This window comes from Schistocerca cancellata, chromosome 7 (genome assembly GCF_023864275.1).
Source record: "Schistocerca cancellata isolate TAMUIC-IGC-003103 chromosome 7, iqSchCanc2.1, whole genome shotgun sequence".
In the NCBI taxonomy this organism is placed as follows: Eukaryota; Metazoa; Arthropoda; class Insecta; order Orthoptera; family Acrididae; genus Schistocerca; species Schistocerca cancellata.
This window is the reverse complement of record NC_064632.1, coordinates 493,823,665-493,895,753: the sequence shown is the minus strand read 5'-3', so window position 1 is coordinate 493,895,753 and position 72,089 is coordinate 493,823,665. Positions and strand designations below refer to the sequence as shown.

Sequence of the window (72,089 nt, the reverse complement as noted above, 5' to 3'; positions counted from 1 at the left end):
CCTACAGTAACAAAGTTCTCCATCAATGTAACCCCATCGGACTAAGTTGTAATTGCATTATACGCCAGCCGTGTTTGCTATTTTGTTTCATACCCAGTAATGTGACTAAATCACTCCACTTCTCCCTTCTATTAGTTGTTAAGGCTCGGAGCTGTCCTTCTCAAGTCTCCTAGGTGTCTTGAGACAATGGATCGGTATGGTAAAGCTGCTATTGCTTTTATAGGGTTATTTGTGTGTTTTCATTAAGTCCAGTTAGTATCCTTTGCGGCAGCTTCTACGGATATTTTCAGTACATCCATTGCGGATGACGAACTGCGACTGAGATTTAAATTGGCGTTTATCTGGTAATAAATATTATGAAACGTCCCCTTTGAACAATTATACAAGACTGTGCTTAAACTGACACACAATATTTTTTAGCGCAACGCAATCTGACTTTCAAAAATCCCTACAAAAGAATGGTCCTGACTAACATTAACCTATACCTTTCACAAATCACTTACCTCACAAAAATCTTCGTTACTGGAACTACTGCAATACAGCGAGCGCCACTACTGCCAGCTAAATAAAAGATTCAAACTACTGAAGGCACTAACTACTGATAGGCATAGTTAGCAAATGAAAGATTTTTGTAGAGAACAAACAATGTATTTACCTTAATAGTGTAGAAAAAGCATAATATACATAATATCCATTCTGTACTCAAAAATCCGCCATCTCATTTCCCACATCCACCACTGCTGGCGGCTCACCTCCAACTGCGCAACGCTACGCGCTGTTCACATCCAGCTGCCGCTGCCCAACACTACAATGGCAGACAACAATGCAAACTAGCCACAGACTGCACACAGCACAGCCAGTGATTTTCATATAGAGCGCTACGTAACGTTGCCAATAAGAAAACATAAACAGCCTACTTACATAAAGAAAACATAAACAGCCTACTTACAATATGCAACCAGCCGCTTTTTTACGATTTATTTAACCATCAACATGTTTTCAAGCCACTGCAGGCTCATCATCAGATGGAAATGTTACAAGAACATTATTTTGTGGGTGGACCAAGTGTAGCTAGATGCAATGCTGGTGCATGACAGAAATTTAACCACAACTGCATCTAGCTACACTTGGTCCACCCACAAAATAATGTTCTTGTAACACCTCCACCTGATGATGAGCCTGCAGTGGCTTGGAAACGTGTTCATGGTTAAATAAATCGTAAAAAAGCGGCTGGTTGCATATTTATTAAGAGATAAACGCCAACGCTACGGATATTCATCTGGTAAGCTGTATAAATGTGTCACATGAGAAGGCGACAAGAGATATCCCATGTCTTGGCATCCCGTTCTTCTGTGAAAAATCTGCAACACCCTTCTTGAAGTTGAACCACCTTTTCAATGAGGCGCTATCTGACCACAATACAGCTGCTCGCCCGGTTAGTCGAGCGGTCTACCGCACGGCTTCCCGGAGTGGGGAGGAGCGCCTGGTCCCCGGCACGAATCCGCTCGGCGGACTTGTGTCGACGTCCGGTGAGCCGGCCAGTCTTTGGATGGTTTATAGGTGGTTTCCCATCTGCCTCAGCGAATGCGGGCTGGTTTCCCTTATTCCGCCTCAGCTAAGCTATGTATGCGATTGCTGCGCAAACAAGTTCTACACGAACGCGTACACCACCATTACTCTACCACCAAACACAAACATAGGGGCGGTTGCACTCGTCTGGTGTGAGATGTTCCCCCGGGGGGAGGGGGGGAGGGGGGTCCACCGGGGGCCGAACCGCACAGTAACTCTGGGTTCGGTGTGGAGCGACGGAGGGGTGAAGTGGACTGCGGTTGTCGTCGTGGGGTGTTGGACCACTGCGGCTGCGGCGGAGTCGGAGCCTCTCCGTCGCTTCTAGGTCCCCGCTTAACATACAATACAATACAGTGCTCGGTACTGCGTCTACTACGGACTTGCATATCCGATCTGTTACAAGTATTTGTCAGGGTTGTATTCACGCCCCCATCGTCCGCTGTTGAAAGAGGTTGGTAATTTGGAACTGTGTATAATCTTAAGTCCAGATCTCTCTCCTCCTCTTTCGGTTTCTTTCCCATTGCAGTTTTCATTTCTTGGTAGATACATGTTGTGCTGCGATTATTGAAATCTCCGATTATGAAATTCATTGATTGGTTTCTCTGAACCCGAAATCTGTTGCATGTGGCTTGTAGATTGAGGTCACTGTGCATGTCTTCAATACGGCTGTTATAATTTCTGTATTTTTATGTGTGTCATCGCCGCTGATCTCTCCATACGGTGCCGGCCACGGTGGCCGAGTGATTTTAGGCGCTTCAGTCCGGAACCACGTGGCTACTACGGTCGCAGGTTCGAATCCTGCCTCGGGCATGGATGCGTGTAATGTCCATAGGTTAGTTAGGTTTACTTAGTTCTAAGTCTTGGAGACTGATGATCTCAGATGTTAAGTCCCATAGTGCTTAGAACCATTTGAAACATTTTTTTAGCTCCATAAGATCGAGTTTTGTGAATATTGCGCTACAGTATTGTTCATGGGGTCTTTCTGAAGCTAATATCACGTCTTTGCTTTTTGGTGCATGGTGGAACGAATATCGACATACCGCCTCATAGAATTATCGGCTCCACATTGTAAATATATTGACGGTTATAAAACTGTCTATTTAAGTATTGACTTATCATTAGGTATTCTGTACATTAACAAACTATCAGGCTCCCTAACGCCCTTAGAGCAAGAACTCAAAGGAAAACGATGCACGGTCACGATTAGCGATAACCACTTTGCTAACAATGGTAACTGCATGAAAGTGGCACAATAAAAAGTGTCCGATGGATCCGTTGCTAGGTTTCATCACATATCGGATTTGTCCGGAACCTTTCATGCCGACTTGTCTCTTTTTTCATGTCTGCCAACGCCAGCGACCTAGCAGTTGTAGTGTCGAAATTGCAAGATGAAATTAAACTATGCAGTTTCTGTTGGTAGCTCCGATTACGCCAGCATTTCCCCTCACACATCTCCACTCACCGCAAAGACCAATCTTGTCCTTTAGATATTTGTTCATCATTGTCAGAAAACATTTTTGAAGACTGCCAATGTAAAGAAATAGCATTCTAGTAGCGTCAAAAATTGTTTTTTAACGGAACTGGCGTACTATTTCTCCATATCGGAAATCTTGTTATTCCATTCACACCGCCACACCCTGGTGGAATCGGACTAATACTTTTCTGTGACGTATACTTGTTTTACACAGTCAAAGAGAAAGATTGGACGTGATGAGAGCTCAAAAAGTAGTTAGACTCCTTCAACCAGTGAAATTAAATTTATGTTCTACTATAATTTCAAAAGAACAACTTCAAATATATACCGAATATTGTCGAAAAGTATTACATGAAATAAAAATATCGGCACTCGATGTCACCATATTGACATCGATATATATTGGAGAAAGTGTTGTCGATATACATCGGTGTTGTTGGAAGAAATATCGATGTATCTATATCTTGTCAGCTGTCCTAATCCACACCAGTAAGATGTGTTGTTGTTGTGGTCTTCATTCCAAAGACTGCTTTGATGCAGCTCTCCATGCTACTCTATCCTGTGCAAGCGCCTTCATCTCCCAGCACCTACTGTAACATACATGGTTCTGAATCTGTTTAGGGTATTCATCTCTTGGTCTCCCTCTACGATTTTTACCCTCCACGCTGCCCTCCAATACTAATTTGGTGATCCCTTGATGCCTCAGAATATGTCCTACCAGCCGATCCCTCCTTCTAGTCAAGTTGCGCCACAAATTTATCTTCTCCCCAATTCTATACAATACCTCCTCATTAGTTATGTTATCTTCCCACCTAATCTTCAGCATTCTTCTGTAGCACCACATTTCGAAAGCTTCTATTGTCTTCTTGTCTAAACTATTTATCGTCCATGTTTCACTTCCATACATGGCTACACTCCATACAAATTCTTTCAGAAACGACTTCGTGACACTTAAATCTACACTCGATGTTAACAAATTTCTCTTCTTCAGAAACGCTTTCCTTGCCATTGCCAGTCTACATTTTATGTCCTCTCTACTTCGACCATCAGCTGTTATTTTCCTCCCCAAATAGCAAAACTCATTTACTACTTCAAACGTCTCATTTCCTACTCTAATTCCCTCTGCATCAGCCGATCTAATTCGACTAAATTCCTTGGCACCGGGCGGTGTGGCCGAGCGGTTCTAGGCGCTTCAGTCTGGAACCGCGCGAGCGCTAGGATCGCAGGTTCGAATTCTGCCTCGGGCATGGATGTGTGTGCTGTCCTTAGGTTAGTTAGGTTTAAGTAGTTCTAAGTTGTAGGGTACTGATGACCTCCGATGTTAAGTCCCATAGTACTCAGAGCCATTTGAACCATTTGACTAAATCCCATTACCCTCATTTTCCTTTTGTTGATGTTCATCTCATATCCTCCTTTCAAGACACTGTCCATTCCGTTCAGCTGCTCTTCTAGGTCCTTTGCTGTCTCTGACAGGACTACAATGTCATCGGCGAACCAAAAAAATACAATAAAGAAATTTCGCACACTAAGCGCACAGTAAGTGAAATTTCATTTGCCGTCTTGCTTCTGTTTCAGTTTTAGTGATCAGCAGCGCACATTCTCTTTTCCCTCCCATCCTTCGATAGTATAATCTCGTGAGTATTTTGTTATGTATGTATTAGCAGACTGGCATTTTCGAGAGCAATGTGCGTACAGTATCTGCCACGTGTCTTACGGCGCACTGTCCTTAGTGTCACCATATGTGCGGGCACCGGCGTGAGCTCCCTCGCTGCGATGTGTGACGTACCCCAGTACGGGCTGCGGCCGCAGTTGTAATCCGCTGCAAGGAAGCGGCGCGGGTTTATTTGGTAAACAGAGCGCGCAGCGCAGTGTCGGCAATTCTGCGCGCGTGGGTTTGCGCCGCGCCGCGCCATTGCCTATGCATGAGTCTCATGCGTGCCACTGGGTGCCTGAACGGACGTGCGTGTGCGTGCACGTCTGTGTGTGTGTGTGTGTGTGTGTGTGTGTGTGTGGGGCGAGTGCGAAACTGTGCTCAGGACTTCCCCAACTTTTAAGGCTCACCTTGCAGCTCACCAGGGAGGGACTTTACTTGCCCAACTTGCAGACTTTTACTTTTTCGCCTCAAGTCGCTGTAAGGTCCACCACTGCTAGCATGAAATATTATGAAGGAATATCAGTATGCACCAGGAAAGACATTTAAAACTGTAGCACGTTCCAAAACAATCATTTGGACCAGGGAGTAGAGAAAAGACGTGAGGTAACAACTTTAAATGGAATTAGTGCTACACATAAAATAACTACAACGATGTTTTCTGTACCTTTCGGTTTTTATTGTTCACCATTATACAGGGTGTTACAAAAATGTACGGCCAAACTTTCAGGAAACATTCCTCACACACAAAGAAAGAAAATATGTTATATGGACATGTGTCCGGAAACGCTTACTTTCCATGTTAGAGCTCATTTTATTATTTCTCTTCAAATCACATTAATCATGGAATGGAATGGAAATGTGCAGGAGCTCCATCGTGCTTGAACCACATGTTGTGTCGTACTTGTAAAGGCACATGTTCTAGCAGCACAGGTACAGTATCCCGTATGAAATCATGATAACGCGCTCCATTGAGCGTAGGTGGAAGAACGAAACTAAAATGAGCTCTAACATGGAAATTAAGCGTTTCCGGACACATGTCCACATAACATCTTTTCTTTATTTGTGTGTGAGGAATGTTTCCTGAAAGTTTGGCCGTACCTTTTTGTAACACCCTGAATACAGAAATGTAGATGTTCAATTGTTCAAAATCATGTATCTTCGAAAGTTGTAGACCGACTGCTTTGAATTTTTGCCACAACGTTGCATTCTAATATAGTCGTGCTGTTAGGTGCCCCATTATTACATTTGAAAACAATTAAGATTACATATATTTAAAAGTATCTATATAAAACACACATGTCCAATGCAACGTTCTGTTAAAATTTCAAAGCAGTCGGCCAAAACATTTCGCAGATATGCGTTTCGAACAACTACATTCTTTATACAAGTACAAACATCGATGTTTGTTTCTTCAAAATTTCAAATCTCCAAACGTTGTACTGGATTACTTTGAAACTTTGACACATCGTTGCATTCGAGTACTAAAGTGCTTTTATATACTTTCTGGAACATCATCTCGTATATACGTAATACGTATGTAATAAAAGAGGAAACATTAATGAGCTGTGGGGGAGTAGCTGGTGCCAGTGATTCTCTTATCTAGTATGGGCAGTAACCCCACTCGTTATGGCATACGCGTTTTGTCTTAGGTTTTCCTCGTCTGGCTGCTATTTAAGTGCGGCGCTTCCGGCTATAGCTCCATCCTTCTGCCATCCTCCACACTTACAAATCCATAATCCGTCCCATCCTCTGTTATGCCACCGTTGCCTGGATCTCCGCACCTACCCGCTTTTACAAGGCCCTCCAAATCCTCGAGGCCATGTGCTCCGCCTTGTCTTCTGTATCCGCCTTCCTTCCCCCACACGGCTCTTGAATGAACTGATCCCCTTCCCCTGAACTGATCCCCTTCCCCCACCTCCTCCTGTTCCTCCAACATCTCCGCATCCTTTACATTGTCCGCAGGCTTGATCCCCCCATCCTCTGGTGTCCGCCTTCCTCTCCACCCCCCGCCTGTTACCACGCCTCTATCGATGAATCCCTCCCTCTCTCCACCTCCACACCCTCCATCTCCTTCATCAGGGCAATTTCCAGCGCCTCCCTCTCCCAGATGATGAACTTCGCCTTGACATCTACCCTTCCTTCCAACTGTAACCTGGCCTTGTCCCCTCCCCTCCCCATTGCCCCCTTTTTCCTCTCCCCTCCTTAACAAAATGTGAATGTTTTAGTTGGGCCACTCTAATCGCTTTGTGATAGATGGCTCTGTAATAGTCACAAACGTATAAATACGTGGTATCACGCAACATTCCGCCAGTGCGGTCGGTATTTGCTTCATCATACATTACCCGTGTTAAAATGGACCGTTTACCAATTGCGGAAAAGCTCGATATCGTGTTGATGAATGGCTATTGTGATCAAAATGCCAAACAAGCGTGTGCTATGTATGCTGCTCGGCATCCTGGACATCATCCAAGTGTCCGGACCGTTCGCCGGATAGTTACGTTATTTAAGGAAACAGGAAGTGTTCAGCCACATGTGAAACGTCAACCACGACCTGCAACAAATGATGATGCCCAAGTAGCTGTTTTAGGTGCTGTCGCGGCTAATCCGCACATCAGTAGCAGACAAATTGCGCGAGAATCGGGAATCTCAAAAACATCGGTGTTGAGAATGCTACATCAACATCGATTGCACCAGCACCATATTTCTATGCAACAGGAATTGCATGGCGATGACTTTGAACGTCGTGTACAGTTCTGCCACTGCGCACAAGAAAAATTACGGGACGATGACAGATTTTTTGCACGCGTTCTGTTTAGCGACGAAGCGTCATTCACCAACAACGGTAACGTAAACCGGCATAATATGCACTATTGGCAACGGAAAATCCGCGATTGCGGCGACAAGTGGAACATCAGCGACCTTGGCGGGTTAATGTATGGTGTGGCATTATGGGAGGAATGATAATTGGCCCCTATTTTATCGATGGCAATCTAGATGGTGCAATGTACGCCGATTTCCTACGTAATGTTCTACCGATGTTACTACAAGATGTTTCAGCTCGCGTGCGGTTGAGCTGTATTGAATAGCATATTTGATGACAAGTCGATCGGTCGTCAAAGCACCATACCATGGCCCGCACGTTCACCAGATCTGACGTCCCCGGATTTCTTTCTGTGGGGAAAGTTGAAGGATATTTGCTATCGCGATCCACCGACAACGCGTGACAACATGCGTCAGCGCATTGTCAATGCATGTGCGAACATTACGGAAGGAGAACTACTCGCTGTTGAGAGCAATGTCGTTAAACGTATTGCCAAATGCATTGAGGTTGACGGATATCTTTTTGAGCATTTATTGCATTAATGTCGTATTTACAGGTAATCACACAGTAACAGCATGCCTACTCAGTAATGATAAGTTCACATAGGAACAACCGAAATAAAATGTTCAAATGTACCTACGTGCTGTATTTTAATTTAAAAAACCTACCTGTTACCAACTGTTCGTCAAAAATTGTGAGCCATATGTTTGTGACTATTACAGCGCCATCTATCACAAAGCGAAAAAGAGGTCCAACTAAAACATTCATATTTCTTTACGTACTACACGAATATGTATTAAAAATTGGGGTTCCTATTTAAAAAAAACGCAGTTGATATCAGTTTGACCCATGGCAGCGCCATCTAGCAGGCCAACCATAGCGCCATCTGTTTTCCCCCTTCAAGCTAGACAAGTTTCGGTCTTCGTAGTTCTTTCGTTTGACGCTTATTTCGTGAGATATTTGGTCCAGTCACGATCAATGGACCACCCTATATATATATATATATATATATGTGTGTGTGTGTGTGTGTGTGTGTGTGTGTGTGTGTGTCAGAGACTGGTGAGGATTAGGAGAGAGACAAAGAAAAAGGAAAGAGGAGAGGGACAGAGACGGGAGACAGGAGGAGATTAGCACGTATATCCAATTCCCATACCTATTACAAACGTGTGCTTCCCCGTTTCTTTCTTTTCCATTTAAGCAGAGCGAGTCACGGGAAAGCGTGGCCGGGTACAGCTAGTCATTAAACAAGAGCGGCAGGAGATTTGTGTTTAACGTCCCTCATCAGCGAAGTCATTAGCGTGGATTAAGGAAGGATGGAGAAGGAAAGCAGCCGTGCCCTTTCGAAGGAACCACCCCAATATTTGGCTTAAGCGATTTAGGGAAATAACGGAAAACCTAAATCTGGCTGGCAGAACACGGGTTCGAAACGTCGGCCTCCCGAATGCGAGGCCAGTGTGCTGACTTGCGCTATCCCGTTCGGTATTAAACAAGATCTGTAATCTTTTATAACTTCAGATCTTCCTGTAATTAATTTCGACACTCTTAATTAATTTCAAACAGATCGCCTATTTCGATGGTGAGTACAGACTGTTTGCGTACGCCTGTCTCTGTTGGCGGAACTGAACTCTCTAAAAGAAATGTACAGACATCGTCTTTCTCTGTGGGAGGAGAAACATAAGCAGAGATTGACTTTACATCCGTATCTGTGACTTTACGTAATCTCAGATCGAGGTCACTCACTGAACTACTGCTTAATACTTTAATAAACAATTCCTAACCGCAATGGTAGCGTAAGACATAAGCATAAAATACGGTGGTTCTTGTTTGCAATCCGTATGAAGCCTAAACATAGAGTGGCCAACGGTAACAGTGCAGCCATGAAACATCCTTTTCCCTATTGTTCGCCTCCACATCGCGTGGACGCAGTTGCTGTCAGCATATTTTATGCTTACACTAGCAGAAATGATTTTAGATGTGATTATGTTTGCATCACATATTTCAACGTTTCACTTGGACTGGATTGCCACAAGCACGTCCGTGTATGACATTGTGTATTTTATAAATCAACAATGTGAAACAAATGCCAACTATAAAACCTGCACATTGTACATTTTATAAATCGACAATGTGAAACAAATGCCATCTATAAAACCTGCACTGATTGTCCAGTAACGGTGTATTAACGCAGTACAGCAGAACGCATTTGCGTACCATCCATGATCATGAATCACACCAGCATAAATCTTTGTTGTGTAAGTAAGTTTCGCCCATACCTTACTTACGCAAGAGACAAACGTTGCGTTTGGAATATGGATATCTTGCTTGAAAACGAAGACGGCCGTCAAAAATTAAAAACTTCCCCGTCTTGTTGGTACTTATTCGCGCTCTTTGGTCAACAACACGTACGTGGAAAGCCAGCTGTCTACGAAATGACGCAGTTCTTACAACTTGAGAAATTATCCGGCAACGTCTAATTTAATAACTACTACTATTCAGTTACGTATATTTTTATACGTCTTAGTGTATTATTCCTGTTTTCCTGGACGTATTTTCAACACAAAGCAGAAGAATCTCATTGTACAGGAGATGTAATAAAAATTGAGATAGCGCCTACAGCCCTTCTTGACCTAATTCGCAATTTCCGGTAACCACAGAGACATGGAATGAGCTGTAGTTTCCAGAAAATGTGGCGTTATTGCAAGGCTCATCCCTGCAGAAATAATTTTAGCATCTCGTCTAGCCTCGTGTTCTCAAAAAGGAGGAGAAAATTGCTTTAAGATCCTTTCGTCGAAAATGTATTAGTTTTACAAGCAGAACACAAAAATTTTGCTGGGAAATTCCTGTAGCGTTTTTAAAAGAAAGATTACTGTTTAAACACTGATATGAAAATCTGATCGAGAGAACAGCGATCGTGGTTGCTGTTTTATTGGTTTGTTAAATTGTAACATGCGATATGGACTATCAATAAGTTTATGAAAGCCAACTACGGGTCTTTCGGATTATGGTAAACCGTTCATTAGACGCTATTTTAAGCACATGCACATCCTGTTTTCTATTCGCTGTCTTCTTTAAACAACACTAAACCCAGTACAGATTTTTCATTACCTTCTGCGTTATTTTACGAGGACAGTTTTTACGTGTGGGTTCGCAGCTTTTAAAGTATTTATCCTAGCAATAAGAATTTCACATCGGCGATTTGTATTTTTTTTCCTTTTCCGCTACCAGTTTCGGGATCCGAAGCTGCTAAGAAGTAGGGAGTGAGTCCCAGCATTGAGAATAAATTGCGGTAATTACATTAATACAACATTATATTCCTATTTTTTGTTATGTCGCTAGATGACAACTCGTAACCACGTCAAGATAACTGTTTATTTCTCTTTTCCTTCGTCCTCCTTCGAAAGTCTTCAATTTTTTCCAGATTGAGCTCTTTCCCTCTCGTTACACCATCTGAGACGTTATTTCTCTGTTTGAATTTCTTGACGTCTATTATGAATTTGTCTTTGTTTAATAAAGTCTTCTGTTCAATCTGCATTTCTTCTAAGACTCTTTTGTCTTGAGCCCCATTCGTTTCCTTCGTCTGCTCACCTGTTTCGGCAGAATGTGTGGATTTTCTGCGTTAATCTGTCTTCTTCCATTCGCTCGAGATACCTGGATAATTCAGGGCCGCTTAAGTACATTTCCACAACAGACATAAAGAATTGTTACCATCAACTAGTATGGTTTAGGGTTGCTGTTAACACATATCGATTAAACGACTAGGGAACTAGGCTAATTTAGGACCATTATATCGAATGGGTACGTGAAATACTGCCTTAAACACAGGTTTGTTTGTAAGCGGAAACAAACGACACGTTTCGTTAACGCTGTGCGTTGCTTGATAGCCATGGTGAGCAGTATTCGTTTGGGCCCACTCCAGCTGCACATAGCAAATATCCACCGAAACACCAAGGAAAACTCTTAGGAGTGACGACCCTGTATCTCTTATCGCTAATATAGTGGTAGTTTTATGGAACGTAAACGAGGGTAAGCATTGCACCCCACAATGTGTACTGCAGAATGCATTTTCCTTACAAGAATCGATGTAAGCCGTTCCCCACTTTATTAATTACAGATTATTGACAATCTGTCACGGGACGAATAAATTTTTAGAAGTGACATACGTGGAACTGTATTCGACGACTTTGGATCTCGCTGCTGGCCCAGTGACCTCTGAGACACGTCTTCTTCTATGGAGGGAAAAAAAATCCAGCCTGGCGCCGGGTGGTGTCGTATGGTGGTCGATTAACAGAGGATGTGGCTGGTTGACATAACACAGTCGCATGTGGTGGGGAGCGTCACCTGCTACAGGTGTCCACAGGGCTCTGGCACATGGCGTATCTGTAGCATTGGCCATAGCTGCCAGAGCACATCTGACCCATATCCTCTGGAAGTTTTCGGAGCACATGGACTAGTCGTGGGGGTATGGTGGCGGTGGCATCAGAGGGGAGTGGAGGTGGCGTCGTACTTTTTAAAATTAAGAATGCGATTGTTCCCATGGGAACCAACTACATACAGCGACCATTCTGCAGTCTCATATCAGTGGTAATCCACATGTCTCTCTGAAAGCTAATAGCACTCCGTCTTCAGGCCACAAATGACCCATCGGGGCCATCTGACCGCCGTGTCATCCTCAGAGGAGGATGCGGATAGGAGGGGCGTGTGGTCAGCACACCGCTCTCCCGGTCGTTATGATGGTTTTCTTTGACTGGAGCCGCTACTATTCGGTCGAGTAGCTCCTCAGTTGGTATCACGAGGCTGAGAGCACCCCGAAAAACGGCATGGCGGCCTGGGCGGTCACCCATCCAAGTGCCGGCCACGCCCGACAGCGCTTAACTTTGGAGATCTGACGGGAACCGGTGTTTCCATTAGCGCAAGGCCGTAGCCTTGAAAGCTAAGGTTAAAGCTACTATGTTTTAAAACTCCATTAGTATTCTAAAAATGTATGTATGTATATTTGTCATTTAATCCTAAAAGACTGGACAGATTTCTACCATATGTGCACACGTCTTGCTACCTGGAAAGAAATGCTGTGGAAGTATTAACCAGCAACCTCCTGTTGAAGGGGGGCGGGGAGGGGGTGGTAACGTAACGTGGAATTACAAGGGAGAAAGAGATGAACAGAGAGGGGGAAGGAGGACATGCACACAGATATAAGGAACCAGGAGATGGACATGCTGTGTACTGTCTAAAAATTTGAAGTAAACTGATCGAGATTTTTGCTAATAACCTTTCCCCTTTAGTCTCCTTCTTCTTTCACTTGTGCCTTGTCCCGCAGTTTTCGATGGGTCGGCATGGTTAATTTGAAGGCGTAGCCGGGTGCCCTTCCTGTTGCCACTCCATACCACTGAGGATGGAATAAGTGTACCCCGGCTGCCCAGGTCTAGAGTAAATCATGAAATAGTGCGAACGTGTTGCAAATGTCTGTGAGCCGTGTAACTGAGGCGGGACTTTGGGACTTGCGCGGTATTCACCTAGTGGGATGTGGAAAACCGCCTGAAAACCACATCCATTCTGGCTGCCACACCGGCGCCTACCCGAGTCCAGGAAGTAGCGCATTAGCGCTCTCAGCTAACCTGGCGGGTCCACCTTTCCCCTTTATATAGTACACACACACACACACACACACACACACACACACATATATATATATATATATATATATATATATATATATATATATATATTAAAAAACAATGTAGCTCATGTCAGTCCGAACATTTATTCGAGTATCGTTAACATATTTTTATTTTTTGTATATCGGTGGAGATCCTTTCCAGATTTTTGCTAATGACTTTTCCTATTTATGTAGTACATTATCTTTAAATACCACATATATCTGAAGAGTGTGTAGCCTATGTCGGTCTGAACGTTTATTATAGTACTGTGAAAAAATCTGAAGTACATATGGGTAGTATGGGTTGAAGTCACCTCCTTGTGTCAGTCTGCATTTGCAGGCTAATCTGAGGACCTGCTGCAGGGATATTGACCAGGTTTTCACTAATACACACACACTGATCCACGAGTTAGGTTTTTTATATAATTTGTAAATATTTTGTTGAGTTGCCTGAATTGCGATGAATTAAAGTTAGGAGAACGATGGCACTGCTACCTATCAAACAGCGACCGTAATCCTAGAGAGAGCAGCAGTGCCCTAAGTTAGCAGAAAGCGTGAGCAAATTCGCATCGGATTTGATCAGAAAAAAAGTGATTGCATTTGACTAGCAACCGACAGGTTGTAGGATCGATTTCTGGCCGGGACAATTTCCTTCACACTGCCACGATACACCGCAACGCCCCTTTCGCCGATTTAATACCGACATGCATGCCGCCTAAGTGCCATCCAATTCATTGCAATCGTTTGAGAATAGCTGCCTAGCGAAGAAATCTGCGAGGCTATTTTTTAAGCAAGGAGTAAAACACAGTGTGGTGTGAATCGTCACTTACAAGGAAACATCGTCAACTCGACCTCATATCTGAAGGAGACAAAAACATACTTGCAAGATATCAGCCTCAGAAATCAATCCGCGCAAAAATTTGGGACATTTTCTGAGAGTAAGCAAGTATGATCTTTTGAAAGTACGGCACTGAAACATGCGCGAGGATCGCTTCCCGTCCGCTATCCCCCTCCGCTGCAGCCGCTTAATGCCCGAGCACTAAGTGCTGTGCGGCGTAGTAAAAGGTTTGTGAAATCTGTTCTCACTCTGGAAACAAGCGTTGTTAATTGTATCAAAGTGTACTCATATTACTTACCGTTTTTCGCGTGGAACAACACGACTGTTCCCGAACAAGATTTCAAAACACGTTGGGCAGAAATGTTCACATCTCCTCTCATCTCCCCTCCTCTTACCTCGCCATTACCATCCCGCTAATAGCAGAACGCTGGTTGTCAGTCCGCTGTACAGTGATTCGTGTGCGGCCCTTAGGCGGCTGCTGTTGGGCGTAGCGAGTGACAAACAACCGGGACGCGCGAAGTTTAAATTCTATACTTTAAGAAGGTTATAAGTGCGCACTATTACGAAGGTCAATTGAAAAGAAATGCACACTATTTTTTTTAATCCATTTTTTATTTTACATGTTTGAAAGTTTTACAGCGTGTAGATACATCCTTTAGGAACAATATTTTCATTTCTCCACATAATTTCCATCCCTCTCAATTGCCTTACGCCATCTTGGAACCAGCGCCGGTATACCCGCACGGTAAAATTGTGGACCAACCTGTTGGAGCCACTGTTTGGCAGCGTGCACAAGGGAGTCATTATCTTCAAACCTTGTTCCACGAAGAGAGTCTTTAAGTTTCCAGAGAGATGATAGCCACATGGAGCCAGGTCAGGACTGTAAGGCGCGTGTTTCAGTGTTCTCCATCCGAGTTTTGTGATCACTTCCATGGTTTTTTGACTGACATGTGGCCATGCACTGTCGTGCAACAGCAAAACATCCTGCTTTTGCCGATGTGGTTGAACACGACTCAGTCGCGCTTGAAGTTTCTTCAGTGTCGTCACATACACATCAGAATTTATGGTGATTTCACTTGGCAAGATGCCCACAAGCAAGAGTCCTTCGGAATCGAAAAACACGGTAGCCATAACTTTTCCAGCAGAAGGTGTGGTTTTGAATTTTTTTTCTTGCGTGAATTTGCATGATGCCACTCCATTGACTGCCTCTTCGTCTCTGGTGAAAAATGATGGAGCCATGTTTCATCACCTGTCACAATTCTTCCAAGAAATTCATCTCCAGCGTTCTCGTACTGTTCCAAAAGTTCGTTGCATATCGTTTTTCTTGTTTCATTGTGAGCCACTGTCAACATCCTGGGAACACATCTGGCACATACCTTTATTAACGCCAACACTTTCAGTATTCTGCAAACACTTCCTTCCCCTATCCCAACGTCTCCTAACAATTCGTTCACTGTGATGCGTCTGTCAACAGTCACCAATTCGTTAACTCTCTGCAGATTCTATGGGATGTGTGCAGTACGAGGCCTGCCGCTCCGAGGACAATCGTCAATATTGCCGTGCCCGCTTTCATCACGTAACCTGCTTGTCCACCGACTGAGTGTACTGCGGTCGACAGCATCATCTCCATACACCTTTTTCAACCTCTCGTGGATGTTTCCCACTGTCTCGTTTTCACAGCTTAGGAATTCCATGACAGCACGTTCCTTCTGACGAACGTCAAGCGTAGCAGCCATCATGAAGACATGATGTGATGGCGCCACTCACGGGAACAGGTTGAACTAAGTTTGAAAACAAGCGGGAAGGATCTATCTACACACTAAAACTTTCACACATGCAGAATGAGAACTGTATTTTTACAAACATAGTGTGAATTTCTTTTGGAGTGACCCTCGTAGAATCATGGCGCAAAATTTCACGCAAGATCGATAATTGGGACCGATATCTCGCAAGTGTTCTTTTTTCTCCTTAATATGAGATGTCGAGTTAGTGTTGTTTTCTTGTTAATTTATGTAAAGAAAATTTCACAGCAGCGCAACAAATGACTCGGCTTTGAGCTCTCTGCTTTCTTTGAGTGAAACAAAGATGCGAACACGATTCTGTGCGTGTTAGAGCTAACGACATTGCTTGTTTGGACACTTTCAAATTATGCAGAAGACTGGTAAACAATCTTCACTGACGAGAATGAAATTTAGACCCTTTGAAGATCATAAAGACGTGGGCACTATCTTCTCGAAAGGGATTCATAAATTTCTTACCGATGATTTTGAAATATTTGTACAGATGATTCAAGGACACATTTTGAAATATGACCACAATTTCAGACTGCCAGTTTCAGCTCTCCGCAAATCACTAGTCGCAGTGCCCATGCTTGATTCACTATAAATTCTTCGAGCAGGGGGCAGTGAGTTACCCAACTTTGAAGTACCGCAATAAATATGACCAATAACGAAAAGATAACCGCTTCATCGTCATACTGTGATTAAGACTCACAATTTGAAATAATGAAATATTTTTAATCAGTAGTTCCCCCGCAATCGTTTGAGAACAGTTGCATAGTGAAAAAAAAATGCGAATCGAAAACATGTGGTTTTTATTTCTTATTTTTCAAATGAGGCGTTTTCCAAGAGAAGGACTTCAGCAACTTTGCCCCATTTATATACAATACGTTCTTCCAGCAGCGCAACAGATGATTCAGATTTCCACTTTCTGCTTTCCTTGACGAGAAACTGCGGTAGTCTCAACAATGTTATACGACGTGTACTAAGCTTCACAAGAGCAATACTGTAACACGAGCTAAACATGCGGCACTTCATCATCATCTGCGGTTCGTTTACGGCAGAGCGGTACGTCGACGATATTCTACGCTCTGGTATGTTGTCATTTCTGGCAAATGGTTCAAATGGCTGTGAGCAGTATGGGACTTAACATCTGAGGTCATCTGTCCCCTAGAACTTAGAACTACTTAAACGTAACCAACTTAAGGATAGCACACACATCCTTGCCCGAGGCAGGGTTCTAACCTACGAACGCAGCGGTCGTGCGGTTCCAGACTGAAGCGCCCCACTCGGCCACATCGGCCGGCTGCTTGTACACTACTGGCCATTAAAATTGCTACGCCACGAAGATGTCGTGCTACAGACGCGAAATTTAACCGACAGGAAGAAGATGCTGTGATATGCAAATGATTAGCTTTTCAGAGCATTCACACAAGGTTGGCGCCAGTGGCGACACCTACAACTTGCTGACATCAGGAAAGTTTCCAACCGATTTCTCATACACAAACAGCAGTTGACCAGCGTTGGCTGGTGAAACGTTGTTGTGATGCCTCATGTAAGGAGGAGAAATGCGTACCAGTACGTTTCCGACTTTGATAAAGGTCGGATTGTAGCCTATCGCATTTTGCGGTTTATCGCATCGCGACATTGGTCCTCGCGATGGTCGAGATCCAATGACTGTTAGCAGATTATGGGATCGGTGGGTTCAAGAGGATAATACGGAACGCCGTGATGGTTCCCTACGGCCTCGTATCACGAGCAGTCGAGATGACAGGCATCTTATCCGCATGGCTGTAACGAAACGTGCAGCCACGTCTCGATCCTGAGTCAACAGATGGGGGACGTTTGCAAGACAACAACTGTCTGCACGAACAGTTCGACGACGTTTGCAGCAGCATGGACTATCAGCTCGGAGACCATGGCTGTGGTTACCCTTGACGCTGCATCACAGACAGGAGCACCTGCGATGGTGTACTCAACTCCGAACCTGGGTGCACGAATGGCAAAACGCCATTTTATCGGATGAATCCAGGTTCTGTTTACAGCATCATGATGGTCGCATCCGTGTTTGGCGATATCGGGGTGTACGCACATTTGTTGTTGTTGTGGTCTTCAGTCTTGAGACTAGTTTGATGCAGCTCTCCATGCTACTCTATCCTGTGCAAGTTTCTTCATCTCCTAGTACTTGCTGCAACCTACGTCCTTCTGAATTTGCTTAGTGTATTCATCTCTTGGTCGCCCTCTATGATTTTTACCCTCCACACTGCCCTCCAATGCTAAATTTGTGATCCCTTGATGCCTCAGAACATGTCCTACCAACCGGTCACTTCTTCTTGTCAAGTTGTCCCACAAACTCCTCTTCTCCCCAATTCTATTCAATACCTCCTCATTAGTTATGTGATCTACCCATCTAATCTTCAGCATTCTTCTGTAGCACCACATTTCGAAAGCTTCTATTCTCTTCTTGTCTAAACTATTTATCGTCCATGTTTCACTTCCATACATGGCTACACTCCATAGAAATACTCCTGACACTTAAATCTATACTCGATGTTAACAAATTTCTCTTCTTTAGAAACGCTTTTCTTGCCATTGCCAGTCTACATTTTATATCCTCTCTACTTCGACCATTATCAGTTATTTTGCTCCCCAAATAGCACAACTTCTTTACTACTTGAAGCGTCTCATTCCCTAATCTAATTTCCTCAGCATCACCCGACTAAATTCGACAGCATTCCATTATCCTCGTTTTGCTTTTGGTGATGTTCATGTTATACCCTCCTTTCGAGACACTGTCCATTCCGTTCAACTGCTCTTCCAAGTGCTTTGCTGTCTCTGACAGAATTACAATGTCATCGGCGGACCTCAAAGTTTTTATTTCTTCTCCATGGATTTTAATACCTACTCTGAACTTTTGTTTTGTTTATTTCACTGCTTGCTCAATATACAGATTGAATAACATCGGGGAGAGGCTACAACCCTGTCTCAGTCCCTTCCCAACCGCTGCTTCCCTTTCATGTCCCTCGAATCTATAACTGCCATCTGCTTTCTGTACAAATTGTAAATAGCCTTTCACTCCCTGTATTTTACCCCTGCCACCTGTAGAATTTGAAAGAGAGTATTCCAGTCAACATTGTCAAAAGCTTTCTCTAAGTCTACAAATGCTAGAAACGTAGGTTTGCCTTTCCTTATTCTTCCTTCTAAGATAAGTCTTAAGGTCAGTATTGCCTCACGTATTCCAATATTTCTACGGAATCCAAACTTATCTTCCCCAAGGTTGGCTTCTACTAGTTTTTCCATTCGTCTGTAAAGAATTCGCGTTAGTATTTTGCAGCTGTGGCTTATTAAACTGATTGTTCGGTAATTTTCACATCTGTCAACACCTGCTTTCTTTGGGATTGCAATTATTATATTCTTCTTGAAGTCTGAGGGTATTTCGCCTGTCTCATACATCTTGCTCACATTGGAAGAGTGTATTCGTCATCGCCATACTGGCGTATCACCCGGTGTGATGTTATGGGGTGCCATTGGTCACACGTCTCGGTCACCTCTTGTTCGCATTGGCGCTAGTTTGAGCAGTGGACGCTACATTTCAGATGTGTTACGACCCGTGGCTCTACCATTCATTCGATCCCTGCGAAACCCTACATTTCAGCCTGATACTGCACTACTGCATGTTGCAGATCCTGTACGGACCTTTGTGGATACAGAAAACGTTCGACTGCTGCCCGGGCCAGCACATTCTCCAGATCTCTCACCAATTGAAAACGTCTGGTCAATGGTGGCCAAGCAACTGGCTCGTCACAATACGTCAGTCACTACTCTTGATGAACTGTGGTATCGTGTTGAAGCTACATGGGCAGCTGAACCTGTACACGCCATCCAAGCTCTGTTTGACTAAATGCCTCAAGGCCGGTATTACGGCCAGTGGTGGTTGTTCTGGGTACTGATTTCTCAGGATCTATGCTCCCAAATTGCGTGGAAATGTAATCACTTGTTAGTTCTAGTATAATATATTTGTCCAGTGAATACCCGTTAATCATCTGAATTTCTTCTTGGTGTAGCAATTTTAATGGCCAGTAGTGTATAAGAATCAGAGGCTTTCCAAGACGTAAGTGACTTGCTCAATTTGTGAAACTCTTCCTTTTGAGTAAATCAATCAGTTCTCTTGAAATTCTAATCAATCCTTTGTGTGTATGTGCATATGAAAACTGTAAATTTCTGTCGTATTCGGATAGTTCCTTTTCGTCTTTTTTTTCATAGAGTGTATATACATAACCAACACGGATTCAGAAAATATCGTTCTTGTGCAAGACAGCGAGCTCATTATTCCCATGAAGTAATGAATGCTGTCGACAGGGGATCTCGTATTGATTCCGTGTTCCTAGATTTCCGGAAGGCTTTTGATACCGTTCCTCACGAGCTACAATTAATCAAATTGCGTGCATATGGAGTATCGTCTCAGTTGAGTGACTGGATTCGTGATTCCCTTTCAGAGAGGTCACAGTTCGTTGTGATACACGAGAAATCATCGAGTAGAGCGGAAATGATATCTGACGTTCCGCAAGGTAGTGTCATAGGCTCTCTGCTGTTCCTGATTTACATACATGATGTAAGTGATAATGTGAGCAGCCCCCTTGGATTGTATGCAGATGACGCTGTAATTTACCGTCTAGTAAAATCATCAGACGATCATTTCCAATTACAAAATGATCTAGAGAGAATTTCTGTATTGTGCGAAAAGTGGCAATTAGCACTAAACAAAGAAAAGTGCGGTGTCATCCACATGGGTACTAAAAGAAATCCGATATATTTTGGGTATACGATAAACCGCACAAATCTAAGAGCTGTCAATTCGACTAAATACCTATGAATTACAGTTACGAGCAACTTAAATTGGAAAGACCACATAGATGATATTGTGGGGAAGGTGAAACAAAGACAGCGCTTTGTCGGAAGAACACTTGGGAAGATGCGACAAACCCACTAAAGAGCCTACATTACACTTGTCCGTCCTCTGCTGTAATATTACTGCGTGGTGTGGGATCCTTACAAGGTAGGATTGACAGAGGAAATCGAAAAAAGTGCAAAGAGGGGCAGCTCGTTTCGTGTTATCGCGCAATAGTGGTGAGAGTGTCACTGATAAGACACGCGAGTTGGGGTGGCAGTCACCGAAACAAAGGCGGTTTTCTTTGGGGCGAGATCTATTTACGAAATTTCTATCACCAACTTTCTGTTTCGGATGGGAAAATATTTTGTTGACACCCACCTATGTAGGGAGAAATGATCATCATAACAGAATAACAGAAATCAGAGCTCGAACGGAAAGATTTAAGTGTTTCTTTTGCCCACGCGCCATTCGAGAGTGGAATGGTAGAGAAGTAGTATGAAAATGATTCGATGAGCTCTCTGCCAGGCACTTAAGTGTGAATTGCAGAGTAACCATGTAGATGTAGATGTATATTCCGCGATATCCATTGTTAAGAGATAACCTTATTTTGTCCTTCTTGTTTCACTTCAGATCTGTATTCTAATAGTCTAATAGTCTATTTATGACTCTGAAACGGCAAAATGAAAATCAGAATTCGTATAAAAATAGATATGTAGCATCCCTTTTTCCAAACCATTCCTGATTTACAGAAAACAGGAAATGATGTGTTAATTCCTAATACACTAATGAGCCAAAGAAACTGGTACACCTGCATAATGTCGTGTAGGGTCCCCGCGGGCACGCAGAAGTGCCGCAACACGACGTGGCAGAGACTCGACTAACATCTGAAGTAGTGCTGGAGGGAACTGACACTATGTGTCCTGCAGGGCTGTCCATAAAACTGTAAGAGTACGATGGGGTGGAGATCTCTTCTGAACAGCAGGATCTTTACGTACGTCTCACCTGTCAGAGTAGTATCTAGACGTATCAGTGGTCCGTATCACTCCAACTACACACGCCCCACACCATTACAGGGCCTCCACCAGCTTGTAGTCCCCTGCTGACATGCAGGGTCCAGGGATTCGTGAGCCCGTCTCCATACCCGTACACGTCCATCCGCTCGACACAATTGGAAACGAGACTTGTCTGACTAGGCAGCATGTTTCCATTTATCAGCAGTCCAATGTCGGTGTTGCGCCCAGGCGAGGCGTAGAGTTTTGTGTTGCAGTCATCGAGGGTACACGAGTGGGCGTTCGGTTCCGAAAGTCCATATCGATGATGTTTCGTTGAATGGTTCGCACCTGACACTTGCCGGCCTTTGTGGCCGAGCGGTTCTAGGCGCTTCAGTCCGGAACCGCGTTGCTGCTACGGTCGCAGGTTCGAATCCCGCCTCGGGTATGGATGTGTGTGATGTCCTTGGGTTAGTTAGTTTTAATGAGTTCAAAGTCTATGGGACTGATAACCTCAGATATTAAGTCCCATAGTGCTTAGATACATTTGAACCATTTTACACCTGACACTTGTCGGTCGCCATGCACTGAAATCCGCAGTGATTTGCGGAAGGGTGCACTTCTGTCACATTGAACGTTTCTCTTCTGTCGTCGTTGGTCCCGTTCTTGCAGGATCTTTTCCGGTCGCAGTGATGTCGATAATTTGATATTTTACCGGATTCCTGATATTCACGGTACACTCTTGAAATGGTCCTACGAGAAACTCTCCACTTCATCGCTACCTCGGGAATGCTGTGTCCCACATCTCGTGCGCCGTCTAGAACACCTCGCTCAAACTCATTTAAATCTTGATAACCTTCCATTGTAGAAGCATTAAGCGATCTAACAGCTGCGCCAGACACTTGTTGTCCGATAGAGGCGTTGCGACAGTAGCGCCATATTCTCCCTGTTTACATATCTCTATATCTGCAATAGGTGATTTGTGGTAAGTTGCTATGGGACCAAATTGCTGAGTTCATCGGTCCCCAGGTGTACACACTATTTAATCTAATTTAAACTAACCTACGCTAGGGACAACACATACACAGGCGCGGCATCTCTGTATTTGAATAGTCATACCTATACAAGTTTCTTTGGCGCTTCAGTGTATAAACACGAATGTCCTAAAAATAACAAAATTTAATACAAATAACTTATTAGTGTAAAATGGCATCGACAGGCAGGCGTATGAGCTATAGTTCAGCAGAGACTTAACATGTCATGTATGTTACATTTAAGAAAACACATTTATGAGAACTCAGATCAACTTTCACTTATTTTCCTTTGCTGAAATGGAAATTATGGAACTATTAATAGCTATGTAACATTCATTTAGAACGAAATAAAACTAAATATACAGAACTAACGTTGTTTCATCGAGCCCTGCTCAACTTCTCGGAAACTCGTTGTTGATATAAGAACGTAGGCACTTGTTGACGGTTGCTCCAGGCACGTAGCAGTTTTTCTGGAAATGAGTGAAATCCGACATGGTCGTTTTGCAGAATGTGGCGAATAAGATACAGTCGATGTACGAAATAAGCTGCACATTGCGAGTGTATCGATTCATTAAGGATTAAAAAGACATAGAATGTCAGAATGTATTTTATTGCATCTTACAAAACCTTTGTTCCCTTTATCTAGATAAAAAAGCTATAATACAGAGGGCGTTTCTTATTAATGTTTAAAAACTTCCGAAGCGACACATATGATGCTGGCAAAAGTAATTTAATATAAGACACATGAGACTACAAATTTAGGGAAGTACACGAAAAGTGGATGACAAATATTGAACATGTGACGTCAGCATGTAACCTAACCCGCCGTGTTTACATTCCACGTGTGACAGCTCGTTCGCAGCTCGTGGTCGTGCGGTAGCGTTCTCGCTTCCCGTTCCTGGGTTCGATTCCCGGCGGGGTCAGGGATTTTCTCTGCCTCGTGATGACTGGGTGTTGTGTGATGTCCTTAGGTTAGTTAGGTTTAAGTAGTTCTAAGTTCTAGGGGACTGATGACCATAGATATTAAGTTCCATAGTGCTCAGAGCCATTTTTGTGACAGATTTGCGTTTGTTTTTTAGATGTCAGAATCGCGTGTAATTGAACCATGCGTAGCAGGGAGAGGGCTTCTTTTTAACTAACAGCGTGACAATATTTTACTGTAAGACCCCTAATATAGCTTAAAATGGAAGTAATGTCCAGAATAATTTGAGTATCGTTTTGTAGTGTTGGCCGAGCTACGGAAAGTGAATCCTTTAGCGATCGGGTTTATGGCACCCCGTCGCCCGTGTACTGCTACCTGCCGGGACTGCCTTACAGACAAGAAGAGCCTTCATCCCCCGGCGTTACGTGTCGGCTCTCAGAAAATTACAGCTTTTAGTTCGCACAGTAGATCATTATCATTAAAACTGCTGATATCCTGTTGCATCCAGATTCCTTCCACTTCCAGAGAACAAAGACAAATCCAATTGCATTGGTTATTAGGACACTACGTTCATTACATAGTAAAAGGAGAGGGCGATAGGGATCCACTTGTCTTCCACCAATATATGGCCACTGCATACTGCAAGTGTTCACGCCGGCCACGGTATCGTCACTTACTCGCCAGTATGTTGAATATTGTATTTCGTCATCAAGGTATCGCTTGAGTTAACCGGTCCTTGCGGTATTCTCGTCATGGTGCCTTTTCACAAGTATTGTTATGCGGTTTATTTTCTTTTTCTGGTCCCGTTTGTCTTATTTTTCCTTATGAAATAATAAAAATAAAATAAAAATGTTGTTGCGGGGAACGACTATAAATTATTTTCATTTCTTTTTAAGTATCTGATGCCATGTAGGATTTAATCCGACAGGCGGGTTAGGGGGACGGTGGCGGTCGGGGGGGGGGGGGATCGTTGTCACGCCTCGGGACTCGACCCTTGGTCACCTTCTCTCCACCCAGTCTGAAGCTGACTGTGTCCTTTGTTTCCAAATTTTTCTATCATTAAAAAATATGGTGGAGCATTTGACTAGAAACCAAGAAGTGTGCGATCGAATCTCGTTCGAAAAAAGAAAAAAAAAACAAGAAATACCACATGTCTTGAATCCAAAGATGACAAGACCGAATCCCAGGCGTATCATGGAATTTTTTCAGACTGCTTTTTGACTTAACATCCAGCTCTTAACAATGTGGAAACTCGCTACAACGACATGTCATTTGGATTTCACGTTAAACTGCAGATCAAATTCCTGCAGGTGGGTAACCGGGGTAGGTGAGGGACGCGAAAGAGGAATCCCATTGAGTCTTGTAACTTATCTTTGTACCTCATGAAATTATTGTTAAGAGGATCTATATATTCGTACATGCCTTGTTCTAACTCCTAAGTCCCCCGCCTCGTTTATCTCTCTGGATGTGGAGGATAATCTCAGAAATCCGCAATGACACGAACAGAAATGACACTTTTATTCATGTTGTTGTTGTGGTCTTCTTCAGTCCTGAGACTGGTTTGATGCAGCTCTCCATGCTACTCTAACTTTTATTCATAGACGGTAAATAAACTGAAGCCCCGTGGTTCGCTATGGTTCCCTTGTCATTACAAAAGGTGATACCGTTATTAATAGTGTGTGTCGTCCCCACGGATGGCAATGCATGTTCTGCAACGTGCTCCCGTGCTAGATACTAAGTCATTTAGACGTATCTTCACATGGCAACAGGCGGAATCAGGTAACGTAGCCAGGAATAATGTCAATCATGATCGTTTTGGTGGCCCAGGTGTTCTGCTTTGGGGAGGTGTAATATTGCGTGGTCGTACTGACCTCCAGATCTTTGTACGCGTACATACACTGGTAAAACACATTGGGCACTGTGCTACTTACCTATGTGTGTCTTTTCAAGGGAGCATTCGGCCCTGCCGTCTTTTTTTGTGGATGACTGTGCCGACCCCAACCAACATCGCGAGTGGTGGAGCTCTCGGAACGACAGTGTATTTGATGAATGGACCGGCCTGCAAGTTTACCCGTATTAAGTGCCATCGACCACGTGTAGGTTACGTTGGGGTGGCGGATTGCAGATCGTCCAAGTGCACCAACGACCCTCCAATAACTGTCAACTGCATTGGTGGATAAATTGAGCGCCCTACCACAAAAACTCCTTATCATCCTTGTGGCCAACATAAGAGCAGGTTACAGATGGGGTACAGATATTCGTGGGCATAACAAACCCTATTAAGAACCATGACCCACCATCTGTAATGGCTAATGAATCGCGGCGATTTCAGGGTAATTATTATCTTTGAATGAACGAGTCAACTCTGTTCGTCTCATTAGGTTTCGTTTCACTTACTTTCTTCTGTACTTCGCTGTAGCAGGGATTTTTACGCTGTTGTGCCTGACAGACTCACTATTCAAGAGGCACATTTGTGTGTACAACGCACCCTGTCTTAGACACTCGGTACTACACGTGTGAAACCACGGCGGGTAGCTGGTAATGGAATAATTTAAATATACGCTCTATGAAACTCTCGTGCTCGTCTCCTCGGGGAGACATATTTGACTCTCGGTTTGTCTGTGCGCCTCACATTCAGTTTATTGTTAAATGTAATTGGCTCTCTCAGCCGTGTATGGTGGGGTGCGCATCAAAGTATTCTTTCTACTGACAATGTACCGAGGGATTACTCGATCTGAACTGGACTACTGTTGTATGCTGTTTCAGAATGCGCCCAAGACTTACTTCTACAAATTACATACTCTCAAGTTCATACCACCCTTGGAGCTATGCGTTCGACTCCTGCAAATGCTCTTTTAGTGAAGGCAGGAGGGATGCCACTGAGAATGGGACGTCAACTGGTTCAAATGGCTCTAAGCACTGTGGGACTTAACATCTGAGGTCATCAGTCCCCTAGAACTGTAAGTAGGCTGTTTAGGTTCTTATATTGGTAACGCCGCCGCCACGTAGCGCTCTCTGTATGAAAATCACTGGCTGTGCTGTGTGCAGTCTGTGGCTAGTTTGCATTGTTGTCTGCCATTGTAGTGTTGGGCAGCGGCAGCTGGATGTGAACAGCGCGTAGCGTTGCGCAGTTGGAGGTGAGCCGCCAGCAGTGGTGGATGTGAGGAGAGAGATGGCGGAGTTTTGAAATTTGTAATACTGGATATCATGAACTGCTATATACATTATGACTTTTGAACACTATTGAGGTAAATACATTGTTTGCTCTCTATTAAAATCTTTCATTTGCTAACTATGCCTATCAGTAGTTAGTGCCTTCCGTAGTTTGAATCTTTTATTTAGCTGGCAGTAGTGGCGCTCGCTGTATTGCAGCAGTTCGAGTAACGAAGATTTTTGTGAGGTAAGTGATTTGTGGAACGTATAGGTTAATGTTAGTCAGGGCCATTCTTTTGTAGGTATTTTTGAAAGTCAGATTGCGTTGCGCTAAAAGTATTGTGTGTCACTTTAGTGAATGTTTGAGCACGTTCAGTTTTGCTCAGCTGTTTGAAAAGGAAACAATGTAAGAGGTTTATCAGCACAGTAATTCATAAATTTTTCAAAGGGGACGTTTCAGAACTTAGAACTACCTAAACCTAACTAACCTAAGGACATCACACACATCCATGCTCGAGGAAGGATTCGAACCTGCAACCGTAGCAGCAGCGCGCTTCCGGACTGAAGCGCCTAGAACCGCTCGGTCACAGCGGACAGCGGATGACAAATACTGTCAAATAAATTTTTCATTCAAAGAAGGCTTTCGTTGATACTCCAGTCTATAAGAGTAGAGATTGCATTTAACAGTTACGAAGTGCCTCCTACAGAAGAATTAAAATTTCGGCTGTCTGCACAAGCTTTGACTCTTGGTATTCTATGCGTTGTCGTAATATTTTCCTTTGTTTAAACATGATTTTGACACACATAGCTGCCATAATTCAGTCTATTATTGTAATATTTCAAGCTCACTGATTGTTAACATTAACTCCAGATTTGTCTCATTGAAGCTCAGTGGCCTGTTATATTCATATATATATATATATATATATATATATATATATATATATATATATATATATATATGTATATATATACTGATGGATACAAAATTCCACTAGAGGAGTGTACTGAATGTGCTTTTCTGTCTTTCAAATCAAAATCAGTAAAGCCTACAAGCTACCTAAAAGTGCTTCAGTTGCGGAGATTGTGGCAATTTTGGGAGCAATTAAGTTTGTATCTTCAGCTTCTTAATGACATTAATCGTGTCCGTCTCCCATAGTCTTCCTAAAGGTATTCAACACTGAAGATGGAATAAAACAAGAATAGTTTTGAAATTTCCTGGCAGATTAAAACTGCGTGCAAGACCTTGACTCGAAATATGGATATTTGCCTTTCGCGACCAAGTGCTCTACCATCTGACCTACCCAAGCACGACTCACGACCCGTCCTCACAGCTTCAGTTCTGCCAGTACTTCCCCTCCTACCTTCCAGACTCAAGCGGTAGAGCACATGACTGCGAAATCTATAGGTCCCGAATTCGGGTCTCGATCTGACACACTGTTTTAATCTGTTAGAAAGTTTCATATCTGCACACATTCCAGTACAGAGTGAAAATCCCATTCTGGGAACGAATAGTGTTCTTTTGGATGTGGTACTGGAACATATTCGCTGTAAACGGAGAGGGTAGACAATCATTGTGCTATAGGTGCATTCCCACGCTGGGACCCGCTATAATGAGGAAGTTGATGTCTTAGCGATGCAAGCTGCATTTACATGAACTGTTCTCGATTTGACATTACCGTGACGAAGTGTAGTCAAGACGATCATTCAAGTTCACTTTAACAATGTCTCGTTTCCTGTATAGGATCAACATTTACAACTCCTTCTGCATGTGAGAGTGATTTAGAGTCAGAAGCTGATGTAATCAATATCTTGCTTTCATGTTCCAAATTTGACAAAGAACGATCGGAATTTCTGAAGGCTTTGATGAGTATTAGTTATCTCCTCCTTCTTACAGCGTCTTCTCTTTTGGTTTCCAAACATGTTCAGCCGTGTAAAGCGATTGGCAATTTTCTTAAGAGTTTAGGGGAAAGTGTGTGGGACTCATGTTTTCATTTATACGTACCAGTTATTCTTAAATTTAATATGTAGTGAGAACTGATAACACAAACATGTCTGGTTTACTTATCAGTCTGTTTGTTGAATATTTGCTGTGGGAAAAAGGGACGGTTTGAGCTTCTGTAAATATTCATTTAAGCGTTTTCTCTGTAGCGTTGTGTATTCTGTGTAAACAAGTGTCCTCGATGGCTACATAGAGTACGAACTCTGGAGCTGAAATAAAACAAACAAACAATCCAGCGATATTTACGAAAGCCTCTCCTATAAACGTTGATTGCGGACATATTACTTCCCTCAAAAAAAAAGTTGAAGATGAGTAAGACTCACCAGTTAGAGCGTATTAGAGAGGCTAATAGAATATTTCGAAAGGACGTGTGATGACAGAAAGAACATACGTCGTTGTTCGATTTCAAGAGATCTGATGCTTGTTACGCTAATATACTTACAATAAGTACGAAGGCCATAGAGTAGTAATATCTAAGGAGTGAGCGTACTGAGGCGCAGGATTCTCTGTTGCCAACACACAGTGACGATGTGGTCATGTGATCTCGGGACGCCGTAGGTTTGTCCCTAAAGCGTCCTACCAATTTTGAATGTCATTCTGTCGCTAGTACGCAACAGATTCCCATCGTTGTAGTTGTTGATTTAGTATAGCCATTTTGAAGATACCATAATAATTTCCACTTGATAACTGTTTGCTTTAAAGAGCAAAATGAACGTGTGGCACGTCACGACACTGTCACGTCAGCGTGTATTTACACTACCCGTCATGTCATGTGAAATAGATTCGCTTACCTCAGTACCAAACAGCGAATGTGAGGTTATGAGCCACCATCCGTGATACAAAAAGTCGGAGTAGCCGGTAGTATCGGAGATGAGGAACAACGACAAAGTTTATAAATGTCGAAAGCAAACTTCGTAATGTACGTCCTTGATTTATTTTCTTTGGCAAAACGCTGAGAAGTGAAATATTTCAATACATAGACATTTATTACCTGGGGAAAATGTATTCATACAAACACATCGAACAATAGCTATAAGGAAATAAGTGGAGTATGTTTACCTATGTTTCTTTTACGTTACTTATAACGTCATAAACAGTTGTATTAATCTCCTTCATTAGATCTGGCCCTTTCACTTAACATGATATGAATGGAAACTGCTTCGTCCATATCTTATTTATACAGTATACATTGTGGGCGTCACCTCTGCCCTGTTATTGTAAAAACTAGTTTAGTGAAACCTGCGTAATTTTTCGTTTTCAGACATCTGACATTGCTTGTGTAATAACATTCAATGGGAAAAATATCCAAGTCGTCATTTAGAATTTGCCACGAAGTCAGACTTAACAATAAAATAAAGATTACGAATAAACAAAAGCACAAAATCCAGTACTATAACATGAATAAGAGCCGCACAAATAGGTTAACTTACGATATTAGCAGAAGAGATGCCGTCAAAACTTTCTTCCAGAGATACCTTGACATGCTGCGACATGACATGACGTTAGGGTCCGTTGATGAACTGCTTGAATGCCGCTATATGAGATACATTGTGGAGTGTTCTGATGTGACCTGATACGCCTTTACAGCTGATTTTAACTGGCCTTAAGGGGAGCACACCATGCCTATCTAACCCAAGTTAATTTAGGCAAGCATTTGACCCATTTCTGAAAAAACAATTTGATGCAGGACCTTAATATTTTTATTGTATGTTACATGATGCTAATAGAGTCAACTGCACTAAAATCTACTTTATCCATTTTATAGTTTTTAAGAAATACTTTTTTAAATTTATTAACAAAAAATATTAAGTTTTTTCTGCAGACAATATTTTTTTGCAAACTTCCTAATGGGCGAATATTAATAAATGTAGTACCAGAGGTGGCTTGTTATGTTAACGCAGAGTCTCTGAAAATTTCATTCATTTATCTATGATAGTTTCTGGTATAATGGGGCATATGTACAGAAACTTTTAGTTTGTGGCAAATTGACTTTAAAGAAAAAACTTTTGAAATTTGCGACTTACAGTTAATTAAAACTATTCTGCTGCATATGATGGGCCTTCTTTGGCCTCTAGCAGGTCTTCCAGCTTCTTTTTCACTTTCCTGGATGTTTGTCTGGCTTTCTTGGCCATATTAGATATAGACCTGTCTGCATCGACTATCCTCATTTTATCGCAATGTTGCGGCCCAGTGATCATATATTCTCCAGGATTAATTCCCATCTTTTTCAGTATCGAACACTTTCCAATATTACCACAATTGCATGTAATAACCGCATCATGAAGTCCTAGTTTCATTGTATGCATACCTACAAATACAGTTTTAGGAAGGCGGTTGAAACATTCATTTGGGTTCTGTGTCTGCCCATGCAGGCATTTCCTTAGAAGGTCATGATGAGCAAAGTCTCTGAAAATAGGTTTAAGTGCTGTAATAACAGCAGCAGGAAGAGAATGCTGGTGAGAATAAGATTCTCCAGTTGCCTGCACCACGAATTTTCTCAAATGGTTCAAATGGCTCTGAGCACTATGGAATTTAACTTCTGAGGTCATCAGTCCCCTAGAACTTAGAACTACTTAAACCTAACTAACCTAAGGACGTCACACACATCCATGCCCGAGGCAGGATTCGAACCTGCGACCGTAGCGGTCCCGCGGTTCCAGACTGTAGCGCCTAGAATCGCTCGGCCACCCCGGCCAGCCGAATTTTCTCCTGATAGACACAATCCATGACATGGCTTATCATCAGTAGAGGACTTATGGAAGAATATGGCCCAAACATCTCTCTTCATTGCCTCCAGATTTTCTTTATTTCTCCTAATTGCCTTCCCATAGTATATCTGAAGGTTTTCTATAACAACTACTCGCAATCACACTTGAACAAAACTAACAGCGTGTTTGAAAGCGTGTTGTTTACAAACAGCAAAAACAAAAGAATACCGACCGTTGCATTCCAAGGATAGCGAGCACAGTCTGGAGTAAAAAAAAAATCCCTAACGTGCAATGTAGGGGATATGAAGATCTAAAATATATGCAGAAAAGTGGGTGACAGAAAATTGGGCGTGGCGCATAAAGACACGTGGTAGGAAAATGCTCTTTAAATGCTCGAAAAAATTTTTTTCAGCAAAATCCTTCTCAGAGTACTTAAATAAAACCTTAATCTATCGAAATATGATGAAAACCGAAAATCGATTTTTTTCGACCTGAACCACGGTGAGGTCCCCTTAAAGTGTCGTCCCGATATCACGTGACATTTCCAGCTTAATGGTGAGAAGATGCACAGAACGCAAAATTGACTCCATAGATATTCCTGCTCAGTGAGTAAGGCGACAGACAGAAATATCTTATGTGGACAGTTGTCCGAAGGCAGAATCAAGAGAAGCTTGTTGATGGCGTTATGTGTCTGCAGGAGGCTGCAAAGCGCTTCGCCTGTCGTACAGAAACCTTGGAGATGCGGCATGCATAAGAAATTCTGCGAAAGGAGAAATTACACCTTCTATCTCGCAGCGTAAAGCGGGGCCTCGGAATGAGAGTTACTCTGTTGGTGAGGAAGCGGGCCATGCAAGATTGATGGCAAGCCCTGAGCGGCCGGGCGACGGGGCTGTGATATTAAAAGAGCAATCTCCTGATGTATGGAGCCTCCAGGGAGGGGCAAGGCGCGCCCCGGAGGCGAACCGTGGCCGTGGCCGTCACCCACCAGCCTGCTACCCGCCGTCCCCTTCCGCCCAGCTCAGAAGCAACTGAGACATGGCGCCCTGAAAGCCATACCTGCCAAGTACTGTTTCATTCTAATCAACACCTGACGACTTCGCTTCGAAGGGAAGACAGAATCTCCTGCGTGGAGCTTCTGTTCTGAAACTGCAAGTGACACATTTCGCATTTGCTTTCATTCCGAAATCGAGCTTTTTCTTCACCTTCACGTGTTTCCTTAAAAATTCTGCGCTTAGTCTGTTTAGAACTCATGATCCTACGAGATTACGTATCAAGTAATCTTCTCTTTAACGGCAATAATATAGTACATGAATGTAAAAGCTTACAGTTAATTTAGAAGGGATGTAAGTTTGTGGCATATAGTTTATAATAGAATCGCTGACATTGATGTACATCTGCATGGATACTCTGAAAATCACATTTAAATGCCTGGCAGAGAGTTAATCGAACCATGTTCACAATTCTCTATTGTTCCAATCTCGTATAGCGCGCGGAAAGAACTAACACCTATATCTTTCCGTACGAGCTCTGATTTTCCTTACTTTATCATGGTGATCGTTTATCCCTATGTAAGTCGGTGTCAACAAAATATTTTCGCATTCGGAGGAGAAAGTTGTTGATTAGCATTCAACAAAGAAAAGTGCGAGGTCATCTATATGGGTACTAAATCAAATCCGATAAATTTTGGGTATATGATAAATCACACAAATCTAAGGGCTGCCAATTCGACTAACTACCTAGGAATTACAATTACGAGCAACTTAAATTGGAAAGACTGCATAGATAATATTGTGGGGAAGGCGAAACAAAGACTGCGCTTTGTTGGCAGAACACTTAGAAGATGCGACAAACTCACTAAAGAGACAGCCTACATCACACTTGTCCGTCCTCTACTTTAATATTGCTGCGCGGTATGGGATCCTTACCAGCTAGGATTGACGGAGGACATCGGAAAAGTGCAAAGAAGGGCAGCTCGTTTCGTGTTCTGGCGCAATAGGGGTGAGAGTGTCACTGATATGATACGCGAGTTGGGGTGGCAGTCACTGAAACAAAGGCGGTTTTCATTGCGTCGAGATCTATTTACGAAATTTCAATCACCAACTTTCTCTTTCGAATGCGAAAATATTTTGTTGACACCCACCGACGTAGGGAGAAATGATCATCACAATAAAATAAGAGAAATCAGAGCTCGAACGGAAAGATTTAGGTATTCCTTTTTCCCACGCGCCATTCGAGAGTGGAATGGTAGAGAGGTAGAATGAAAATGGTTCGATGAACCCTCTGCCAGGCATTTAAGTGTGAATTGCAGGGTAACCATGTAGATACAGATTGGAATTTCGTGAGAAGATTTCGTCGCAAGGAAAAACGCCTTTGTTTCAATGATGTCTACTCCAAATCCTGCATCGTTTCAGTGACACTATCTCCCCTACTTCGCGATAGTATAAAACGTGCTGCCCTTCTTTGAACTTTTTCCGTCAATCCTATCTGGTAAGAATCCCACACCGAGCAACAGTATACTAAAAGAGGATTGACAAGCGTAGTGTAGGCAGTCTCCTTAGTAGATTTGTTTCATCGATCAGTTCGTTACAACAAACAAAAATTTAAGAATTTATTGTTGCTGTATGTCTATACAGCAGTAATACAGCTGCTTGCAAAACTTAACCAAGTAACGCAGCTCGGTGAAATCTGGAGCATACATAGAAGGAATGACTACAGTATTCTAAGTAAGGCAACTGAAAGAAATCCGCAATGACACGAACAGAAATGACACTTTTATTCATAGATGGTAAATAAACTGAAGCCCCTTGGTTCGCTATGGTTTCCTTGTCATTACAAAAGGTGATACCGTTATTAATAGTGTGTGTAGTCTCCACGGATGGCAATGCATGTTCTGCAACGTGCTCCCGTGCTGGATACTAAGTCATTTAGACGTATCTCCACATGGCAACAGCGGAATCAGGTAACGTAGCCAGGAATATTGTCAATCATGATCGTTTTGGTGGCCCAGGTGTTCTGCTTTGGGGAGGCGTAATATTGCGTGGTCGTACTGACCTCCAGATCTTTGTACGCGTACATACACTGGTCAAACACATTGGGCACTGTGCTACTGACCTATGTGTGTCTTTTCAAGGGAGCATTCGGCCCTGCCGTCTTTTTTTGTGGATGACAGTGCCGACCCCAACCAACATCGCGAGTGGTGGAGCTCTCGGAACGACAGTGTATTTGATGAATGGACCGGCCTGCAAGTTTACCCGTCTTAAGGGGATACGGAATCACCTATCCCCGCAATGTTAATATATGCCTACTATAGGGAACATTTTCTCACAAACTACTGGAGACAGAGAGGTAAAAATTTTACTGTATGTGCATTCATATGTTACAACAATACTGAAACAACAGTTTATTGTCAAAGTATTTTCTTACAGAGATATTGTACATTTATTTTTAAGTAAATTTTTTCCATCGCTTTTTACTAGACTATCACCCCTAAGTCTTTTGTAAATCAAGTAATTAAAAAATCGTTGTTTCAGTATGTAATAGGGACCTATGTCACTACGTCATAAAAATTTCAGACTTCTAGGTTGACCAGTACCTGAGATAATGTTCCTAGATGAAGTAAAAAGTAAACTTACGGGAAACGGAGAAAGAAGATTAAAACATTCCTGATCCGTAGCTAATACCCCCTTCACAGTCTTCATAATCATCTTCAAGTCTTCTTTTGGCACCCCTCTGCACCTGTCTTCCTTTTTTCACTAATGTCTTGATTATATTATCAGCATGCCTTAGTCTGTGCTGATCTAAAAAGAACATAGCACGTACCGTACGGGAACCAACACACATACCCAACTTTTGAAGGACCTGGCATTTAGTTATATTTCCAAGATTGAAGGTTGCCACAGCATCATACACACCAAAATGTAGTGTATTAATTCCGACAAACACTGTTTTTGGGAGACGATGCCATATCACACTATTCAAGCACTCGTTGGGGTTCTGCGTTTTTCCGTGAAGACATTTCATCAGAAGACTTCTGTCAGCCAGATCTCTGAAAATGGGCTTTATTTCTGCCATGATGGCTGATGGTAGACTGTGGTGGTGAATGTATTTCTCTCCTGTTGTTAGTCCCCTATTGTATTTACACCAGCTGTTTTCACCTTTGGGGCACAAACCATGTTGTGGATGCTCATCCGTGGATGCGGTGTGGAAATATAAAGCCCATATAGCTCTCCTCATTTCTTCAAGATTGCCTGTATTTTGCCTGATTGCAAGGCCATAGCAGTTCTGAATGTGGTCTATTATGGAATCAGTCAATCTTCCTCTGCCATCCAAGGTTTTCCCATCATCTAGTTTTTTCCCTTTCATAACTGATTTTAACCTTCTCAGCCTGGCACCCATTCTCTTCTGCACATGTCCTATACATTCAAGTTTGCTTATATTTACACTGTTCCCATATGGTTTGCTTTCCAAAACTTCTTTGAATGCTTTAGAGTCACCATCTCCCAGATATTTGACATAGCGAACATTATACCACTGTGAAGAGCGATGAAAAATTTTCTTCACCCCAGCAACCTCCATGCCACCACTACTACCATAATAATTAGCAATACAGTCATCACTGTGTTCATTTTTCAGCCTGCCTGTGCACCTACAGTATTTAGACATTATTGCAACATCAATAACCTTGCCAGTATCAGCACTAGTTGCTGTTACAACACCATTGTTGGAGGTGTGGCCCCTTTTCTGCCACGTGCCATCAAACGCCACTGTGAGGTCACGACTGCCGTCATTTTCTTCCACTGCTTCTTCCACAGCAACCTGCATTGACTTCTGTGCTACATCTTCAACTGCAGATCCTAGTACATAATTGTAAGCTTCAAACTTTGAAGGTGCACTTGGAAGATTTAGAACACCACATAGCATATCACCAGCTGCTTTGCCCTTACCAATTGCTCGCAATCCATAAACTAACCTAATATTTACTATAAAGTTCAGTTTTCTTGTATCCATTATTTACAGTCACTGAAACCGAACTTGGAAACTTACAGCTGTATTTACAAACACTGCATATTAAATTAAACTGGGCAGCCAGGCCAACATGGGATTCTACTTTCAGAGATACGTTTCCATGACATTTTTTGCAGCACAAACTGTTTTCAAGAGCTTCACACAATATATTCGTATCAATGAGTTCAAAAACTTCATTCCCTCTATCAAGTAAATTATATTTCTCTTCCAAATCTCTTAGTTTTTTATGAGAAGCACTGTTTTCATTTGGTGTAAGTTCGTTCGGCAAATCAGTAATAAGTGGATTCACATTTTCCAACAGTGATGATGATGAACTGCTTTGCTTTGCTAATGAATCATTATTTCTTTTCTTTTGCCAGTTCACACGCTTTTTAAATACTTTTGCTTTAGCTCTAGGCATTTTCACTGCGAAAAATGAAGCACTAAATACGAAATAACTCAACAACAACTACTTTCTTATATCACACTGTTTACAAAACAGTCCCGCCACAAAGTCAAAGAGTAACTTGAGGAAACCAGAGAGAAACATTTTCGGGCAACTAGTGTATAAATAGTCGCTGGAAACCGGGATATTTGAATTCATGTCACTTTAAAGGTACTGCCAAAAAGTTCATGGTCAGCCACGAGAGACGTGTATAACTAAAGCGCAATACCCGATCTCACAAATATATAAAAATAAAATAGTTATAATTGTAGTAGAGCTATGTATGATACGTCATTTTAAAGAGGAAACATGGCAGAATATAATACGCCAATAAAAAAAATTCGATTTTTTAACCCAAAATCCGATTCCGTATCCCCTTAAGTGCCATCGACCACGTGTAGGTTACGTTGGGGTGGCGGATTGCAGAGCGTCCAAGTGCACCAACGACCCTCCAATAACTGTCAACCGCATTGGTGGATAAATTGAGCGCCCTACCACAAAAACTCCTTATCATACTTGTGGCCAACATAAGAGCAGGTTACAGATGGGGTACTGATATTCGTGGGCATAACAAACCCTATTAAGAACCATGACCCACCATCTGCAGTGGCTAAGATACTGTCATGAATCGCGGCGATTTCAGGGTAATTATTATCTTTGAATGAAAGAGTCAATTCTGTTCGTCTCATTAGGTTCCATTTCACTTACATTCTTCTGTACTTCGCTGTGGCAATTCTTTCTACGTAAGGTACAAGTTTCATCGAACTATGTTACTTGGAAGTGACACATAATGTGAAAGTTACTTCCGTTCTTACGGTTTGCGCAACAGTACATATTCTTAAATACTTCTTTCATACGTCTTTGTTGTGTGGAAATATTATAAATATATGAAATAATTTTTGCTGTCTCGGTCACTTTTTAATAATATTCATCAGCACAACAAAATATCGTGTAGTACATGGATAGTCTTCTGCGTATGCCAGACTGGGAAACACTTTCAAAATAAGATACGATGAAAAAATAAATGCCTAACACCACTATTACTTGTTCTATTCCCGTTAAGGACACACGTTACCCGTTCCAACCTATCATGAATGTTCTTCAGGTGTTACATAAATTGGGCAAGGAGACTGGTAACAGGAAGAAAAGATTTTGTAAAATGTATGTGTACAGGTTTCTAAATAACAAGCCATAAAGCAACAATATAGATTTCTTCAAAACTTTCTCCAGTGTGTAATACTGGTTTTGATAATACAACGATTTAGCAAAAATATAGTCGTAGTATTACTCAATATTCAAGTAATACCGAATAATCGTAGCATTTAGTATGTGACATGGTGACATGACATAAACATACTTGTACAAAAAGACTGCAGTTTTTTTGTTTCTACTACCTTTGTAATACGTTTGTGCTGGAAGCAAAGAATCTCTGAAATGTTAGCACCTGAATGTGAAAATGTTAAGTTCTGGGCGTGTTTTGTGTGCTAAACAAATGAAAAAAGACAGTAAGAAAATGATTTAAACATTCTCCCACTTCAGGTGGGTACTAAAATAAATGAGTGTTTCCATGTAGGGTTAAACATAGGTACGTGTCCTCTCTATCACACCCAGCAAATAACCATCATCACTATTCAAGATATAACTTTTATTTGTCTATATCTCGAATTTGTGAAATGATACGCACAGTTTCAATTTTTTAATGACTCAGTGCTTACACTCTCTAACAATATCTTAAGATCTTAAGCTGATTGCTAGCACATTCAAAAGGGATCATATGATTTTATAAATTCACGATCTAGACAGATAAAAGATCTATTGAAAATTAATGTGATTTTTCCACATTCTTGAATATATCAAGCCTTGTTACGTACATGTAACTATACTGCACCTGATGATGACAACATGCGGCCGAAATGCGTCGTGCTAATGAGTAGTAGAAAGTGACTGAGACAGTAAAAATTACTTCTGAAGTAATATATTCATCAGCATCAGAGGATGAAAGTTTATGTACTTGCACATATACAACATATTTGGTTGTGTAGCCTGTTTTGAATTCTTTCCTTTAGGTAGAAAAACAAGGTTCTAATAGGAGTGAAGTGGAGACCAGTTTGCATTCAGAGACAATGTATGACTACTCTAGATAATAGTAATGTTATGAATGACGTTGGAAGATATAAGAAAAAAGAAATCCAAATGTATAGCATTTGAAAATTTAGAAGAATCTCTTGATGATGTTGACTGGAAAACAGTCTTTGAATCTCTGTAGTAATTAGACACTAAATACAAGTATTGATAGAAAAACCACATTTTTTTACGGAAAGTGGTATTCGTTTGTTACGAAACATTTAAAAAGAGAATGGGACAGGGAATACGCTATCCCCCATATTCCTCAGTATTTGTGTAGAGGAGTAAACAGCACAGAAAATCTAATACAATTGTACAAAAATATTAAAGTATACAGAGAATACATAAAAACTTTAAAGTTTTCCGATGTCGCACCTTAAAGTTGAGAAAGTCTTGGAAGATCAACGGAAGAGAATTGATGGCGGTTAGAAATGACGTTGTGAGATGAAAATCAATGACAGTAAAATGAGGGCAATGGAATGTAATAGATTTAGGAGAGGTGATGTGGCAAAAACCAGATTAGTTCAAAATGGTTCAAGTGGCACTGAGCACTATGGGACTTAACATCTGAGGCCATCAGTCCCCTAAAACTATTTAAACCTAACTAACCTAAGGACATCACACACATTCATGCCCGAGGCAGGATTCGAACCTGCGACAGTAGTGGACGCGCGGTTCCAGACTGAAGCGCCTAGAACCGCTCGGCCTCACTTGCCGGCTAGATTAGTTGTGTAGAATGGAGAAGGGTATAATACAAAACTGTAGTATTGGGAACTGGATCTTGAATGTATTTTCAAAGAGTATAGTGGGTGATAAACGGTGACAACAAGAATAGAATAGAAGCTGTTGAAATGATATGTCACTTACGAGTGCTAAGGAAAAGACAAGGAGATCAGGTAAACTAACACATACGTACTGAATTACACAAAATCGTAAACATGGCTGCGAAACGGCAACTGGGTAAATGTGAAGAGTATGAAAAATCAGCCAATCGGTTGCAAACAAATGTTAATTAGCCCTAGACCTCGGTTTCGATGTATGTGAAAACATCTTCTTCAGAAATAGTGGGTGTTGTTACATCACATGGTGGCACATTTGATTACAAGAAGCCGAGCGGCTCTTGTCGTATACAAAATTGACAAAGCGTGAATTATCCCAAGCCATGGTTTTAGATAGCGGCCAGATTATATACATCGTATTTCAGAATGAGGCTCTTCTCAACATAAAATGGTAATAGGCGTCACAGGATAAAATATTTACGTAAGTCACTTGTACATCACGCCAGAGACTAAGGCTAGCGAAGAACAATAGTCCTTAGTCTCTGGCATGATGTAAACCTAACTTCTGCAAATATTTTATTCATTTTACTTTCGATAAAGATGGATCAAAGAATTTACACTACGCTTTCCTTGAAAAGTGGAATAGAGTACAGCATCGCAATGGAAATGGTGACTGTGCGTTTTGTGGATCTACCATGAGTAAGACAATAGTTTATGTGTGACATAAACGTTTCCCACAGAGTCAAGAAGGCGTTGAAGACAACCTGGATGTCCCAGCACATCATTTACTGACGACAGTCAGGGAGAAGTAAGGAAAATTGTTCAGGAAAATCGCCAAATCACCCTTAGAGAGATTGAGAATGACGTCTGAATATCCTTTGGCTCATGCTAGGCAACGTTTTCGGATGTTTTGAGGATGGAACGTATAGCAGCAAAGTTGGTTCCGAAACTGTTGAATTTCGACCGAGAAAGACGTCCCATAGACATTGCTCAGAAATTGCTGAATGAAGTCGACAACGATCGAAAACTTTAAAGAAGACTATAACAGATGAAGAAACATGGGTGTACAGGTATTCAATCGTTCCAAAGGGGACTGCCTGAAGATCCAAAACCGAAAAATATTCTATCACGCATGAAGGTTCATCTCACTGTTTTCTTCGATTACAATGGCAGAGTGCATCATGAGCTCCTGCCTTATGGTCGTATGGTCAATGAAGAATACTATCTAGACGCTTTCCGCAGTTTGCATGAAGCAGTCCCAAGAAACCGACCAGTAGCACTAATGGAAATTGCACCACTATAGTGGTCACGGTCACACCGCAACGCTTGTTCGTGATTTTTTTTACCAAAAATCAAAACCATCATGTTGCCTCAGCCAACGTATTCATGAACAAGGTCACCTGCGACTTCCTTTTATTACTACCGAGGCTTAAGAGGGACGTCATTTACCACTACTGAGAAGATAAAAATAGCATCTATGGATGTCTATTTTATTGCATGGACGAGGGACTTCAGCTGATGATATACATGAGGAAAAGTACCACCACAGTTGTATCTTGAGAATGTCTTTATTGTCTCACACAACAAGTTTCGGAGGTACATTACCGCCATACTCAAGCCCCACCACTACCAAAAAGAGTATCAGACTTCCTTGGCGCATTTTTTGTGGAGTCCTTGTTACTAGTACACATGGGCTAGGTTTTGTCAGGCGTCTCTATTCGACACGGTGTGGCATAGAGACTCCTGAGTAAAGGGAGACAGTAAAGAAATTCTCAAGATACAGCTATGGTGCTACTTTTTCCACAAAAACAGAATCGCTGAAGAAGCTGAACCCAAAATTGGAAAAAGCACTTCCACAGGTATATTATATCTGAAGGGGATTACTTTGAAGGAGACATACTTGGTAGTGATGAGTAATTAAATATTCTTTAACAAAACAAAAATTCCTGTAACTTTTTGACGACACTCTGTTATTCAACGTGTGCAGATATTAGTGAATATACACTAGTGCTCATAAATTAAGGATAACTGCAGAATGTGGTGCCACACAACGTGGTACTACTCAAAACTGCCACTAATAGCATAGGCACATAGGGAACATACACGACACATATCTGTAAGTCCACAGTATTGGTGACAGGTTGAGAAAACCGTCCCAAAACACATGAGCTACAAAACGCCAGTGCTTCCTGCTCATGTACCCCGATACCAATATGGGATATGATCACCACGCACGTGTACACAGGCCTCACAGCGGGTTGGCATAAATCGTTCAGGTGGTCTAGCAGCTGCTGGGGTATAGCCTCCCATTCTTCCACCAATGCCTGTCGGAGCTCCTGATGTGTCGTAGGGATTTGAAGACGTGCAGCGATACGTTGACTGAGAGCATCCCAGACGTGCTCGATGGGGTTTAGGTCTGGAGAACAGGCAGGCCACTCCATCCGCCTGATATCTTCTGTTTCAAGGTACTCCTCCACGATGGTGGGGAGATGCATTATCATCCATCAGGACATGCTGGAGCAAAATGACGTCCCGATACACCCAACTTGTTACAGTTCCTCTGTCAAAGACATGCAGGTGTATATGTGCACCAGTCATAATCCCACCCCACACCATGAAACCACGACCTCCATATAGGTCCCTTTTAAGGACATTAAGGGGTTGGTATCTGGTTCCTGGTTCACGTCAGATGAAAACCCGGCGAGAATCACAGTTCAGACTATACCTGGACTCGTCCGTGAACATAACCTGGGACCACTGTTCCGATGACCATGTACTGTGTTCTTGACACTAGGATTTACGAGCTCTCCTGTGACCAGGGGTCAGAGGAATACACCTTGCAGGTCTCTGGGCGATTGAACCATGTCTGAATGAGATTTTCACTCTTCAGCGGAGTGTACGCTGATATGAAACTTCCTGGCGGATTAAAACTGTGTGCCGGACTGAGACTCGAACTCGGGACCTTTGTCTTTCACGGGCGAGTGCTCTACCAACTGAGCTACCCAGACACGACTCACGCCCCGTCCTCACAGCTCTACTTCCGCCAGTACCTCGTCTCCTACCTTCCAAACTTTACAGAAGCTCTCCTGCGAACCATGGAGGACTAGCGCTCCTGAAAGAAAGGATATTGCGGAGACATGGTTTAGCCGCAGCCTGGGGGATGTTTCGAGAATGAGATTTTCACTCTGCAGCGGAGTTTGCGCTGCTACGAAACTTACTGGCAGCTTAAAACTGTGTGCCAGACCGAGACTCGAACTCGGGACCTTTGCCTTTCGCGGGCAAGTGCTCTACCATGGTTCGCAGGAGAGCTTCTGTGAAGTTTGGAAGGTAGGAGACGAGGTACTGGCGGAAGTAGAGCTGTGAGGACGGGGCGTGAGTCGTGCCTGTGTAGCTCAGTTGGTAGATCACTTGCACGCGGAAGGCAAAGGTCTCGAGTTCGAGTCTTGGTCCGGCACACAGTTTTAATCTGCAAGTAAGTTTCATATGAACCATGTCTGTTCAGTCGTCTTGAGACTGCGTATCTGGATACAACTGATCCAATGGCTGTGGTAAGGTCCTGAGCAAGGCTACCTGCAGTACTCTGTGGCCGTCTGTGGGCATTGATGGTGAGATATCGGTCTTCTCGTGGAGTTGCACACTGTGGACGTCCCGTACTGTAGCGCCTGGACACGTTTGCTGTCTGCTGGAATCGTTGCCATAATCTTGAGATCACACTATGACCAGCTGTGTTTGACCAGCCTCCAGTCGGCTTAGTATTCTACCCCTCATAACGTCATCAACATGTGTTCTTTGAGCCATTTTAACACACAGTCGCCATTAGCACGTCTGGAAACATCTGCAACTTACTCGCTGCACCGTACTCTGACATGCACCAACATGCCTCTGCATATGTGAACAGCTGCCAGCGCCACCGTGCGACGACCACAGGTCAAATGCACCGCATGGTCATACCTCGAGGTGATTTAACCCGCAAACAGCCCACCAGTGCGTTGTTTCACCATGTATCAGCCTTATCTTTAATTTATGAGCCTGGGTGTAGTTATTTCAAAATTCAGTAACTTTATTTTATTGAATAGTCATTGGAAGTCACCTGGATCATTCAGTCCTTTCAGTTAATGTTTCTTCGTATCAGAAATCTGATCCGTGGTCAACACTATATCCCACAGAAGACAACGAGGTCACCAAAGAAATAACAATATTTTATAAACAGATTTAGATCAGATTTTCTGTGCAACTTATTTAAATGATAAACGTCTGTTTCGAAGACCTTAATCATTACATGTTCATCATGTCGACTTGAACAGGCCCTTTAAGGATAGTCTCGAATGAGAAACAGCCCACAGTTGCACTAGTTATGTTTATTCTAAACCTTGACCATGGTTTCTGCTATAATAATATAGCCTTCTTCAGAAGTCCTAAAAAGTGATCAAAATAACTTCTGGACCAGTCTATACAGTAACTTCTGAAATTAGGTATCTAATAACATATTACATAAACTTTTAAAAATGAAAACTGTCTTAGCCCAGTGGCTGCGTCAAGATCAGTAAAATAACTTCAACAGACGTAAGCCTGTGTCGATCATAAGTGAAACTACGTATGGTCATAATGACGAATAAAAAACAGTCCACATATATCTTGATGCAGCCGCTGGCCAAAGACGATTTTCATTTTTAAAAGCTTACGTGAGTAATATGTTATTAGATACCTAATTTCAGAAGTTCCTGTATAGACTGGTCTATAAGCTATTTTCATCACTTTTTTAGGACTTCTGAAGAAGGGTATATTATTATAGCAGAAACCATGGTCAAGGTTTAGAATAAACGTAATTAGTGCAGCTGTGGGCTGTTTCTCATTCGAGACAATTTCGTAACGGTTGATGGTGTTGCTGCCATGATAAAAATAATGACCTTTGAGGATAGCTGGTAACGTTGAATCGTTGTAGATTAACATGTCGAGCGAAGAAATGAAAGCCAACTATTAGTTGGGAAGTTTGCAGAAAGAGATATGGCCACGAGGACGGAGTGTGGCTAAGAGTAGTGGTGAGTAGGGGATCCTACGGCGGTGGGTGGTGGGGGTTGGGGAGGCAGGAGTCTGACGATGAGAGTCGGGGTCTCCGCCTGGGACTGGCCGGTGGTGGGGGGAGGGGGGAGGGAGGTGGAGGTCGCGACCGGAAACCGGCGGCCCTGAATGGGGGTGGCAGGTGGGATCTGGGGACAGATAAGTGCCTCTCTATCGGCGCAGCGCGCAGCGGCGGTGCGGCCGGCACAAGTTTGGCCGGCATTGATCAGGGCAGGACGTTTGGCTCGGCCCGGCCCGGCCCGGGAGCACAGATTCCGATAGCCCGCGCTGTCGGCCGCCGGCAGGAGGCTTAGGCTGCTGCGCGGGGGAGGGGCGCAGGGGAAGCTGTGTGCGGTCCGTGACGGCTGGATGCCGCCGCTCGGTCGATGGGGAGCATCTGATGCGATGTGCAGCGGGGGCCGGCAGCCGGCGGCTCGCTGGGGCCACTCTGTGCCCTGCCCAAAGTCACGTGTCACCCACCACGAAACTGTAGTCAGCTCTGGAGTGGCTGTATGGGAGCATCAACTGCCACAATTCTATTTCCTTATGAAATCATCCCGCTTTGGTCCGTCAAAACATTACTTACTGAGACTACGATTTCGAAAAGTGCTCACTTTAAAGCATGATGGAATGTCGTAGCTCCCTCAGTAACACAAAGTTGTGACATTGAAACCTTCCCGTCTCCTCTATATCTATTTTGTTACACAACCTTTCCTTCTACAATAACCTATGAAACCATCCCTTAGGATTTCTATCTCTTGCTTAATAATAAGAAATGAAATCGTCACTTTGAAATTAATTCTCTTTCTCAATCTTCGCATACAAATTTAAATGCTGCTTATTAAAAGTGATTTGCTGATTATTTCGACGAAACATAGAATGTGTCGTCGTCGTGGCCCTCAGTCGTTATCTGCAATAACCGAAAACTATTCCTTACCTTTTTAACTGTTACTGGATCGCCATCTGACTGCTACATCGAAGTGCGATATGAATATACTTACTCTGTTTTACTATACTCTAATATCTGCTGGTGGACTGTCATAAAAAGTGGATGTATTTATTACCAAAGCTGACGTTATTCTTTAATAGCAAAGTTGACGTTATTCTTTAATTAATGTGACTGAAGTTCATAGTTAAACATTTTCTTGACAACAATAAAAGTCTGCAGACGTTTCCAGACGTGCTAATGGTGACTGTGTGTTGAAAATGGCTCAGAGAACACATATTGATGACGTTATGAGGGGTAGAATACTAGGGCGACTGGAGGCTGGTCAAATACAGCAGGTCGTAGCACGGGCCCTCCGTGTGCCACAAGGGTGATCTCAAGATTATGGCAACGATTCCAGCAGACAGGAAACGTGTTCAGGTGCTACAGTTCAGGACGTCCACAGTGTGCTACACAACAAGAAGACCGATATCTCACCATCAGTGCCTGCAGACGGCCATGGAGCACTGCAGGTAGCCTGGCTCGGGACCTTACCTCAGCCTCTGGAACAGTTGTCTCCAGACACAGAGCCTACAGACGACTGACAGACACGGTTTAGTCGCCCAGACAGTAGCCCAGAGTCGCCCTGCAAGGTGTGTTCCACTGACCCCTGGTAAAGCCTAGTGTCAAGAACACAATACATGGTTTTTGGGATGGATTATAATCAGTAATGCAATATTGCTGACAAAAATTAATTATATTCTGAATGAAATGATTTTACAAACGTTCAAATGGGACTTTCTTTTTACAATAATCTTACAACTAGCATTGCGCAAACATACCTTCAGTAGTCTTGAGTTTCTCAAAAAAATATTTCAATAATATTATTTCCTCTTATGATAATAGTTAGCCGATGTCCCTGTACATCCGTTTATAATCTCTTATACCATAGTGCTGAGAGCCATATAATCTCTTATAAATCATAGCTGGTGGCTGGCACGCACACCGCTCCTTTCAACCTCTCACTTCAGACCTGCTAACATCTCGCTTCACATCTCGCTTTCTACTGACTTCCTACGAACGCTAAAGTCCGGTCTCTCCTGCCAACAATACTTTGGTGCAGACATTCCCTGCTACCACAATTATTTCCAACATGACAAATGTTAATTATTCCTACTTAATCATATTAATAAAATATAAACATCTTTCATAAATAGTGGTTTGACAATAGACAAAAGAAATATACACGTCTTACAACATGTTCCGTAAGAGCAGTTGTATGTGGTATTGTGCATTTATGTGCTGTTCCATATACCATACAATTGATAAATATGGTGAAATAGCGATATAGACACTTAAGTTTAAATTCCATGTAGCAGCCTTTTTTCATCCGTTTACCACGCCTGCAGGTGTGGTAAACGGATGACAAAAGCCTGCTGCCTTAAATATAAACTTTTGTGATTACACGAGGGTTGCTCAGAAAGTGAAACACCGCATTTTTTTTTCCTCAACGATTTTTTATTGAACATAATGAGAATTATGTACAATAAAGGATGGTGTTTTATCTCCACGCCCTATTTTTCCCCATAATCTCCATCCTGTTCTATGCTCTTCCCCCAGCACGAAACAAGGGCGCGTATGCCCTGTCGGTACCAATCGTTGTCCTGGGTGCCTATTCTGTATCTTTCCGCCATTCTGCCGATCGTTTCGGTACTCAAGAGCACCGAAATGTCTAGTACTCGAGTCAGAGCCCCTGCTTTATTCAGTATGCATTTCGGAAGCGATACCGTTCGGGTCCAGAGAACCGAAGCGCTGTTGGTTCACGTTGCGCAAGCCAATCAAAAGCAAGCGGCCCCAGATCCGCGCATGCGCACTGCAGCGCGCACAGTGCCACGAACACAAAATGGCTTGCAGACGACACAGCTCCGTTATTCCTCCAAGTACCGAAAATTGCGTTTACGGTCCATAACGCATGACGCCGCATTCCATCGAGCTGACGTGCCCGCCTTCATCGCCCTTGCCTCCTCCTTAACAGTATCATGCGCAGTATATCCATTTCCGTGATTCTCAGCTGAAATGCGTAGAAATTTTTACAGTTCCCCTGACCGCATGTTTCCGTGCATGCATAAACGATAGCGTATTTAACTGTATTTTTCAGACTGTCGTAAATGCCGCATTATGTCATCTCAATCTCATTCACACTAACATCGTGTTTTATATTTTAAGTTTCGGAAAATGAGTTAGGAATAGTGCGTAGTACCACGAATAGTTTGTAGTATCAAATTGTACTAATACATCTATAAAAACACCTGAAAAATGATTCTGAGAGTTTCAAAGAATAATAAGATAGCAGAATGTGGTTATAACTCGCTCCTAGAGATCCATATGATTAAGTAGTCCACTTCCCTATATGATACGTCAATGATTTGGGTCATGAAAACAAAACTGAAAGAAAACGCATTTTCGAGACCTCCTGCAATTCGTCGAAGTTTATAACACGCATCTCATGAATAAAAATGTTTCGAATATGGTGCTACAGTCTAAAAATATTACGGCGGGGATCTACCTCTGTCTACTGTGACTGAGGATTCGATCGCAGATAAATACTTGTGACAAGCAGTATTATGAAGGTGACTGCTGCTAGTTACATTCCCAGAAATTAAAGTTGTGCTCTTACATTCCTGTCCAACCGCATACTCGGAAATCACTACATATTCGGAAAAAATGGTGAATTATTTCTGACAACAATAAATGTAAAGGTCACTGTCGGTTGTTCCACTCACAGCAATTTCATCTCCAGCAATTTCATATTTAATATTTTAAACACACAGAAATCATTACTGAAGAAGTTCGCTCTTACATGTAAGTAATACCGAATATTGCAGAAAAATCTTAGCTTACACGAATAACAATTATTCAGAACGTGTTGAATATACACTCCTGGAAATTGAAATAAGAACACCGTGAATTCATTGTCCCAGGAAGGGGAAACTTTATTGACACATTCCTGGGGTCAGATACATCACATGATCACACTGACAGAACCACAGGCACATAGACACAGGCAACAGAGCATGCACAATGTCGGCACTAGTACAGTGTATATCCACCTTTCGCAGCAATGCAGGCTGCTATTCTCCCATGGAGACGATCGTAGAGATGCTGGATGTAGTCCCGTGGAACGGCTTGCCATGCCATTCCCACCTGGCGCCTCAGTTGGAGCAGCGTTCGTGCTGGACGTGCAGACCGCGTGAGACGACGCTTCATCCAGTCCCAAACATGCTCAATGGGGGACAGATCCGAGGATCTTGCTGGCCAGGGTAGTTGACTTACACCTTCTAGAGCAAATTGGGTGGCACGGGATACATGCGGACGTGCATTGTCCTGTTGGAACAGGAATGGTAGAACGATAGGTTCGATGACGGTTTGGATGTACCGTGCACTATTCAGTGTCCCCTCGACGATCACCAGTGGTGTACGGCCAGTGTAGGAGATCGCTCCCCACACCATGATGCCGGGTGTTGGCCCTGTGTGCCTCGGTCGTATGCAGTCCTGATTGTGGCGCTCACCTGCACGGCGCCAAACACGCATACGACCATCATTGGCACCAAGGCAGAAGCGACTCTCATCGCTGAAGACGACACGTCTCCATTCGTCCCTCCATTCACGCCTGTCGCGACACCACTGGAGGCGGGCTGCACGATGTTGGGGCGTGAGCGGAAGACGGCCTAACGGTGTGCGGGACCGTAGCCCAGCTTCATGGAGACGGTTGCGAATGGTCCTCGCCGATACCCCAGGAGCAACAGTGTCCCTAATTTGCTGGGAAGTGGCGGTGCGGTCCCCTACGGCACTGCGTAGGATCCTACGGTCTTGGCGTGCATCCGTGCGTCGCTGCGGTCTGGTCCCAGGTCGACGGGCACGTGCACCTTCCGCCGACCACTGGCGACAACATCGATGTACTGTGGAGACCTCACGCCCCACGTGTTGAGCAATTCGGCGGTACGTCCACCCGGCCTCCCGCATGCCCACTATACGCCCTCGCTCAAAGTCCGTCAACTGCACATACGGTTCACGTCCACGCTGTCGCGGCATGCTACCAGTGTTAAAGACTGCGATGGAGCTCCTTATGCCACGGCAAACTGGCTGACACTGACGGCGGCGGTGCACAAATGCTGCGCAGCTAGCGCCATTCGACGGCCAACACCGCGGTTCCTGGTGTGTCCGCTGTGCCGTGCGTGTGATCATTGCTTGTACAGCCCTCTCGCAGTGTCCGGAGCAAGTATGGTGGGTCTGACACACCGGTGTCAATGTGTTCTTTTTTCCATTTCCGGGAGTGTATATAGAGGAAATTTTTTTTTTATTTTCATCCAGCCGTGTCCTTGCATATCGCAATCCCACACGCTAACCACTTGCCCAGGCCAAACAACAGCCCCCTAGTGCTCAATTCTTGTAGCATTGTGTAGAGGATCGTAGGCTGACTTCGTTGCCAAACAGTCCTGCGTAAGTCAAAAATGCGTCATAGTTTGGAAGGTTTCCAATATCAGGTTTCACATATTTGCTTTCCATTACTCCTTGAAAGTTGTAAACACGTTTCGATAGTTACTAACTAACCCATTTGTGGAAAAAAGTACACAAAGGCACTAGTAACGTCAGTTAACACTCATTTTATATACGTAAGCACAGCCGATGTCTTGATATTTAATGATCTTTAAACTCTTATTTGCATAAAAATAACACGTGTTTTGAGAGAATATTGTCCGAAAACGTTTTGTTTGGATGTAATCATTCACGGCAACAACCTAACCTAACCATATTTCTAACAAAGGAAAATAGTTTATTAAGAACTCACTTTCCAACCAGATGGGTCCTCTGGTGATTCTTTAGTAACTAAACCCAAAGCTAAAACCGCCAAATATGTTTCAAATAACAAATTATAGGTGTACATAAACCACAGCTCACCGATCGACAGGGCCAGACCGAAGTCCAAAACCTATCGGTACAATTGTCGTAAGCCCGCATCTCGTGGTCGTGCGGTAGCGTTCTCGCTTCCCACACCCGGGTTCCCGGGTTCGATTCCCGGCGGGGTCAGGGATTTTCTCTGCCTCGTGATGGCTGGGTGTTGTGTGCTGTCCTTGGGTTAGTTAGGTTTAAGTAGTTCTAAGTTCTAGGGGACTGATGACCATAGATGTTAAGTCCCATAGTGCTCAGAGCCATTTGAACCACAATTGTCGTAAAATCGGTGGGAGGACCGTCCGGTAACAAGACTCAGAAGCTTACTAAATAGGATATTTCGATATAGATCCGAAAATGACGTCACTACTGAGACTAACTTACAACACCGATCGGTATGAACGATACAGAATAGGGCCTCTGGTGGCGAACCCAGTACTTCACTATGTGATTCACCCCCTCATCGTCCTCAAAATGAATGGCGAATGGCAACATCAGCTCGCTGCAACATATCAGGTGTGACAGCCGTGGATGGTCTCCCAGAACGCTGCAAATCGTGGAGCTCCGCCGAATCGCCTTCTGATGACCCCTCCCTCCGTGCCCAGCGACTAACTGTACTTCTGTCGACAGCAAATGCTCCATAGACTTTGCACAAGCGTTTGTAAATATTCCCTACAGTTTCTCTCTCTGCAGTGAGAAATTCAATGACGACACGTTGCTTGTAACATACGTGACTTACAGACACCATTTTGAAACTGTCCTGCAGCTAGCTATCTGTCGGAAGTGACAAAAACTTGGCACGCCGGCAGAGGAGACTTCAAATAATACATACGTAACGTTTCGAAATCGTAGCATTGTTTTCGGCTGAGAAAAAAAAAAGTGATATATTACTTTCTGGGCAACTCTCGTATCACTATTTCACCAGCTTTCTAACGTGTATAGTAGATGGAACGCCAGATAAATTCACACTTCTAAATGCAACTGCTCTTACACAGCATGTCACAGCTTTATATTACTGAGTGCGGTACAACAATCCATAATACTCGAAAATGACCACGTGTCGAAACTGTGGTAAGAGCAACGAAATTTACCCGTAAGACTTTCTGAAGCTTTCAGGACTACACAAGCTGAAGTCCTGTTTCTTATTTTTGAATTATGCCCAGGTACGTGATTACGTCATACGGGCTATGGCGACTACAGCTAAACAGTGTCTATAATCATCAACAAACAGTTTTTCACGATGTTGAGCAGCAGTCATACAATATTTTTTTAAAGGAACACAGCGCCATTTGACTGTTTTATTGTTTATATAAGTACAACCCAGGTTTCGGTCTCTTATGCCACTTTCAAGTATTTGATTTCATATCTTTAACATATATTACAGGACAACAACTTATGTGTCCTGCAATATACGTTAAAGACATAAAATCAAACACTTGGCAGTGGCATAAAAGGCCCCAACCTGGGTTGTACTTAAATAAACAATAAAACAGTCAAATGCGGTGTGTTTCTTTAAAGAAAACGATGAAATCTTCTACAGCTATAAAACTCATTTCTTTTTAAATAGGACAGCACAGCCCAGTTTTAGGACCGGCGTCCCATCTTCCAGGTAAGCAATATTTTAACCTCAGTTATACTGTAACACCACAGCTCTTATGCTGTATGAATTTATTTTGCTTTTGCTTTATTTAATGTTACATTGTTGATCGTCTGTGAATGTGTTTGAATCGATAACATAAAATTGTGTACTCTTTTCTTTGTCAAACCTTTGATGTCGTGATTTGATTCTATGCAAAGTAGTGTATCTGTAATTTAAAGTTCTTTGTCCCATTTGGAGGGAACAGAACTTATTGTATGTAATTGTAATTTTGTGTGAATAATTTTTTGTAGAAGTGTCAATATGTGAAAATGTTCTGTTTTATTTAATGTATTTGTTTGCTGTTATGTAAACTGCTGACCTTCACTTAGGGTTCTTAGTTAATTCGTATGTAAAAGGTGTAGTGGTTCCTCTCAGGAACGGAACTGCGTAGCGCGCGCAAATTGTGGTTGGCCTAGGTGGAAAAGGTGGAACTGATAGTCAGTCGGGGAAGAGCAGTCAGTCGGAGATGAGCCAGCAGTCGGGGAAGAGCAGTCAGTCGGAGATGAGCCAGCAGTCGGGGAAGAGCAGTCAGTCGGAGATGAGCCAGCAGTCGGGGAAGAGCAGTCAGTTGGAGATGAGCCAGCAGTCGGAGACGAGCCACGAGTCGGAGACGAGCTACGAGTCCGTGCACTGCTAGTATAAAGGTGCATACTGTGATGATTCAGAGAGAGGCTTTTCCTGCTACTTTCCAATGCCTCGGATGGGTGGATAAATAGATGGAACTATTCTGGAATTTGTATGAATCATCGCCACGAAGAAATGACAGAGTCCAGCAATTCTGTCTGCGAATCCACCTACCAACATGCAGTTGCCACCACGTTGCGCAATCACTGTAACGTAATACTATATTGATGTACAGTGAAGGATCAGCCTAATGGGTGTGTTAGTGTGCTGAAATATAAGGTAATTCATATCGGAATTTATTTACCTACCTTGATTTTACTCCTCATCATAACACCTCTCAGGGTCCTCTCCGTTTGAAGTAAAGTGATTACCGAGTGTCCTTACTGAAAGTACATTGCAACTCAGTTTTTTTTAAATAATGCCTCTTGAACTTATTAAAAAGATAGTTAAAGCTAACGTGGTAACAGAGTGAGTTAAAGCAAATGTTATTTGTCCAATAATAATTTTCCTATTGAACTGCTATTTAAAGTGCTGTTACCAACTTCAAACTTAAAAGATTGACTGAGGCTTATGAAGTAAATGAACACATTGTTGCCTGTAGTAAATTCTAAAAAGGAGAGTCAGTTTCTTGCAATTTTGTCAACATTGTGTTTCGTTGTAGTAAAAGTGAGAAAGCTGCAGTTGTGAAACGTTACATTCTCGTGTTTGCCAAGTGTTTGTCTCTCTTGTGTATTAGAAGTGCACAGTAATAATAATGTTATAAAGACCATTCACTTTGTGTAAACCCTGAAAGTAATATTGTGTTTCGGTATCTGTTATAATTTTGAAAATAGTTCCTGCTGCTCTAACTGTTAGCTTCAATCTTAAAACATATGTGTGTCAGAGTTCATTGCACTCGCGTGTGGCTAAGTCTAGGTTGTTTGTCCATTATAGTTACTTATACCTACTTTTATAAACGAGAACATTAATCTTTCTCTTGCCTAATTAGGCTGGCGACCGTTTCCCTTATTCTAGGAATAGTATAGCTAGGCAAAATTTTGTTTGTCACTATTCCAATATTTACGTAATTCTGACTTTCATATCCGATAAGCCACCTCCATTAGGAACAACACGGTCAAACTAACAAAATTCCTCTCAGAGGGTAACACTGCTCTGTTGCTTTGTGCCATAGTTTCTTTTACAAAATTGTTTTATGTTAAAATCTGCTTCTAGCGTTGAGGTTATGGTACAGTGGTAGCAGAAAGCGAATGTTATACGTGGCTTTTCCGTGACAGGACTATTTGTTCTGTTGGGGCATACTACATAATAAACCAAATTTGGTAATTGATTACGTAAGCTACGTAAACGCAGTTGTAGTGTTATAATACATCCTTTACGCACTCACATTTTAATATGCACCTGAAGATGTGAACACAGGTTCTGAAACCGTGTTGTGATTTTTAGGAACATGTAATTTTTTAACAGCTGTAGTGAATTTGATCATTGATGATACGTATCAACAGTTGTGGGTATCCCGTGGAGAGAAACGTGTGGGGAAAAATGTGTATGAAATCACAGCGTGCAGGTGCGATTACTGATAGTATTTCCCGTGCAACGAGAGTGAGACAACATGCTTGATCCGCATTTCGAACAGAGGGCTGGAAAAATACAGATGGACTTCAACATTATGGGTTGTTTGGAAATTAAAATGAATATTTAATAACTATACACGTTATAGCAGACATCCGTAAGGAATAGTGACGAAGTACGGTAGAATAAGAACTACACTGAGAAACAGACTCAGTTGTCGAAAAAAGCACCGACTAGCTAGTTACAAGAGTAAAGGAATAACGTTTGCCTGACCATTGCACGGACAGAATTATTAGGGAAGGTGGACCTCTCGATACATTTCAGAGGTCAACCTCTCCGGCAGAATATTAGATAGATTGTAAGTGAAGTTACAATTTAACCATTTTATACACGGAGAAAAGTGTTAAGCACATAACGAAACGAAATAAAAAAATTAAGTGTATCGTAAATCACAGTTCCAGGATGAGTATAGGAAGAAACACGAAACCTGCAGTACTGTAATTTTATTTGACATGGGAAAAAGAAAATAGAAAGAAAAATAGGTAAAAGTTGTATCATACTATAGAATTACCTTCACACAGTGACGACCGGTCCTTTCCCGGCGCGACGGTCTTCTGCCGGTTTCCACATCTTACCGCTCCTTGACCTGTGATCTCAAACACCGTTACCGAAATGAGTTTAAAAATTGGTATTAGTCGTTGCTGGTGGCGGATTATAAGCTGAAGACGGTCAGTCATAATATGATATGGATAACGGAGATGTCTGATGGGAGGAATGACATTTCAGTAGAGAATTTCAATGTTATAGACCAAGATGACGAATAAGCTTCTGTAACAAAAAGATCTAATGAAAACAGATAGCGTTATTTGCGCTGAAACGAAGTGCCTCTTAAAGGTTAAGTTATTCAGAGAATTCAATGAAAAGTCAAATCGTTTTCAAGGGTAGATCATAATAAGTTTTTGGGTGTACACATAGATGAGAATCTTAATTGGAAAGTTCATGTTCTGGATCTTCTAAAGCGATTAGGTTCAACAAATTATGCAATCAGAATAATTGCCAATTTTGAGAATATAGAAATTAGTAAGCTAACATACTTTGCATACTTTCACTCTCTGATGTCATACGGAATAATATTTTGGGATAACTCAACATTTAGACAAAAAGTATTCACTGCTCAAAAGAAAGCAGTTAGAATAATGTGTGGGGTTCATAGTCGCACATCTTGTAGGCATCTTTTTAAAAGATTGGGAATTTTTACAACAGCGTCATAATAAATTTACTCATTAATGAAATTTGTTCTCAACAACATGGACCAGTTCAAAACAACAGTGACATTCATGATTGTAATACCAGAAAAAAGAAAGACTTACACTATCCTTTACCCAACCTATGTTTGGCACAGAAAGGGGTATAATATGCTGCTACAAAAATTTTCGACATATTACGAGATGAAACAAAATGTCTGACAGACAGCAGTAATAGCTCCAAAAATAAATTGAAATCATATCTCCTTGACAACTCCTTCTACACTATAGATAAATTCTTGAATAAGAATAAATAAATCTATAAATATAGTATATACATTTTGTGCCATTTAAGGTAATGGGGTAAATAATAGAAATATTAATCCTTAACTTTGAATTGTAATATATATATATATATATATATATATGTGTGTGTGTGTGTGTGTGTGTGTGTGTGTGTGTGTGTGTGCGTGTGCGCGTGTGTGTGTGTTAAAAATCTTGTTTCATATGTGCATTTCTTGTGCACTTGACCCGTTACACATCATAACAGCTACCATACCGTGCGATTGATCAATGGAACATCCAACTAACTAACTAACTCAATGTAGTTCCATTCTCCGTGTAGTACTCTCACATAATGCGTACCGATTATTTTTCGTACTAGGCGATTAACTTTCAGATACATCCCATAACTGAAATTATCTTAAGAACGTAAGTTACCCTTGGCCACTGGACATAGTCACGTGGATATAAGAGGTGGTTCAAATGGCTCTAAGCACTATGGGACTTAACATCTGAGGTCATCGGTCCCCTAGACCTAGAACTACTTAAACCTAACTAACCTAAGGACATCACACACACACACACATGTCCGAGGCAGGATTCGAACCTGCGACAGTAGCAGATGCGCGGTTCCGGACTGAAGTGCTAGATATAAAAGATGTTCTTGTATATGTGCACTCTTATTCTCTGACACTGTAAACATAATCTCGTTTATATGAAATATTTTAGAAGTGATAACATTTTGTGCCTAAAGTTTTATTGCCGATATATCAACTTCGGTTTAACTATTATTGAGCGGTTGATGAACTGTATTGGCCTCTCGTTCAGAAAAAAACAGAACTTCTTGAAGGGCTAGAGATAGGACGATCATATTCACAGAACATATACAGTGGTGTGTTCTGCATAAATGGTTAGCATTTGAACCATTTCGGCCCTCAGGTTAAAAATCAACATCGAAATCGCAGCACAACACCACTTACTGGTGATAAGTGCCTACGGCTCTCGTTGTTTCTATAAACCGAATGGAAATGGATCAATGTGACTTGAGCATAAGTTCAGGATGTCGCGCAGGCGTATGCGCGAACCGTACCGTCATATGTGTGAGAATGAAAGAGGGTGCATTATTGGCATGAGATAATGTAGTGCATTCCTCACGGTAGTTGCTGGTCGTGTGGGACGAAACGTGTCGGTAGTGCAACGGATGTGTGCAGAATGATTCACGGAAGGCCGTAGAATACGACGAGATAGGTCAGGTCGCACCACCCAGACCACACTCCGAGAAGAAGGACACCTCATCCGAATGGCATTGCTGGACAGATCTACGTTCTCCTTGGCTCCAGCGCAGCGGTGGAACAGTGTGACACGTCGTACACTGTCAGAGTGACAATTCGTCGCGTGGTCCACGTCTCCACCTACTTTTGACGAATGTACAGAAACCTGCTAGATGGCAATGGCGTATGGAGCGACGTCACTGGGGACAGGAATGCCATCAGATAGTGTTTTCGGACGTCAAAACGATGGTCTCATTTTAGTTCGCCACAGACAGGGGGAGCGGCAGCACAGTGATAGCATTCGCGAAAGACATACTGCGCCAAATCAAGCCTTTTTATGGCGTGGGGTGCTACTGGGTACAACCACAAATCCCAGCTGTCTGATGGCTCTGTTACGTCTGCCACATACGGCCCCTACCAGGCAGACCACACTCCAGACACCCTTGTGTACCATATAACAAAAACAAGCACTTGAAGGCGCAACCAAGAGGAAAACAATTCATCGAAATAAACAGAACTTGCTACAGACTTATAAGAACCTTATTCTGCAGAGACCGCCTCACAGATACAGGGAAAGTTGGAGTACTCCGCCGGCTTTATAAGGCCAGCGCAGCAGCAGTACAGTCAGTTCCTCGCCGAGCTAGGACCAGCTCCGACGGACCTCACCGACGCTGTAGATGAATGGTCGTCTAGAAGTTATTTATTGTGTGTATATAGTGATTGTTCCAGAAGAGTAGTTCAGTTTCAGTACACGACATTATACTGTTCGACAATACTGCCTCTCCAGGGCAGTGTGACCTACGTGAATGACATCCCGCGCCCCTCAGCCCTACCATATCTGCACAACACCCTAGACGCCAATTTTCAGAAAGACAATACACTACCTCATGTTTTTGCAGGAACACGTTCATTCTTGGTGTCAAAGGATGCTAACCTTTTGGCCCTTGCCCAGTATATCATCAGATTTGCTGCCAGTCGAAAATGTGTGGGGCATGATGTAACGACAGGTGTAGCGCTGCGACCCAAAGAAAACCACCACGGATGAGCTTTGGAACCAGATGAATGCAGCATGGATGACAATGCCACAGGACCCTATTTGTGCCTTATATGCGTCGATGCCATCACGTAAGGAACAAGTTATCAGGGCCCATGACCGACCGTGTCCCTACTAGGCAAAAGAACACTGCTGAACCTCTCACTGAAATGCTAATCATTTCTGCAGAACACACTACTGTACATGCCCTGCCGGCCACTGTCGCCGAGCGGCTCTAGGCGCTTTAGTCCGGAACCGCGCTGCTGCTACGGTTGCGGGTTCGAATCCTGCCTCAGGCATGGATATGTGTGATGTCCTTAGATTAGTTAGGTTTAGGTAGTTCTAAGCCTAGGGGACTGATGACCTCAGATGTTAAGTCCCATAGTGCTCAGAGCTATTTCAACCATTTTGTAACTGTCCTGTAAATATCGACGTCCTGTCTCTAGTCGATCAGGGTTTTCTGATTTTTCTGGAAATGAGTGGCTATTATAGCCACGTCAGAGCATTATAGTGACAGCGCGAGATAGGAAACATTAATGACTGTAGAAGACGACTGTAATGGCCAAAGCCACGTGAACAGAAATCCACAAGTAATCAAAAAGCCCAGGAAGTAAATGTACATTTTTTACTTTTGGTGACACATCAATTGCCGCCTGTTACAACAGTCGACATGTCTCCTGACCTCATCGAACACTGATAATAGCTAAATAACCAAAATAACAGTTGTGGCTAGCAACCGTATTTACAGTCACTGACGGAAACAGTCATCATTAAGAAAATTCAGCGAAATTTTGAACACGAGCTCCTCGTCCATTCAGTGAAGACCAAGCGAAATCTACCGGCAGCTGTGTCATCCTCTGCTTTGCGGCATTATTCAAGTGTGGTATGGAGGAGCATGTGGTCAGCCTACTGTTCTACCGGCCGGTTTGCAGATTTTACAGGCAGTGGACCCTCTACCACTCGGTCAAGTAGCTTCTCAGTTGGCATCGCAAATCTGACCACGGAATGGTCCAGTCCGACATATCTAAATCCACTACGAAATTTTTAACACAGGAAGAATACACCAAAAGAAATGCACTGTCAAAATTTTAGTAACTAAAGTGGACTGCAATACGTGACCTGTTCTAAATTTTTATTTACGTTAGGGATTGAAAACCCTTGAAGTCAAAATCGCAAATGTACGATGTAGACTTTATGGGTTTTCACTCCATAACGCAAATAAAGAATATTACGAAGAACCGCTTATAACAGCGGTTTGTATAGGCCTTCCTGCGTAACACCGAAAAGAGCGAATAAGCAGACACAGCCGTGACAAGAGGACATAGTGCCGCGTAGCGTCATGTTCAAAGTGTACACATGCAATTTTGCAGTACTTAATCACACCAAAAATGTCTCAGATCATTAATTTTATTAAATAACTTGCAATTATTATCGACAACTAAATTGTTGCAGATGTACATGACAAATGACTAGCAGAGGAAGGGAAATCAAGGCACTGTATGACGTAACATTACAGAAGACTTACATCGATCGGGGCTTTAATTCGTTGACATTAAATATTTTATAACAATTTCTGTAGCACAGCTCTTATGATACTTTTTGAGTAATGTATATTTTGCTAACAATGAAACAGTTATGAAATGCGAAATGTCTGTAGGACGACGGAAACAACTTACACCAGGCACACGAGAGTAAAAAGAAGTTACTGCATTCAGGCACTGCACAGTAATTACTAGTTTCATGTACACAGAACTGGAACGAAATGGCGTGGCCGTTGCTCTGCATATTGCGCTGTGTGCCAGGTATGTCAGACCAAATTCGTGAAATGTGTTGATCTAAACTGACAACGTAGCCGGGCGGGGCATGGATGTGTGTGATGTCCTTAGGTTAGCTAGATTTAAGTAGTTCTAAGATCTAGGGGACTGATGACCTCAGCAGTTAAGTCCCATAGTGCTCAGAGCCATTTTTTAAACTGACAACGTAAAAATATCTGAAGTTCGACAACTGTTCCGTTGATAAATATGAAATTACAAAGACCTAATGGACATTGTATTGCCCAACGGTTTTCTGAAAAATGCTTAAGACTATTGCTTTTTTTTCCCCTCTGAGAGGCTGTATTAACTATTAGTTCTGGGTGGAATCCGATGTATATTAAGTGTTTTGTCCGTCCTCCTAAGGAGAGAAGTGTCGTTATGCCCAGGCCAAGACTCAAAAATCAATCAGTTCTTTTCCGAAAATGGTTAGATGACGATTAGGATTTACCGTTGAAAATTATTCTCTCCCATTTTCTAGATTTCGCCAGGTCCATTACAAGCTTCCAGGATTCTTTGACCTGGTTAAACAAGTTCAGGAAATTATACGGGAAAGGAAGTCGCAAAATAACAACGATTACCTCAAGTAAATGTGTTGAATGGATGTCAAATGGTTCAAATGGCTCTGAGCACTATGGGACTTAACATCTTAGGTCATTAGTCTCCTAGACCTAGAACTAATTAAACCTAACTAACCTAAGGACATCACACATCCATGCCCGAGGCAGGATTCGAACCTACGACCGTAAGAGCAGCGCGGTTCCGGATTGTAACGCCTAGAAACGCTCGGCCACAGAGGCCGACGAAGGGATATCATTGATAGGTAATACTATAAAGAAAATCGTAGCTAACATAAAGATGAAACTCCTTCTTAGCACCATAAAAAGCTAATCAGTCAGGTTCGTTGGAAAGTGGGGACAGCAAGTGATGTACAGCAACACAGTACTTGTATTGCTGTAGATGGCTTGCTATCTTGAGTCAATTTGCCATGATATTTTTGTCTTATTACAATTTTCGATTATTATTGCCTTGGCAAGTATTGTTTCCCGTGACAACTTACTTTAAAGCATGTATGACATGTGATACATCTGTGATAACTTTCCCGCCATTGATGATGGTTCAGCACCAAACCGGAAGCAAAATGAAGTAAAATTATTACATGCAGCACAGTGATACGCAGTTTTTTAAAATTACTATCTCGAAATCGCCGAATGTTCACGGGCTACTGTCGTGAGCATCTACGAAAAGAGGCAAAAGGGCAGTAAAACTACCACTAGGCAGTAAATGGTTGGACGTCCACGACTCGTCACAGACTTGGGGTTCGGAGTCTTTTTTGCTCTGTAAACCAGGATAGAAACTGAACTGTAGTGTATCTGCCGAAAGAGCACAATGCTGGTACACGCACAAGTTTTTCGGAGCACACCGTTTATGGAGCTCTGCAGCAGACCTCCCCTACGTGTTCACATGTTGACACAACGACATCGTCAACTACAATTGGAGTGGGCACGGGATCATCGAAATTCGACCGTAGATCAATGGTAACGTGTCAGCTCTTCGTGTGAATCACATTTTTGCTACACTACGTCACTGGTTGTCTTCACAAACGGCGTCATCGAGGTGAACGGCGGATCGAAAGGTGCAGCGCGCCATGGACGCAGGCTACTGGGAGCAATATTATGCTACGGGAGACATTCTCCAGCGCTTGCATGGGACCTGTGGTAGTAATCGTAGACACACTGACAGCTGTAATGTCACATCCTCGGACGAGAAATGAAAATAAAAAATTAGCTCCATAATTCCCAAAGGTTTCACCAAAACAAGTTCCAAATTCAATGAAAAATGAACAATCAAACAAATTTCCAGTTAACACTATTATTTGGATATTAACCAGTAATTGAATCAGGAATATAATACTTAGTAATTTATTAACATACGAAAGAAGGATAGAATTCCAGTAAAATCAAACTCAAAATTCAAAATCATAGTAAATCGCAAAATCATTCTAATTACAATTCGCAAAGTAGAACCAACGGTCCCAAAGAATACCACGTGTCAGTACTCTTTGAGATTCGTGAGTAATGGCTAAGGATAATTCAATCCATTGTCACTACGTTACGAGAGTTGACCGAAGCAGGTTATACTTTTGAATGCTCGTATACAGGGTTATTACAAATGATTGAAGCGATTTCACAGCTCTACAATAACTTTATTATTTGAGATATTTTCACAATGCTTTGCACACACATACAAAAACTCAAAAAGTTTTTTTAGGCATTCACAAATGTTCGATATGTGCCCCTTTAGTGATTCGGCAGACATCAAGCCGATAATCAAGTTCCTCCCACACTCGGCGCAGCATGTCCCCATCAATGAGTTCGAAAGCATCGTGGATGCAAGCTCGCAGTTCTGGCACGTTTCTTGGTAGAGGAGGTTTAAACACTGAATCTTTCACATAACCCCACAGAAAGAAATCGCATGGGGTCAAGTCGGGAGAGCGTGGAGGCCACGACATGAATTGCTGATCATGATCTCCACCACGACCGATCCATCGGTTTTCTAATCTCCTGTTTAAGAAATGCCGAACATCATGATGGAAGTGCGGTGGAGCACCATCCTGTTGAAAGATGAAGTCGGCGCTGTCGGTCTCCAGTTCTGGCATGAGCCAATTTTCCGCGGGCTACGTGTGAAACTTGCCCGCACGCGTTCAACCGTTTCTTCGCTCACTGCTGGCCGACCCGTTGATTTCCCCTTACAGAGGCATCCAGAAGCTTTAAACTGCGCATACCATCGCCGAATAGAGTTAGCAGTTGGTGGATCTTTGTTGAACTTCGTCCTGAAGTGTCGTTGCACTGTTATGACTGACTGATGTGAGTGCATTTCAAGCACGACATACGCTTTCTCGGCTCCTGTCGCCATTTTGTCTCACTGCGCTCTCGAGCGCTCTGACGGCAGAAGCCTGAAGTGCGGCTTCAGCCGAACAAAACTTTATGAGTTTTTCTACGTATCTGTAGTGTGTCGTCACCATATGTCAATGAATGGAGCTACAGTGAATTTATGAAATCGCTTCAATCATTTGTAATAGCCCTGTATGTAGGGGCAAATACATTGTTTTTTCAGAATTGATTATTGCGATCTACTATGACGCAGTGAAACGATACTTTGACTTCAAATATTTCACTATTTAGAATTCAGATAGAGGACTTGCATATATTAGACAGAAGTGACTTTTAATTAGATAACCTGAAGTTAACACTATTTAGGAAGTGAAAACAGATTGAACAATTTCATTCGTAATAGCTAATGGACTATGGAACTTGGCGATAGTTAAGAAGCATATAATTTATAATTCCCCCCAACACCTGGGAAAGCTTCTTCCTCACGGCTCTGTAAGGAAATGACTAATATTGTGTAATAAACCAGCAAATCGTGTCAATTCACACATTTATCATTCACGTTTTACAATATTATTTATAGAGATAACGTACTGCGATATTATTTGACTAAAGCGCTCGGCGCTTATATATAGAAACTCCTTGACGTTAGGAATTAATAACACTGCTACGACTGATTATAGATTTGAGATTACAATCAGTCTATAGGAAATTTGGTGTCGCTGGAACTAATTTGAACTTATCATTAATATTTATATAGCAACTGACAAACCATCGTTTATAAACGATTTAATTACGACATTTGGTGAAGTAAATACCGCGCACAAGTCGCGAGTTCAGTTCATCAATGTTCTGCTTGTAACGTCGATACCGATATATAAGAAATAACAATCTCATTGTTCTACCGTTGAGTGTTAGCCAAAACAACACACAGCTGCTAACCACCTACATCCTTTCATGCTTGACGTAACATATATGCAACCAACATGTAACGTAGCTACTGCCAATATGCCTACGTTCGTCTGTGAAACTGGTCTCGATAAGCAACCTGAGCTAAAAGGAAACGGAATCTAACCTCCATAACACTGTGTGCGTGTTGTATGAGTGTCAGTTTCACTGTCATTTAAGCCCTCAACAGATCGTTAGATGAAAAACTTGAAACTAACATTTGGATAAGCTATCTGACTGCGTATTTGAATATGAAAAACTAGAGGAAATATGAACCTGTAACAATGAATAACTAAGCTATCTGAATGAGTTTTTTTTTTAACAAGAATTTTCGAGTGATACAGAATCGACTTGTGCACTTGAATTTACTGGACTACAGTGCATGAGGCCGTGGCCGTGGTCTAGGGGTAGCGTCTTTGATTCATAATCAAAACGCCTTCGGTCCCGGGATCGATCCCCGCCACTGCCTGAATTTTGATAAATAATCAGCATTGGCGGCCGAAGACTTCTGGCATAAGAAGTCAGCCTCATTCTGCTAACGGCCTTGTCAAAGAGGGCGGAGGAGCAGATAGAGGTTCAGGGCACTCTCTTGTCCTAGGGGTGGGAAATTGCCCCTAAAGGTGGAAGAATCAGCAATGATCAACGACATGAGGATGCAGAAGGCAATGGAAACCACTACATTAAAGACACGTAACGTGTATCCACAGGACATGTGGCCTGTAATTGAAGAAGTGTCATGATGATCTCTCCATTGGCAAAAGATTCCGGAATATTCGCCCATTCGGATCTCCGGGAGGGGACTGCCAAGGAGGAGGTTACCATGAGCAAAAGATTGAATAATCAACGAAAGGATAACGTTCTATGAGTCGGGGCGTGGAATGTCACAAGCTTGGACGTGGTAGGGAAACTAGAAAATCTGAAAAGGGAAATGCAAATACTCAATCTAGATATAGTAGGGGTGAGTGAAGTGAAGTGGAAGGAAGACAAGGATTTCTGGTCAGATGAGTATCGGGTAATATCAAAGCAGCAGAAAATGGTATAACAGGTGTAGGATTCGTTATGAATAGGAAGGTAGGGCAGAGGGTGTGTTACTGTGAACAGTTCAGTGACCGGGTTGTGCTAATCAGAATCGACAGCAGACCAACACCGACAACGGTAGTTCAGGTATACATGCCGACGTCGCAAGCTGAAGATGAACAGATAGAGAGAGTGTATGTGGATATTGAACGGGTAATGCAGTATGTAAAGGGGGACGAAAATCTAATAGTCATGGGCGACTGGAATGCAGTTGTAGGGGAAGGAGTAGAAGAATAGGTTACAGGAGAATATGGGCTTGGGACTAGGAATGAAAGAGGAGAAAGGCTAATTGAGTTCTGTAACAAGTTTCAGCTAGTAATAGCGAATACCCTGTTCAAGAATCACAAGAGGAGGAGGTATACTTGGAAAAGGCCCGGAGTACAGGAAGATTTCAATTAGATTACGTCTTGGTCAGACAGAGATTCCGAAATCAGATACTGCAGTAGTTGCAGTATTCTGAAGAGGGATGGATTGGATTGGATTGTTTGAGGGAAGAGACCGATCAGCGACGTCATCGGTCTCATCGGATTATGGAAGGACGGGGAAGGAAGTCGGCCGTGCCCTTTCAAAGGAACCATCCCGGCATTTTCCTGGAGCGATTTAGGGAAATCACGGAAAACCTAAATCAAGATGGCCGGACGCGGGATTGAACCGTCGTCCTCCCGAATGCGAGTCCAGTGTGCTAGCCACTGCGCCAACTCGCTCGTTGTCAGATACTGGATTGTACGGCGTACCCAGGAGCAGATATAGACTCAGATCACAATATAGTAGTGATGAAGAGTAGGCTGCAGTTCAAGACATTAGTCAGGAAGAATCAATACGCAAAGAAGTGGGATACGGAAGTACTAAGGAATGACGAGATACGTTTGAAGTTCTCTAACGCTATAAATACAGCAATAAGGAATAGTGCAGTAGGCATTACAGTGGAAGAGGAATGGACATCTCTAAAAAGGGCCATCACAGAAGTTGGGAAGGAAAACATAGGCACAAAGAAGATAGCTGCGAAGAAACCATGGGGAACAGAAGAAATACTTCCGTTGATTGATGAAAGGAGGAAGTGCAAACATGTTTCAGGAAAATCAGGAATACAGAAATAAAATTCGCTCAGGAATGAAATAAATAGGAAGTACAGGGAAGCTAAGACGAAATGGCTGCAGGAAATATGTGAAGACATCGAAAAAGATATGATTGTCGGAAGGACAGACTCAGCATACAGGAAAGTCAAAACAACCTTTGGTGACATTAAAAGCAACCGTGGTAACATTAAGAGTGCAACGGGAAATCCACTGTTAAATGAAGAGGAGAGAGCAGATAGGCGGAAAGAATACATTGAAAGCGTCTATGAGGGTGAAGATTTGTCTCATGTGATAGAAGAAGAAACAGATTTCGATTTAGAAGAGATAGGGGATCCAGTATTAGAATCGGAATTTAAAAGAGCTTTGGAGGACTTACGGTCAAATAAGGCAGAAGGGATAGATAACATTCCATCAGAATTTCTAAAATCATTGGGGGAGGTGGCAACAAAACGACTATTCACGTTGGTGTGTAGAATATATGAGTCTGGCGATATACCATCTGACTTTTGTAAAAGCATCATCCACACAATTGCGAAGACAACAAGAGCTGACAAGTGCGAGAAATATCGCACAATCAGCTTAACGGCTCATGCATCGAAGCTGCTTACAAGAATAATATACAGAAGAATGGAAAAGAAAATTGAGAATGCGCTAGGTGACGATCAGTTTGACTTTAGGAAAAGTAAAGGGACGAGAGAGGCAGTTCTGACGTTACGGCTAATAATGGAAACAAGGCTAAAGAAAAATCAAGACACTTTCATAGGATTTGTCGACCTGGAAAAAGCGTTCGACAATATAAAATGGTGCAAGCTGTTCGGGATTCTGAAAAAGTAGGGGTAAGCAGTAAGGAGAGACGGGTCATATACAATATGTACAACAACCAAGAGGGAATAATAAGAGTGGACGATCAAGAACGAAGTGCTCGTATTATGAAGGGTGTAAGACAAGGCTGTAGCCTTTCGCCCCTACTCTTCAGTCTGTACATCGAGGAAGCAATGATGGAAATAAAAGAAAGATTCAGGAGTGGAATTAAAATACAAGGTGAAAGGATTTCAATGATACGATTCGCTGATGACATTGCTATCCTGAGTGAAAGTGAAGAAAAATTAAATGATCTGCTGAACGGAATGAACAGTCTAATGAGGACACAGTATGGTTTGAGAGTATATCGAAGAAAGACGAAAGTAATGAGAAGTAGTAGAAATGAGAACAGCGAGAAACTTAACATCAGGATTGATGGTCACGAAGTCAATTAAGTTAAGGAATTCTGCTACCTAGGCAGTAAAATAACCAATGACGGACGGAACAAGGAAGACATCAAAAGCAGACTCGCTTTGGCAAAAAAGGCATTTCTGGCCAAGAGAAGTCTACTAATATCAAATACCGGCCTTAATTTGAGGAAGAAATTTCTGAGGATGTACGTCTGGAGTACAGCATTGTATGGTAGTGAAACATGGACTATGGGAAAACCGGAACAGAAGAGAATCGAAGCATTTGAGATGTGGTGCTATAGACGAATATTGAAAATTAGGCGGACAGATAAGGTAAGGAATGAGGAGGTTCTACGCAGAATCGGAGAGGGAAGGAATATGTGGAAAACACTGATAAGGAGAAGAGACAGGATGATAGGACATCTGCTAAGGCACGAGGGAATGACTTCCATGGTGCTAGAGGGAGCTGTAGAGGGCAAAAACTGTAGAGGAAGACAGAGATTGGAATACGTCAAGCAAATAATTGAGGACGTAGGTTGCAAGTGGTACTCTGAGATGAAGAGGTTAGCACAGGAAAGCAATTCGTGGCGGGCCGCATCAAACCAGTCAGTAGACTGATGACAAAAAAAAAAAAAAAAAAAAAAAAAAAAAAAAAAAAAAAAAAAAAAAAAAAGAGTACGTGACATGTTGCGGTATGTCAGTGTCTCTGCTTTGGCTCTAAGTATTGCCCTCACCTCTTTAGACGACTGCCATTTTCCATGTGGTTTATAGCAAAGCGCAACAGCATGCAGCAGCAGCTAAAGCTTATTGTTACAAGAACGAATTTAATAAAAAGGAGTTTTCTTGGGTCCTGTCAACTGCTAAATAACTTTTGAGAACGGACTTCATTAATTAAGTCTATTTAAGACTTCATAACCATCATGAACAAAAATTAATAATGACAATGTCAAATGACATATGTGTCAATAATGGCTGAGTGCCACAATAACAGATTATTTCAGTTTCAAAATTGATTAACATTTAGTAACCACTGTATATTATTTAGATGTGGAGAATAATAATTATTATTTGGAGGATAACAAGGCTTCTTTCACTGACAAGCAAAACATGGAATTACTGAAAGTTAAGACTAACAGTCATGATCCTAACCAGCTGGACGCTGTGGCCGACCGGATCTAGGCGCTTCAGTCCGGAACCGCGCTGCTGCTACGGTCGCAGGTTCTAATACTGCCTGGGGCATGGATGTGTATCATGTCCTTAAGTTAGTTAGGTTTAAGTAGTTCTAAGGTCTAGGGGAATGATGACCTCAGATGTTAAGTCCCATAGTGCTTAGAGCCATTTCAACCATTTGAACGAGCCTAACCCTGCAATTGCTTTTGCGCTATGCTTGCCAATTTTACCTTGAATTCCATCTTCACCTTGAGTGTGGTAATGTCTATAATCGCCGACGTGAGGGCAGCGTGACACGTCTTCTGTCTGCGAGTGCTTGACCGACACCACTACTTCCGCTCTGGCAGACAGACCTCGTCTTACAACAATGTTTAGAATCGCGCTCCCATGTTTTGGCCTCAGATTGTTGCCATCGATATTTAAGTGATTACCAATGCAAAGAACAACGTCAAGTTGGATATATGGTTTTATTTTAATGGTGAGTTCTGACACTCCTTACAGCGTTCCCTGACGGCGATGTCATTCTTCAGCAAGGCCTTGTCTCGGAGTCATAAACGTGCTACAGTGGTCTGAGGAGCATTATAATGAACTCACGTTGATGTCGCGACGACTAGATTCGCCTGTTGTAAATCCTATGGAACAAATCTGGGTCATTATCGGGTACGCAAATCAGCGGCCCGTTATTCCCGCGAATAACATGACTTTGCGCGTAGACATGTAATGTCACGTACCTCCAGAAATTTACAAACTGTCGGATACCTGATATACAGAATCTGTGATTTACTTCGTTCCAAAGACGGAGAAACAAGCTATTAAGGAGGTGGTCATAATGTCTTGCCTCACCAGTGTATGTGCTCGCTGGGTTGCCCATGCACTGTCGGCCGAGCTACGAGTTTGACAAATTTCAAAATTTTTTTGAAAATATTTTTAGCGTGTCTTAGGAGCTAAAATTTTGACACTGTGTTTCTTTTGGCGTATTCTTCCTGTACAAAAAATTTCAGGACAGTGTAAGACGTTGTGGTCTCCTGACCTTCATTGCTTACATATTCCGCCCTCACAATCATATTCCACACATCATGACGCTTCATTAGAACCCAAACTCGATAAGATAAAGTCAATGTTGTATGAATTCATGTAAACGATATCCAAATAACAAGTAAGCACACTGTGGTTGAAATACTCAAGGCTGGCGTACGCACATACTTTCAAGACACGATGGTCGCAGGGGCTTTTAGTCTGGGAGAAGCAAACGGCACCCCCAGGAGGCCGGTCCCTTCAGAGGACGACTCAGCCTATCTATGTCGGCCGGTGACTGCCCATAGAGCAGACAGCGTTTGCCCGAGTGAAAGGAAGAACGACCCTGTGTTTGGTTAGAGCACACAATTTCAGAGATTTTCACAGGGAGACAACAAACCTCAAACGCCGATGCTACAGATTTCCGGATTGGTCGCCTTAAACGAAACGTCATTCTCCCGTTTTATAAGGGCAATGCTGATTGTCAGACGATATTCCTGACGCCTTGAGCTGAAGGAGTAATGAAAGAGACCGAAACATATACCCCTTCACATGTGGTGCGGAGAGGAACCATTCTGTAGTCGCTCTTGGAGCGAGAACACGTAACGAAAGTGTGCACGCTCATACGTGTACTCAAAGAGCGAGGAACAAGTCTTTCCTCAGTACTTCACTGGGAGAGCACCTCTGTCTAGAGCGAATTGGAGTGTGACTCTATATTGAGTCCTTGCGATTAAGCATTGTTCACTGTGTTGGGCAACACACTTATTGTGTGGTGTGAACGGACAGAGTTATAGTTTAACGCCTGCGAGCAAATTTTTGAGTGGACTGGTTATCTGACCGGTGTACCACGCCAACAGTTAGACTAGGGGTAAATAGGAGTCCTGGACTTCATCAAGGCGTAGGGAGAGTTTGATCCGCGAAGGTCAATCAAATCTTCAAATGCGTGTGAAATCTTATGGGACTTAACTTCTAAGGTCATCAGTCCCTAAGCTTACACACTACTTAACCCAACTTATCCTAAGGACAAACACACACACCCATGACCGTGGGAGGACTCGAACCTCCGCCGGGACCAGCCGCATAGTCCATGACTGCAGCGAAAGGTCAATCCAGATAGAACGAGAGTTATCTTATTTGTCAGCAGCGAGTGGCTCAGACAGCAGTCATTGCAGCTTACGGTATTGTGTGCTACAGCTCTTGCGAGCCCCATATTTCCTCCACAACAGTACACTTCACTGCTTTTCACATGTGACAGCCTCGACCGTACCTAGCAACATTCTAACGGATAATTATTCAAGTTGAGTAGGCGCAGCTCTCAGCCATTCTGCCAAGTCAATAACAATCTTAAAGTCTGTCTAGAAATTTCATTAGCGAATCCTGTGCTTGAGAGGTAACTTCACATTCTGAAAAGAACCCGGAAATAACTTGTTCAGTTCATAACTAAAAGTGCCATTGTGATTTCTCAGAATTTTTGCAAAATAAATAATAATTTTCGTTAGTTTCATGTTTTTCTTACACTAACTAGCACTGCTCCAGTACCCAAGTATCCCAGTAGTTACGTAAGAAATTTTGTGAATTTTTGTGTCATTTCCTTAGAGCAGACGACTCCAGAAGATATTTATCGCTGAAAGTTTTCAGGCATTTCTCTTTAGAATGTTAGGAGCGTCTTTCTGACTTCTGTAGTAGTGTGGGGGTGGAAATTGCGTCTTGCAGGAGCCATAGGGTAAAGGGTACATCTCAGATTAATCCGTTGTGCAGAATCACAGAATAGCACCCACACGCTCACAACAGCTTTCGACACGTCGTACTGCACAATGTAGCCTACTTGTGAGTACACCCAATACCAGCCCTTGCACCAATGAAAGATCCTTGCCAGTACCGGGAATCGAACACATGTCCTCTGCATAATTACCGCTATATAAAGGATGCTACTGGACTCAAGTGCAAATTGTGTATGTCATTACGTGCCTCATGTGTATCTATGTGGATGTATTTGACTGAGTTAGTCACATTAAAACACACTAACATGTGTATCGATATTTCTTGTTTATTCCAGATGTACAATATATGAGTGGTATAAACCGCATACCGAATAGTAGTCATACACCGATACATGATATTCCGCCTGTAGAAAGCTGTTATTTTTTAAGAAGTAATTACATAAAGTTGTTATCTTGTTTGCTGTAGAAGAACTATTGAGACTCTCATTTCTATCAGCATTGTTGGAGAAGGAAGTCTGTTTCGCAGTTTCTCTCTTGAGACTGTATTAATAGTAGCTTTCTAATTTAAGCAATTAAGCTCCTTTAACGTATTACTGTGCATGTTTACTGTTTCTTCTTCAGAATTCAGGTTGTCGATATTCCTGTGTCTTCCAACAATGTATTTCTAACGGAACAGTTCTGGAAAATTCTTTTTCATTTCCATTCTAATATGTGATAGCTTTCTTGCCGTAGGAAGG

At 42.5% G+C, this 72,089-nt stretch overlaps 1 protein-coding gene across 1 annotated transcript; it reads right to left on the bottom strand.

The window, feature by feature from the left end:
- Positions 1 to 44,865: 44,865 nt before the first annotated feature.
- On the bottom strand, positions 44,866 to 64,094 carry LOC126092841 (uncharacterized). Its single transcript, XM_049908571.1, has 2 exons — positions 64,085 to 64,094; positions 44,866 to 45,404 (listed from the first exon to the last, which is right to left on the bottom strand). The coding sequence occupies exons 1-2, from the start codon at positions 64,092 to 64,094 to the stop codon at positions 44,866 to 44,868; spliced, it is 549 nt and encodes a 182-aa protein (XP_049764528.1).
- Positions 64,095 to 72,089: the final 7,995 nt, after the last annotated feature.